This window comes from Solanum dulcamara, chromosome 10 (assembly GCF_947179165.1).
Source record: "Solanum dulcamara chromosome 10, daSolDulc1.2, whole genome shotgun sequence".
Taxonomy (NCBI): Eukaryota; Viridiplantae; Streptophyta; class Magnoliopsida; order Solanales; family Solanaceae; genus Solanum; species Solanum dulcamara.
Window position 1 is genome coordinate 58,131,178 of NC_077246.1, and position 72,089 is coordinate 58,203,266.

Here is a 72,089-nt window from a genome sequence, read left to right on the forward strand (position 1 = left end):
TGCACTTTTGATAGTGACTTGATATTTTAGAAATTAGAAAGATATTTTAAAAAAAAATATGGGCAAGAATGTCTTCAAGTAAAGAAACATGTTCACGCAAACAGTTATACATATAGCAGATAAATAGTTATTACGCGTCCTAAGTAGATATGTGATCCTTTTGAACCAAGGATAGGTCAAACGATCTCAAGGATGTGTATATCTTTAAAGCCAATCCACTATCCCTAAAATGTTTCATTGACAGAAAATAAAAGCGTTTACAAAATAACACATGAGAATACAAATTTCAAAAGATAAACAACAAAACAGTACAAATGAAACTAGTTCCACTCAGGGGATGATGACAAGCTTCAAATCAACCTTGGTCATTCAACCCTTGTCCGTTTTACGGCATCAACTTCTTGCCAAATAAAGTACCTGTTTGCCACAAATGATCCTCTGCTAGCTGAGCCCTTTCTTTATACCCGGTTCTCTCTACTATTTGGATCTATAATTCCATACGCTCATCTAACTTGGTCATGCATTGCCTTGCCCTCCCTTATTTTTGTCTAAGTTGTTCTACGGCTCTTGTATTTTCCCGATGGCGGCGTTGGTGGGACAACTCATTTTCCTCATACTTCTCTTGGAGTTGGTGGATTCGCACTTATCACACAGCCTCAACATCTTCGATAGTGTGGAGTACATTCGGGCTAGGCTCGATGGTACCTGCGAGGCTTTTCTTTAACCATGCTTTATACTCATCACAGCACTGAGGTTCAAACCTGTTTGAGACCATGTTAGCACTTACCTTTTGAGTCTTCCAACCTCAAATGATTTGGTCATTCTCATGGTCCGTTGTAAACTTCTCATATCTCCTATTTGAGGGAGAACTTGTTTAGCTCTTAATTGCCTGAGAACTCAAACATGGGCATAAGGTCGGGTCCCTCTAAGCCTTGTAAGTATCAAATAAGGAATATTTTTAGTTCGTATTATAGTGTCACTCATGAAAAGATCATCGATGGACCATTGCACATTTTCTTCCCTTAGTCCTTTGAGCAATGGGAACCAAAATTATTGACCTTCCATCCTTCTAAAGCTATTTAGATGTAACCACATATCGTGAGATGCAAACTAATCTGGTCAAAACCCTTTTTTTGGTTCCTGAGGATTATGAACTTTATTCAAGTGTTTCATCATCCACAATTGGAGTATCAGGCTGCAGCCTTAAAAGAAGTATTTTACTCTTTGACATTTATCCAATGCCCTATAAATGTTGGCGAGAATCATAGGCTCCAATGTGTAATATTTGATTGACGTTCCCTTATCAATTATGTAGAAGAGGGCGTGAGTGACCATTGGATGGTATTTTTTAAACTTTGAGGGAAAATCATGGTTCAGAGTAAACATATTGCAAAAGCAAAAGCGCATTTTTTTCCAAGTTTGCTCGGAAATGAACTCTACTTTGAATTTTTGGAAGTCCCTAGCATGTCCAAATCGATAATAGAGCATGTATAATGGGATGTTTGATCCTTTGAGTTTTTCCATCCATTCAGTTTTAACTAGGGAGAATCTATCCTTGATTTCTTCCAAGCTTCATGCCACGGGGATTAGAATATCAGTGTCGGCCATATTTTTTTTGTTACACATGCCCACACTCTCGTAGCTCACCACCACTTCCTCAATAGTTGGAGTCAATTCTACCTCTCCAAAACGAAATACCATGTTTTCACTATCCCAAAATTTTACCATCGGCCCTATCAAATCTGGCCAAACCTTTATTTTCTTTAGGGAAGGTAGTGCCCTATCTGCTTTTGAACTTCTCTTTTGTCGGCGTAACTCATAAACTCCCACCATACTTGGAGATGGTCATGTGGTTGAGTCATCATTTGAACTTCCAAAGGGTCATGCACTTGAGTCATCCTTCCAAAAGGGAAAAAAGAAGAAAAATGAATAAGAATTTAAGTACCCTTTGTCCGAATGATAATAGATTATTTAAATGGTATATACATCTTCAAATTAACAGATAAGTATGATCGTCCAATTGGCCGTGGGCTTTTTAACTCAAGGTAGCCTTTCTAATGTGCCCAACACGCCTAGGGTGTTGGGTCAAGTTAGTTCAATGCCCTAAAATTAGGATTTTGGTTTCATTCTACGTTAGGTTGACTAAAATTGGCTTTTGAAAGACCGATAACCCAAGTGGACAACTTAGGCTGGACTTGTGACAACCATTGGCCGCATGTAAAATACCATATATTATCACACATTTCCAAAAAGGGTTATGTATAAGAAAGACCAGTTGCGGGTTCGCAAAATCGTTCTTTCAAATACAAGAAATTAGTATCGATTGACAGAATATGTCATGAATGCAAATGAGAGTTTAATATATAAATTAAATACATAATTGCGTAGCAAGAATTACTAATTATTACAAACTCAAACAGTTAGTCAAGTAAACAATCAAATCTAATGGTTAAAACCTAATTAAATTGTCACCAGAGTCGTCATTTCTATTATGTCAGAAATAGACAGTTTAAAATTAATTTCAACTGTAGAGAAAAAATCAATTTTAGAAAAGAATAGTTGCCACTTAATTTTTTAAAGAAATTAAGAAAGCTATTTAAAAGACTACCAGATTTAAGTCTTAAAAATTCAGAGAAAAAGGTATGAGGTTCTTATTTCCACTTTAAGAAGGTGTTAAACATTCAAAGTGGCCGCTAATGCACGATTATCCGACGATTTGAAAAACTCTGATTTTGACTAACTTTGAAAAAATGTGTTTAACAATGATTGAGGCATTAAACAATTTGAAAAAATTATAAACTTTAAAAAATTTAGAATTATTTATAAGAGAAATAGACTTGGTATGAAAACGATTAAATGAAAGAGGATAATTTAAATAAAACAAATGATCATAAAAAGATCTCTCTTTAAGGGATTTAATTAAGTTAAACTAAACAATTAATGTACTCATATTTTTCGGATCAGCGCCGGCTTATTAATCGGAAGACAAAATATAGTGTTTTGTCATTTTTCTGCTCGGGTCGACTTCCATCATTTCCAAAGGTTCTACCTACCCGTACCCCTCCTAGGTTTATTTATTATTATGATCCTAAAGTGATCTAAAAGAAATAATAAAAACTAACATCCTAAAATGTGTCTAACGTCCAACTTAATATCCAAGAGGCATTGGACGTACTATTAGGGTAGGCTTTAGACTAAAAAAAATATAGGCATCCTAATTAGACACATCGTCAAATAAAACAGATAGGACGAGTAGTTAGCACAAAGAATCTCAAGTAAGCTTCTACATTAATTAATGAGCATACTTGAAAACATAGATAAATAGTGAAAAATCATAAAAATTATCGTGTGTGCGTACACAATCAGACCTATGTTTCATAAATATAAAAACTTGAATAACATGGAGGCAAATTTTATTATTTAAACATGTGAGAGCAATTTTAATTACTAAGGTAATTGTAATAAAAAAATGCATGCTTGATAATTTTAGTTATTAACTAGTAGTATTTATAAAATTCTACTAACATAATGTTTAGTTAATAGTATGCTGAAAATTTATTAAAATACTATAAATATGATTTCTAAATATTGATATGCTGAAAATTTATTCAAAATGTAGACATGATTTTAAAAATAGAATAACATGATAAGTATTTATTAGAATCTTATAGACATGGTTTCTATATACAATATCATGATAAACATTTATTAAAATCCTATAGGCATGATTTCTATACAAAATAACATGATGAGAATTATTTATTATGTCCTATGAGCATGATTTTTAGATTGATCACACTATTTTGGACATGATTTTAACCGGCAAGGTCAATTTTAATCTATGATCTTTATTTCTACATAAAATAATATTTTTTACATCTAAATGATATGCTGAAATTTTTATTAAAACCTATAGACATGATTTTATAAAATATAGAGATATTCGTTAAGTCATATAGACATGATTTCTAAATAATTTTAGCATGCTAAAAGAATATTAAATAAATCTTATGAAACATGATTTCTTGGTAAGGTGATATATTGAAAATATTTATGATCTTATATGCATGATTTCTATACGAATTGATATACTGAAAAATATATGAAAACCTATTGGCGTGATTTCTATAACATAATATGCTCGTAATATAATTGAATTAAATAAGCATGATTTATATATAATTTTAACATGCTAAAAATATAACTAAATCATATTGGCATGATTTCTAATTAAAGATATGTTCTAATATAAGCTAATCATTAAAACACTCATTTAAAAAAAATGAGAAGGTGACTTCACTTTAAACTAGGCAAGGATAAACACATGGAAGTTAGGCTACATATGACAATGGACAATATTTAGATTAAACTAGTTTTACTAATTTCAGGCTGATTTTAATTAAGCAAACAAATATCCATAGAAATAAACTTAAAATCATATTTAAAATTAATCTAAACATGATGGCTATGATCAAACAAATAACTCTTATAGCACATACACACAACTTAAGGTGAAAAAGATACAAGTAGCACATAGTTCCACACACACACACCTCAGATTGTTCCCAAGTTATTTATTATTGTATGGAGAATTGTTTACAAAATCGAATAGAGAAGCAAATAAATAAAGTAATACAAATTAAGAACAAAAATTTAAAGTAAAACAATAAAATTCTAGATTCCCCGCCCAGGCGAATTCTTTGCGTCTCGACTTTAAAGTTCAAATCCTGCTAAATCATAAAGAGAATACAAGCAGCATACAAATAATATAGAGACATAACATGATTATATAATTTTACTTCAACAAAGCAAACAAGCAAGGCAAGAACACCCTTTTTAAAAAATAACAAACTAACATATAAAGAAAGGTTGGACTATCCTGAATACTTTATTTGGGAAGAATAAGTAAATAAAAATCCGAACGGTGATGCCAAGAATTAGAAACAGAATATTAAAAGTTTGCAAGAAACCTCTTCTTTTTGTTTTTGTTTTCCTTTTAGGTGTTAAGAATGTAAAGTAATATGTTTTCAATATGTTTTCTCTTCCTTTCTCTTTACTCCTCTGTGTTTTTTGTGTTTTTCTCCCTTCTCTGTTTGTGTGTGTGTCTTCTTTTATATTGATAAAAAGACAATCAAGAAAGACAGGAAAATCCAGAATAAATGGTTTATCCCCATTTTAGTCGGACTTTCTTTTCCAAATAAATCATAGGAAGGACATATATCTCAAAGGAAGGTAACAAAATTTTCAATAATAAAATCAATCAAGATCAAAATTTTCAGCAACCAAATCAGTTCAGATCAATTCAAAATGATGAAAAAGTCGAGCTAAAAGAAAACTAACTCTACTCAAAAGTCTCAAAAATCATGCTTAATGGGTCTACTACCAATAATTGATACGAAGCTATTAGAGGAAATAATAAATTAAGACCACAATTATCAGATCCAAATTCCTCAAGTTAAGTCAAGAATTAACAATTTAATTATCAATTAAGAAATACAGAGTCAAGAATCAATAACTTTAATTTCAAAAACGTACCAAATCATAAAAGGGCATATTATATTCAAACATATAGAGATACATTAAAGGCATAGACAACCTGCAAACAAGTTAATCTTATAAAAAATATTAGTGGGTAAACTTTAAAAAATATTTTAGAACTAATTCATAGAAGAAGCAAGTAATAAAAAGATAAATAAATTAGATTAACATACCCATGACGGATCTGTATAGATCCGTCTTTAAGTGGATTATCAAGGCTTACAGTACCAACAAGTGAAGAAAACAGGAGTTTTCCGAAGGATCTTTCTCAAAAGGCTCAAACCTGTACATAAAATCAAATAAAAGGAGACAAAGCAAACTCCATGGCTGCTCAGGTGGTTCGTTGGCGGCGAAGGAGATAGTGGTTTGTTTGGTGGAGCAATTGGTCGCTGGTGGATGCATGAGGGAGAGAGGAGTATAAGGGTGGCGCTGGTTAGGGGTGCAGCAACGACATGAAAGTGGAGAGGAAGAGCAACGGTGGCGGAGACTGCTGGATGTTTGTTGTTGTCTCGCTGGCGAGATCTCGCCGGAGACTAGGGGAGATAGGTGGTGAGGAGAGTTGAGAGAGAGATGGTTTAGATGTTTCCACCGGCGACATGAGAGGAGGAGGGGGGAAGGCTGCTGTCTCCTGGCTTTCACTGGAGAGGAGTGCAGTGCGGCGGAAGAGGAAGAGATAGTGAGAGAGGGTCGGCGGCGTTGGTCTCTTTTGGGAGAAGAAGGAGAATGTCCTCTTCTCTTTTTTGAGAAGATGAAGAATAACCCCAATTAGGGATTTTTGGGGTGAAAGAATAATAGGATTAATCATGGCCATTGATCCGAATGTAATGGACGGTTATGATTGAAAGTTTAGATTTAAAATTAGACCATATTGAATTCATAGGTTAGAATTGTAGTGAATTGGATAAAAAAGACTATGCATATATATATATATATAAAATATATTAAAAATATTATAAATTATGAATGTCAAAATATACGACTTACTGGTTAAACTAAAAACTCGCGTACTTAATAAAGACATATTTTTTGAGAAATATCCATTCATTCCGAAAAATAGTTATGAATTAGTCAAAATTGGGTATCAACACTTACTCATCATCTTTTAGTTCCACATTCATAAACATGATCTTGAACTTCCCAAAGACGAACTACCAGAACTTTCATGTTCCAGCATTTTGTATGTTGTTTGATCACTGATGATGTCTACCAGTTTTTCTAAAGCCGTAATTTTTTTGGTAGAATGTTGAAAGTGATATTAAGAATTGAAGTTGAAATTACAAATTCAGTGTCTATATTTAAAATAGTTGTCGTCGTAGTTTGAAGATGGTGGTGAGCGATTATAGATAAAGTGTTAATCATGGATTGATGATTGAGCAGTTGAATATATTATATTAAGGGAGTATAGAGTAATTGATAAATAAAATATGCAATTGGCTGAATATTTAAAGAATTCACAAATTGCTTAAAGATTTTTAAAAAATATCTTTTTTCAATGAAAATAAACGTGTGTTTTAAGAAAAGAAAATTTGTTTAAGTTATAGTCGTCATTGTTTAGGTGGAGAATGTGAAAGTGGAAAGTAGTGAAATTATATTCGGAGTTGATACTGTATCTGTCACGATCCGAACTAGGGTCATGCCGCGACACAGCGATCGGGATGAGAGGGACTCCAACCATAAGTCATCTTAGCATACATCGCATACATAAGGTAAAGAACATGATAAAGATAAGCGGAAGTAATCATCACAAGAGAATGAAACTAAGAGAAATCAACTCAATAGATGTCCAAATCGGACTACATCATATACCGTCTAAATATGCATGTAGTCTAGTCTTTGATGGAAGCTTTGAACAAGCTCCTAGCTCACCCAACAATAGAAGTAAGTCAAGTAATAGAAACAAGAAACACAACCATTGCCCTCATAAGGTTGAAGTCAGTCAAAATTTTGAGGATTTCTTTTGGGTTTCGACTCTTCAATTTTCGGGGTCTTGCATTACCAATTTAAATTTTTTAAGGTGGAATAACAATTTATTTTTTTTGAAAAATAAAACTTCAATTTTTTCGTTAATTACCTTTTATATTTGTTCCTCTACGTGAATGGAATAATTTTGATGTGTTGAAATATTTTTTGTAGCTTGTTTTTGAAATGTATTTTCATTTTTTTTGGTTATTCAGAATGTTTTGGTTTAAAATCTGAAAGTAAGAAGTAGTGAATGACATTAGGAGTTGGTAACTTTCTAATTTTAAAAATTTAAAGATTAATTATTATTTTGAAAAAATATATCAAATTTTTCATTAATTACCTTTTACCTTTTTATGTTTGTTCCTCTACATGAATGGGTTAATTTTGATGTGTAGCAGTTTTTTTGTGTAGTTTTCATTTTTTATATTTTTCATTTATTTTTTGGTTACTCAGAATGTTTTGGTTTTGAATGTGAAAGTTCAAAGTAGTGGAGTTATATTAAGAGTTGGTAACTTTCCAATTTTAGAAATTTAAAGATGAATACAACAACAACAACCCAGTGAAATCCCACAACGTGGGGTCTGGGGAGGGTAGAGTGTACGCAGACCTTACTTCTACCAAGGTAGGACGGCTGTTTCCGAGAGACCTTCGGCTCAAAAAAGACATAAAAGGGGGTCAGATAAGGTTAAGAAATTCAAAGCGCTATAGGAAAATAAATAACGAAGGCATCACAGATAAAATAGAGTAATCAAAAGTACTGAAAGCAATAAATAGTAACAAAAATAGCAGAAATGAGAGTACAAAGAATTGTAATGTGCTAGTGCGCCTATGAATAGGGAAGAATAACGAGACTATGTACTAGCCTTCTACCCTAATGTGGGTCCTCCACAGCCTCCTATCTAAGGTCATGTCCTCGGTAAGCTGTAACTGAGCCATGTCCTGTCTAATCACCTCTCCCCAATACTTCTTCGGCCTACCCCTACCTCTTCTGTAACCATCCATGACCAACCTCTCACACCTCCTCACTGGGTCATCTGTGTCTCTCCTCTTCACATGCCCAAACCATCTCAGTCGCATTTCCCGCATCTTGTCTTTCACCGAGGCCACTCCTACCTTGTCCCGAATAGCCTCATTTCTAATCCTGTCGCTCCTGGTGTGACCACACATCCATCTCAACATTCTCATCTCGGCAATAATTTAATTAATTGTTTTAAAAAACAAACTTGACTTTTTTCGTTTATTATATTTTGTGCTTGTTCCATCTGTTATGGGTGTGATTTTAAACGTGGGTGAGTAATAATTGTGTAGCATTTTTTTGGTATCATTTTTATCTTCTTTTTTTTTTTTGTATTTTTCATTTGTTTTTGTTTATTTAAAATGTTGTTATTCCTTTTTTTGTGGAAGGTTATCCTATCTAACAAATGGTAGAAACAGAAGTAGCTACTTGACTTAATGTGGAAGCTGTATCTTTTCCTATTGATAATATATAGATTTTGCACTCAAATAACCTGTGCCCGCGTTTAATTAGTCATTATAGCACATCATTCACGAGTGTGTTATATACACCGTGCAAGTTTAGCTGATTGTCAAAATGACATAGCGAAATCATATATGAGGTTTAAAATGAACAAAACCTAGTGAGGTATATAAGTGAAAGTTGAGCAAACTTAAGGTGTTTGCCGATGCATTTTGCCTTATATAAATAAGATAAATTTTTATAAATGGCAAACTTTAAGCCTTAAATAGGATTCCTTAACTATACTTTCAATATTTGTAAAATATAATTATACTTTTATTTGCTATGCCTCCAAATTCTGTATTTTTCTCGTGATGCATACAAAAAAAATACCTAACTGATTGTAGTAAATTGCGGATTATATCTGGTAAACTCCTTAATTTAATCCCTCATTATTCCTGATACGTACAAGACTCTAGATTCGTCATTATCTCTCATCTTCCATAATATTCAAAAACCCATCAATTCCCTACATTTATTTTTCTAAAAAATTCAAAAAACGTAGATACATCTGACAAGAAAAATTGGAGCAATGCATCATCGTTCTTACACCATACTCTTACAAAACGAGGCTCGTTTGGAGACATCACAATTGTTATACAAACCAAAATTATTCAGGAAATGACTCCCTATTTCCCCTCCAAATATAGTCTAATTTGTATTCCAAATCATAGTTGAATATGTGTTATTCATCATTTATTTGTGAAAATAGGGATAATTTCTAATATAAAATTGTGAGATTTATATGTCAAATAAGTTGTGAATACAATTTTGGTATATCATTCGAATTGTATATTGAATGTTTTTAATTGGGATTCCTTGTTAATGTGTATGTTCAAAGATTTGAATACAAAATTGTATATTATATAAATTTAAATTTGAATACAACTTTGATACTTTGGTAGTGAATTAAGTTCGAAATACAAAAAATGTATTTTTATATAGTTGAATTTGGATACAACTTTGAGGCTTTGGTGGTGAATACACTTATGTAATTGAACTAAGAATGTAACAAAATAAGAATAGAATACAAATTGAGACTGAATTTTAAAAAATGTATTTATAATACAAATAAATCTGGGATACAAAATAATTTTAGATTACAAGTAAATTAGGGATACAAATAAATCTTGGATGCAAAGAAGGTATTTATAATATAAATAATCTTATAATACAAGTTAGTTGAGGATACATATTAGTTTTTCATGCAAATGAACTTTTTATACAAGTTGTTTTGAAATATAAAGTGTAAGGCTAGAATACAAAAACAAGTTGTTATGAATACATGTAAGGTTGTAATACAAGAACAAATTTAAAATACAAATTGGTTTGTAACACAAAATGACTTTATAAAATGCAATTAAGTTTGGACTATAAATATATTAGTATAACTTAGAATAATGATGCACTTAATTTAACTTAATTTGATTCGAAGACATGGATGAATCACAAGAGAGAGAGAGTGGGGTTGAGGGGGAGATAAAATAAGATGTATTTTAGGATTATAATTAAAATCAAATATTTTGTTATAAAAACAACATATAGTTTTTTTTATAATATTTTTAAACTATAGCTATTCTATATAAATAAGTTGATAATTTTGCCTAGTTTCAAAATTTTCCCTATAAATAACATATGTGGATGTATATATATCTCTGATACATAGTTATACATTATATATACACATATGCTATTTATACAATATCGATACATTGCATATGCATGTGGCCATTTGAAATTTTTTTGAGGGGTCTATTTTTCATATAAAATAAGTATCATGTTTTAAGCAGACAACTATAACCATATAAGTCAAAACTCACTTTGTTGAACTTAAACAAAATAAAATTTTGTTCTCTTCAGAAAGCCGCCAACCAATCTATAATCGAAAAAAGTCTAACTTTAGACTCAAAATATATATAAAAAATATTCCTTGGTTTAGAATTAAAATAAACTCAGGACAAAGAATCATGGCTAAAAACAAAGAGGCGACTCAACTAAGAGTTGACAGTTACTTTATTACATACAACAAACAGCACGACAATGTCACAATCCAAAAACTAGTGAGGTGGCACCTATCTTATCCCACCTAAATAGGTAAGTCCAAATCATTCTCTACTAATGTAATTGCGGAAAAAGAAGAGAAAATAAAGAATCTAAGACACATTACGAATAATTCATAAGTTTATAAACAAAACCCTTCCCAAAATCCAGTGTCATGTATACAAGCTACTAACACAGATTTAAAGAAAATACAAGTCTGAATGTCTCCTATCTAGAATAGATTAAGGACATAAAGTAAAGGATATGTGTCGCCCATCAAAGCAACTAGAAGCTATCTCACGTACTCTAAAGTGCAAGTCTCGAACACTAATAAGAGAAGGAGATCAGGATGTACCATACTCGTGACCTACACAAGTCTAGAAAATCAAGGAAGTGAGTACAAAAACAACAACGGGTACTCAGCAAGCATTCCTAATTGAACCTAAACAAAGCGATGACAAGCACCCTAAACCCTGACGCACCATCCAAACCTTCAATTATTACAACCTACACCAAAATTCAGCAACCAACCCATCCTAACAGATACAATAGTAATTAAGGGCAAAACATAATAGAAGTATTCAGCAGATAGGAAACACCATCTGATTCGCAACAATATCAATAAAGGAGAGCAGGGAGAATTTCAAGTAACACTTACAAGAAGAATCAATTACCAATATAATAGATCACTTACAGACATCAATGAATGATAGTGAGATGAAATTGCAATACAAATGTCATAGAGATTGATGCAAGTCTTTCCTATACATACACACCCGCTGTACAAGCTAGTCGGAACCCATAGGGGACTTGCGAGGTACATGTACCTATCGAAATTATTTTCCATCGGCATAATAACACTCGTTGGAATAATTTTCTATCGACATAATAAGGATACGAATCTCATAAATAACTCAATGGACAATATCAACCAATAATGAATTTCACATAATGTCATCTCATAATAGAGTTTCAGCAACATAACAAGTACACAAGATCTTATGCACAATGATAGAATGACAATTTCCATTCAATGAATCAATTGTACCGATCATGGGCATAACACCAACAAGGAAATCATAATAGCCATCCTAAGCCACACATAGCATCATATACAATAGCGACTCAACACGTACAATTAACCCAATATGCTTGACTCTAGTATTCGGATGGATACTCGTCACTTTAACCTCACACACACCCATTATTCTCCATTACTCCCAATCACAAAGAATCAACACATAAAGTCTAAAGCACTTTTAAATGAGTCAAAGAGGACCATTTTTCTTTAACTGAAGAAATTAAATCGGGACTTGAGCCTTTCTTTTATGCCGAGCCTCAGAATCTACACAATCTATTCGAATATAGAATTCCCATAAGAAAACATGAACAATAATACCCACATTGTCATTTTTAGAAAATTGGGTCCATATTGACCTCAAAAGGTCAAACCCGAGGGGTAAGGGTAAATGTGGAATTTTTATTGAAAAACATATTACCCATGAGATCAATAATTCACACGCAAAATCATATTAAAAATGAATTAGAAATTATCTCCATATACCCAAAATACACAATCAAAGTTCTTGAGAAAAATCCCAAACACCCGGTCCAAAACCCTGAGTCAAATCTGAAATATTTCTTAAAGAATATCTTACCCATGTTTTATGAAGTTTAAATGTGAAATTTCATTAAAAATAGAGTTAAAATTGATCTTGAAATCCTCAATTTATCAAACTTTAACTTTATCAGGAAAATTCTAAATTTTTTAGCTTATACGTAGTTAGTATGATGAAATTAGTTGATAAATCAAAACGTTTATGCCAAAATCAGTTTACTCATACCATAAGATCCTAAAGATAAATTTTTCATCAAAACCTAAGTCCAAATTGATAAAACCCCAATTTTTCCTAAGAAATTCATGGATACAACAACAACAACAACAACCCAGTGAAATTCATGGATATGGAAGGAAAATTAGATAAAGAAATCATGAGAGAATGCCAAAATGCAGATTGAATACTAACCCCCATGTTAAATCGAGAAGAATACCACAAGAACTACTCCATTCTGAGCTCTAGAATTTTCAATATTCTCAAACTACCATATAAATATAGTCTGAAATTTTAAATACATGTACAACTGTATTTATACCAAACAATCAACAACTTTTATTTAACTAAAAAGACAGCAACTTCCTCATATGATAGAGAAATTGTAAGACCCTGTGTTATTCTAACCTTGACGGAGTCCGAAAACCATAAGAAACTTGGAAGAGTCACTACCCAGTGATCACGAGTGGACACATACGACCCGTAGAAACTTCTACGAGTCGTAGGAGGAACTTGTAGGTCCTTCCAGCACTTAGCCAATTTCAAGAGTCCAAGTGAGTTCATGCGAACCATCTTTACGATTCGTAGAAGGGTCTACGACCGTAGGAGTCGATCATAGAAACCAAGTGCAAATTCCAACAGTTATTGGAATGTGCACATGGGTTTTAGAGTGGACATTATGACTTGTAGAGAAGTCTATGAGTCGTAGAAAAGGCCCTGTAGACCTAATCCCAAATTCTCAGAAGGGTCTATGAGTGGACTTGATGACCTGTCAAAGGGTCTATGATTTGTAGAGAGGATCCGTAGACCCATATGTGCAATTTCCAGAATGCCCAGCTTTTGAATCTTAGCCTCTATGACTGGTCTTCTACGAGTCATAGAAGACTCTATGACTCCTAGAATGACCCGTAGATGGTCAAAAGCTACAAAAAAAGACAACGGTGATACTACTGGAAAGGACCTAGAGATAGTTTTAATGAGGGTTAGTTTGGTCCTTTTCCACCCTTTCCAAACTAAAACCATGATGTTTTAGAACTATTATGAGTCCCTTATCAGTAGCCTGAACGCCTAGACTCTCATTAACACTCAGAATTATTTGAGAGCAGGGATTAGAGAGGAGAAAGAGACTAGGGTTCAAGTGTTTGATCTCATCTTTCAAGTTTCGATTGTTCTTTGACTTCTAGGTATGTAAGGCTATTCATAACGTTGGGCTATATTTGTCCATATGCCCTACATCTTCTTTGAGTCGAATTGATCCTTGAGTTGAGTCTGAATGTTCATATGATTTGAGTTCTTGATGCATTTATGATCCCAGTGAGTCTTTCAATATAAAATTTTGATTATGTCTTGCTGATGTCGACGAGTTGAGTAATTGATATACCCTTTCATGCCTTTATTCCCATTAACCCTAATTAAGTATTATTCTCAATGTTTTATAATATGAATTTAGTCTTAAAGGTTTGATGGGTGAATGTTGAATGAGAATAAATCGAGCTTGATTTGCATATTAGAAGTCTTTACATTTACTATCATTTGAATTGAATATTTTAGAGTGTAAATGATTATTGATTCGAGTCTTGATGAATCATGAATGAGTTGAAAAAAAGTCTAAATGATTTGTATGATTTGATTTTATTTGAGTCTTACGAGCATATTGAGTCTTGGGAGGAGTATCGAACACCAAGTTGAGTGAGAGTAACTAACAACTCAAACTCAATAACAACGTAGCCAGCGTAGGAGAGGATCAAACCGTAAAATCGGATGTTTCCCTTTTGTCCCAAAAGAGGACTTGATTTGATTAATTGTGGATCCAAGATTGTTGATTCATCCCTTGCCTTGGCAAAGTATCGAACGGACGTGGCAACCACATCGGCTCATTGTACATCACCGGCTCATAGGTGGTGTTTTTCGGATAAGAGAAACTCCCAAAGGTCTAAAATGAATAGTTTGATTGATTGAGTTGCATATTACTGAGTTTATTCCTCTTTAAAAGCATTGTAATTTTAAACTTGGATTCCTTATTGAGTTGAGTTGATTGTGGAGTTGAGTCCCTTTAGATGAGTTGATTGATGTTGAGTTTGTTGATCTCACTATTTTCTTGCTATTTTACATACTCGTACATTCCATGTACTGCCGCACAGATACTAAATTGAAGATCACTTCTACTCTTAGATTTAGTGAGTCCTCCTTGCATCCAGAGGCACTGTTGATTACTTATCTTTTCTTTTGATATTTTTCTTTTGGGTAGCCATGGACTTGTCATTGGCACCTTCTGGATAGTGATAGAGGCTTAATAGAGAGATAGTGATAGTGTTGAGTTATTGTTCTGGTTTTTAAAACTATTCTTTAACATGGAGTTGAGTTGAGATTTGGTTTAAATATGTTATTCTTTCATGAGTTGCTGATTTGGTTAACCCACTTGATTGTCCCTATTTCTATTATTTAAATCTTTCGCTGAATGAATAAATGTGTGGTTGGACCAAGTGGTTTTCTTGGGGACCAGCAATAGTCTTCAAGTGTCGGCCACGCCTAGGGTACTGTCTCGGGGCATGATAGAAATAATCCGATTCTTTTTTCCAAATAATAATAATATGGACCTACTCGTTCAATTAAAGCGCAATTTCATGTTGTTTGCCCAATCAAATATTATTTTTGCTCAATAACTAGCTAGTTCATATTTTGTGATAAAATTCTAATTTTGGCTTAGAGAAAAAATACCAAACTTACCGATCAGTCCTATAATTCATGCTCAAACTTTCAGAAGTTTCAAAATAATATTTTGATCTTTAAAACTAATATCGAACGTTTTGGTTGATACAATTTGCTTAAACAACACTAAGCACCCAAAAAAGCTTAAAAACCCACCCAAAACTCATCCAGAATCTCCCAAACACAAACCAAATTTGCTACTAGCTTGGAAATGATATTTTGGACTCAAATCATCAAAACTCCCAAAAAAGGTCACCTTTGCCCGATATCAAAGTCAACTTTAACTTAAAAAATCTTCAATTTTTTAAATAATGACATGAAACTCATTCAAAATTTTCGAAAACTGAACAAAACTTTTAGACTAGACCAAATATCACCCTTTGAACCTTGTGGAATCATCAAAACTCAAACATGACCCTTCTAACCTCAAACTTTGATTAAAATCAAAATTTAACTTTAACTTTTTTCGCATCTCGTCTAATGACTCAAAAGCAAACAAAAAGTATTGAGACCCAAACCAACAATACATCTGAACGAAAAACCATTTTCAAGAGCTAATTGAACTGTCAGAGTTCCATTCTGAGCTTGCTATAACCAAATATTGACTTTGATCAACTATCCTATGCTTTCAAGTTTAAAAATATAAAACTCTTTGAAAAATCATCTAAATACCTCAAGGCCGGAGTCAATAGTCCTAATAACCGAAAGTCACATTATGGAGCTGATGGAACTGATGGAATTTCATTTCGATACTTGAAACTCTAAGTGTTAACTAAATTCAACCATTTGAACCTTAGAGCCTTCAAAAACCAACTCTTTTTCAAAACTCCCAACTTTTCACTCCGTTCCCAAATCAACCATACCAAGTGACCAAAAATGACTCTATGCAACTTTCGAGTGGGGTAAAATGATAATATTTTAGAAAATTCAACAAATGACCTTTAAGATCATGAGAGACAAACACCTCAATTTAGCAAAGAACTTGTCATTTGCTTTAATATTAATACTATCCCTACCCCCAGCTAAAATATTGCATTGTCCCCAATGCATCAAGATAAATATATATTAGGAGGGTTGAGAAAAAAATTCATATGGTGCATAAATTCTATTAGTTTTTAAACTGTATATCTCTTTTGTTTTGATCGGTGTACCAATAGCCTACATGGTATGTTGGCCTAGTAAGCATGCAAGACTTTTTTGACAGTCTTTTTACACCACTGTGATGGTTTCCTCATCAATTTCACTAGGACTTCCAATAATTCTAGGTCATGTATCTTCATTGTTCTGTTAAGATGTCGTACCTTGGGAATGCAGCAGCATGACAATGAGTTTCGAGGTAGTGATTCAATAGTAAATAAGTTTTCTCCCTGTCATAGGCAGCGAACATATAAGCTTGTTCTATAACATAGGGTTCATGCACCCCTCTTTGTACATAAGCAAAAGGTATATCTGCAATTTATTTTGATTCTTATTAGGGAAGGAAGTGCTTTGATCATTTGGTCTCATTTTGGTAGATTTACAATCAATATTAGATCCTTTAGATGCATCTTGTAGACACAAATTCTTTTTTGAGATGATCCTTTTTTCTTGTTCAGAAAATATATTTTTTACCTCGATAGGTAACCTATTTTAAGAACATTACTTGTTACAATGCATTGTTAGTATTCAAATAGTTCATAACAAGAAAAAATATATATGTACCGTATAGCATACACCAAAGTTGTGATAACCTATAATTTTATTAAGATTTGATTCATAGAATGCTTCACGGATCGTGAAGTCGATCGATGTGTTAGAATGTATGCTTTCACTAGAACAGTCGGGACCGGGTCTCTTATTAGAAATCAGTACAGAAACATAAAGAATAGAACAATAAAATCAGGCTCAAGATTTTACGTGGGAACTGCTTGCTCGAGGGAGAAAAACCACGACTTGTTCCATAGAATTTCAGCTCAAAAATCCACTAAAACAACTGAGCCAAAGATTCAGATTGCAAACTCTTGTAATCTATGAATTGTACTCACAATCCCTCCTCTCCTAGTAACAACTCTGTTATAGATCTGAAGCAATAACTCTAGTCCTTCCTAAATCACTAAACTCCTAGCTAATTAACACTTCAGGTGGTCTCCACAACTAGCTCTAGTTACTTTGACAAGATGAACAATGGAAAACAAAAACAATGAATGGTTCTAGCTTCCTTTATAGATTAGGAGTAGACCTTATAAGATTAAGGCCAAGAAATTACAACTCTAAATTAAGAATAAAACGACTGATAACTCTACCAGGTCCTTGGTCTTCTTCAAGAGAAAATTTCAGATTCTTAAGAGTGTGAGCTTCAATAGATTTTTCTTTTTTAATGATTCCAAAAAATCCAAGTGAGAATAGTTGTAAAGAATGTATATATGAGAGATATACATTGCGTTGGACGATTTGTATTGGTTAGACAACTGTCCCTCTACACAGGGACTCGGCCACGTATATACAGACCTGCAGACTTGGCAGGATCTGTTTTGTACTATTTGTCTACAATCGTTATCAACAAAGTTTCGTCAAGGGGACCAAGTCCTTTACATGTTCCCTGATTTTGTGAAATCATCAAAACCAACTAATACTGAGCATTATCAATTTCCTCCTTTTTGATGATGTCAAACTCCTTTACAACATTCTCACTTTATCACCTAAGACTGGAGCCAGAAGCAAATCTCCCTAGTCAGATATCCAATATTCCCCATATCACTAATATCCAGGTAACAGAACAAGAAATGAATTTCCCTCTTTCACCAAACTCTCTTTCTCCTATCATCAACTTACAATATTTCCTCTTTTGACATCATTAAAAAGGATAATAATAAACTAAAATCCAAGCATGCATTATTATAGAAAAGTCAGAGCCACTAAGGACAACACAAGCACAAGCCAATAAGTAATGAATCTTGAGATTAACTAGAGAAACAGAAACATTCAGTCATCACAACTAAGGACAACATTCAAAACATTACAAACTAACTGAAAAGTAAACCATTGTGATTAGTTCAAGAAAGGGAAAAGACACCATAGGATAACAGTATGTGGATGGGGGGTTTTGGGTGAGGGATTTGAGGAGAAGAGACATTTGATCAGCATGACTTTCATGATGTAGAAGCAGTTTTTCTTTGAGACTGATGACCTGTTCTGTAAGGCTATCATTTTCTTCTTTGAGTGCTTGCAACTCCAAAGAACTCGATCCCTCTGATTATGTTGTAGCTAGTTGTGCCTTAATCCTCGCAATCTCTGCATCTTTAGCACTTAAAGAGTGTTGTCATATCTTCCAACTAATATTTTAACTGTCCATGCTCGAACAACAATTCAGATATTCTACTTATTTGCCTAGTTTTTCCCTCAACACATTCACAATCAACCAAAGTGTTCATCGATAATGATTGCTCTTACACCAGTACCAAGAGGAACTTTAAAATAGTTGAACACTTTAGTAAGGAAATATCTATAACCCATTCCATTCTTACCATCCTTGGTAGAGATAATCTTATGCATATGCTCCAAAATGATGGTTGGTAAGTTGAGAGTGTCAAACTTGCTCAAGGCTTCCATGATAAACAAGTCGGAAGTAGATGCCACTGTTCTTTTCTCTGATCTTGGAAGCATTACCTTGTTCACAAATTTAAAATACAGTTGATACACTCTTTTGAGAAACTTCTTGGGAATGCCTGATGTATTCAATTTATGGAGTTTTCCACACTCTTGAACAAATTTCTTAGAACACCCCATCCCTATAACGGATCTGATCCCTTCAGTTTTTACACTCAGGATTTTACCAAGCACAAATTCATCCAAACAAATATCTAATCCTCCAACATTGATGTATAAATACCATCATCTCTAAACTCAGCATTATAATAAAAGTCACGAACCTATTGTTCATACAATATAGGAACATGATCTCTGAACAAATGCAACCAATCTTGAATATCCATAGCATCAACCGATTCACACATTCCTGGCTTATCCAGGATATCAGTGTCAAATATCCTTCCATTTAGAACCTTTTCAGTTCTCAGAATTTCGACTCTTTCTTCTTTGGACAACTCCTTCTCAACCTTCATTCTTTTACTGCTTGAACCTACTCCTTTTTCAGGTTCAAGATTAGATGTAGCAAACAATTCATCAGTAGCCATTTCTTCAATGTTTGGAGAGTTTGGCCTTCTTTCTAGAGACTGCTCAGGGTATATTTCCCTTTTCCTTTTAGTTTGTTTCTTTTCTTCCTTTTCCTTCTCTGTTTTTGTTTTCCTCTTCGTGCTTGTTGTCTTCCTTGCAGATCTTTTCCTTATCCTGGGCTTTATGACCCGTTTACCTCTAGGATCAATCTTTTTAGAACTCTTTTCAACCTTTTCCTCACCCTCTTCTGACTCAGTTTCATCATCATCTTCTCCTTTTGACACTTCAACAATTTCATCTTCTTCAGGTATAATAGACTCATCAACTTGTTTCAACCTTCTTCTTCTTCTCTCTGTAGTTTTTTCTTTGCTTACTTTCATGGAATCAATCATCAATTTTTGTGAAGAACTTCTTGTGGTGGGGTTGGATTTTGACTTCGAGCCTGCAAAATTCACTACTTTCTCCTTACCTTTGCCTGAAACTGGTAAAATTCTCCTTTTCAATCCCCAAGAGAATGGCATATTGAACTCATCATCTTCATCCTTAGAAGTACTTACAAATGGTGGAGTAGTTTTTGGAGTTTTGTTCAATTTAGGAGATAGTTCCTCACAAAGAGAAAGATTAGCATTACTTGGTTCCTCTTCAAAAAAAGAAGGTACAATTTTATTTTTCATGGTTGCGAGACTTTCTGCAGCCAAGTTTTTAACTACCAACTCTGCACTCATTTCAAGAATGCTTGACTCTGTTCCTTTTATTTCTAGAAATCTTCTTCGAAATGTATATTTGTAATCTCATTTGAAGACATACCCGGTAAACACAATGACAACTCAATATCAAATAAGGGTTTCGGATGAATAGATTTATCTAATAATAGGTTTTGGGGTTCATTCAAGTCCACAGTAGAGTAAATAATAGGAAATACTTGTTCATTGTCTTGAATAGAGGAATCAAGAATAGGGTTCTATGACACTTCACCCGCAAGAGGGTTTGAAGGGAAGAGCATGACACGATGGAATGTCATAAGCTTTAGGAAATGTAGTAGGATCAATATCTTGAAGGACTTTGCGCATATTCTGAGTGGTCGAACTTGGATTAGACATCTTGGAATCAGAGGACAAAGAAGGAGGAATGGAACTTTGTAAGAAAGGGATGAATTTTTAGGACAAGTTAGGGTTTGATTTGAAGAGAGAAAAAATATAAAAGGAAAGAAAAGGGTGTATCAAGTCCCTTCGAAAGAGTCACGATATTTGAGTTTTAACTGAAACTAACATGTGGCAATCACAATAGTTCACACAATCAGCTAATAAGCAATGTAAGGAATACTAACCTTGAAGCAGGAACAGGTCCCTCTCCAGAGTTTTAAGAATAAATTTTCCTATCTTCCAGTTTTCCTTTTATTCAAGATTACTTCACATAAGTGTATACCTGCACAGATACTAAACTGACTTTTCATAAATAATGCAATGCAAATATTAGAGATACCTACATCCTGATCATAGTCAAGAAGAGTTGTAATCAAATGAAACACCTTCTCCTTAAAGTGCCTTAAGTGAGATAAAGTCTTTACTTCCCATAGACATGTACTTGTTCACATATTTCGATATAAAGCAAGTACTAGCTTACACTTCCATTACTTCCTTGCAATAAAAGTTAATTGTTAGAATTGGGAACCCATTTTAATCGGAGTCTCCAGTAATCAGATAATGACACAATCAAAAAAAAATTGGTCCAATATGGCCAGATATCCTTTCTCATACTACTCTGAAGTCTAGAGTTAGGATCAGGTCCTTTGCTCTATTTTTCCTTTTGGTCAAAGTAGTTTGAGAAATTTTCTTAAGATCTCTTCCAGGAAGAACACTCATTCTTTAGATGACCATTTCTTCTACAGTGGAGACACATGAGATTGTCAGATACAGAGACATACTTGCTGTGAGGATTGTAAGGAGGACTGATATTCAGGCATCCTAATCCTCTTCCACCATTTTAATCTTGGTTTGTCATATTTTTAAGCATCTTTGATGAGGCAGTCCATTTCAGAGATTTTCTCAGCTCTTCTTTTACCTGGATAAGGTCTCCCTCAAGTTGAGCATTTCTTTCAAGAGCCATGGCTAACTTCTCATTTGCTTCATTCAACTTATCTTCAAGTTCCAATTGCAAATTATCATCTTCACCTTTACCTTTAAAGCTTTCTTGTTGAATTTTTTAAGCTCATTATTAAGCTTTGCATTGTCAGCCATTAACACCATAATCTTCTCCTCCAGATTAGATAGATTCAGTTCAGCTTCATTCAACTGCTCTTCAAGCTCAGCATCTACATTCTTAAATTTATTGTTGCAGTTGTTCACTGTTTTTTTCAAATTTTTAAGCTTTAGATCAAGCTCAACATTGTTTCTTCTCAAGACAATAATTTTCTCTTCTAGATCAGTGATTTGAGATACTAGAGATAGATTTTCATCTTGAAAAATATCAATAGTCTTATTCATCATGTGCTTCTCATTTGTCAACATTGTGACTGAGTCAATCAATAAAGCTGCTAAGCTTCTCAATTTTTTAGCAGAGTAAGTGTGCAAGCTTTGAATAAGATCAACAAGAGTTATTTCTATTTCATCATCAGCATCAGCTTCCTCGTTAGCTAACTGAGCCATGAACGCAAATAGTGAGTCAAAAACTTCTTCATCATCTTTTATGGAGACCATGAGGCATCTTATGGATGAGTAGACTCCTCAGAGTTGCTTAAGCAGTTTCCCCATACAGCAAGAGCACTTTTGACGACATAATCAACTTCTGCCTTTCGTCCTTTTTTATCAGGAACCAGGTCCCTTCTTTTATCTAAACCATTCTTGACATGTTCTTTATATCCTACCTTATGCATTGGACAATCTCTAATGAAGTGTCCTGGTTTCCCATATTTGTGAAACAGATCTGTGGCATTTGTAGGTCGACTGGAGTTACCCTTCTTGACAAAACTTTCATGCTTTCTTACAATCTTATGAAATCTCTTTGTCAAATATGTCATATCTTTATCCTCAGCCGAAGGTTCACTTGAAGTAACTTTAAAAGAAAGTGTTTTCTCCTGCTTTGTCTCCTTCTTCAAACCATCCAAAGCTCAATTCAGTTCATGTGTCTGAAGACTCCCAATCAAAGTATCCATTGTGAGAACTTTCAAGTCCTTTGCTTCAGTTATTGCATTCACTTTGCTAGCCCAAGACTTGGGAAGGATTCTTAGAATTTTCCTCACTTGTTTGCTAGGATGAACAGGTTCACCCAAACTTCGAAACTCATTGGTAATTGAGGAAAACCTGGTGTGCATGTCATAGATAGACTATCTTTATTTCATGTAAAATTTTCATATTGTGTGGTCAGGATATTCAATTTTAATTCTTTAACTTGCTTAGTTCCTTCATGAGCAGTCCTTAGACAGTTCCAAATTTCTTTTTTGGACTCACAAGTAGAAATTATGTTGTATTCTTCAACTCTAATGCCACATACCAGCGGTTTCTTATCCTTATAATTCTTCTTAATCTTTTTCCAGTCAGCCTCAGTATATTGCCTACGAGTTTTAGGAACGATCCTCGAAATCTCTCCTTCTTTCTCTTCAACAATGGGAAAATAAGGACCATCAAGAGAAATGTCTCAAAGTTCACTGTCCTCAACCATGAGAAAGTCATGCATGCGAGTCTTCCACCAGCTGTAGAATTGACCATTGAATTGAGGGGTCTGGTTGACAACTGACCCTCTTCTAAATTTAGTGGAGCAGTCATTCTTGCATGAATATTTTTTAGTGTTAACCAGATAGAGAAAATTAGATCTAATACCAATTATTAGAATGTATGCTTCGACCAAAATAGTTAGGACCGGGTCCCTTATCAGAAATCAGTATAGAAACTTAAAGAATCGAACAATAAAATCAGACTCAAGATTTTAGGTGGAAACTCCTTGCTGAAGAAAGAAAAACCAACCTGTCCCACAAGATTTATGCTCAAAACTACACCAAAACAACTGAGCCAAAGATTCAGATTACAAAACTCTTGTAATCTAGGAATTTTACTCACAATCCCTCTTCTCTCCTAGTAACAGCTCTTTTACAAATCTGAAGCAATAACTCCAATGCTTCCTAAATCACTAGACTCCTAGCTAATTTATACATCAAGTGGTCTTAATAACTAGTAGTAGTTACTTCGACAAGATGAATAATGAAAAAATAATAATGAACTGGTCTAGCTTTCTTTATAGATTAAGAGTAGACCTTAAAAGATTAAGACCAAGAAAATACAACTCTGAAACAAAAACAAAACGACTGATAACTCTATTAGGTCCTTGGTTTTCTTTAAGAGCAAATTTTAGATTTTTAAGAGCATGAGCTTCAATAGATTTTTCTTTTTTAATGATTCCCAAAAGCCAAGTGAGAATAGTTGTAAATAATGTATATATGAGTGATATAAATTGCATTGGACGATTTGTATTGGTTAGAAAATTGGCCCTCTATACAGGAACTCAGTCGCATACACACAGACCTGCAAACTTGGCAGGATCTGTTTTGTACTATTTGTCTGCTATCATTATCAACAAAGTGTACTCAAAGGGACCAGGTCCTTTACCTGTTTCATGAGTTAGTAAAATCATCAAAACCAACTAATGCTGAGCATTATCACGATGATCATACTTGCAATCGCAAACAACTTTTAATTATCACACTTTCTTTTGAGGTGTGCCTCTAAAGTTGTATGTGAAGTAGAAAATGGACTGTGAATAATTTCATGACGTGAGTTGATTTGTGATACTAACACTCTCAAAAGAGCAGTTTTTGAAGTATTCGATGAAGTGATTAATAACTAGTCGATGAAAGTATGATCATGAAATACTTTGTGAAATAGAAGATTGGTAACATTATTTTCTATGATGGTTTCACGTAGGAATCTATAATTTGTGAATCACTCCATGTACATGAATTCCTTTGTAACTTAGGATACAATTTTTTAATTAATTTTTAAGAACTTTTCTACTGAAAGAAGATAACTTTTACGGCCATAGCTGAAATCCACGAATCATAGGAGTTATCTTCTTCAATAGATCCAACACTTCAACAAGAAAAATTTATATTTCTTACACACCTTATCAATAGATACTACACTCCTACAAGTGAAGTTCCTATTTTTGACATATCTTACCAAACATTAGATCTATAGAGATTTGTGCAATATGAAAGATTATCTCCTTCATATTGTTTGGGCATCTGCCAGATTCACGCTCTTTTGATGCGATGAATGACTGTTAGCCCATCACCAAGGTGAAAAACACCTTGTATTATAGAGTAGCATAAAAATATATAGATTTTACCATGATATTGAAGGATCTGCGCATTTCAGGGCATGAGGGATGCTGGTGGTCGCAACAGTGAAGAGAGACAAAGTAGATAGGCGTTTGTGTTTAGGCATAGGAGAGAAAAAAATGAAGAGTCCCTTTTCCTATTATAAATGAGAAAGAGAAAGATGAGAATTTTAAAAAAAGGGGACTAAAAAGGTGGAGTGAGGATCTTTTAATACTCATTCCTAATTTATGTTTCTGCTTGGGATCTCTTATAACACCTAACATGTGTGAGACTCTACACCTCATCATTTTCTTAACTTAAATCCATGGTCGTGAATTGAATCACAATTTTATTTACGGTATTTGAATCACTTACCTGATTCATGTAGTGAATCCTTCACATATTGGCCCGTGGATCAAAGTGTGAGTTATCTGTTCCTTTAAAAGAGACTTTATAAAGTCGGTTTTTGTAAAACCTCAGAAATTCTAAATTATGACCAGATCATACCTGTCAGAACATGAGGAATTAAATTATTAAGGAAATGCAGAAAGTGATCTTTACCGACATCATTTACGAGCCATAAATAGAATCATGGACAGTAGATGGAACTCTTTGATTGACTTTAGAAACTTATTTTTTAAAAAAACTTAAGTTCTATAGACTCAACCACACATATCAGTCTACAGACTGTATATTGAACTCGTGGAATATTGCACAGAAAAACCTAGCTATTATTTGTACAACCCAATATATGGACTGTAGAAGAAATCATGTACCATAGATTAGTCTTGTAGAATGAAATTCAACTATTAAAGATTTTGATGGGTTTCACAGACAGGATCTAAGGGTCATAGACCATTCCATGAACCGTAGATAATCCTCATGGATTGTCCTGACAGTGTTTTTCTAAGGGCTATTTTGGACTTTTTTCACTTTTTTAACTCCTAAGTTATGATATTTTGACTTGTCTTAAGCGGGATTAAGGGTTAATCAGTTGACTAAAACTCCCCCCCACCCCACCCCTAACACTTAGAATTATCAAATAGTGTATTCTAAGTTCTCTCAAGCAAGAAATTAGGGTTCTGATCATCAGGCTTTAGTTCAAGAATACCACCAAGTGTTTTCTTTCCAAGAATGTAGGATTTCATTTCCAAGAATGTGGGATTTCATCAATGGGCATCCTTTCACCCATTGTGTCCCAAAGTAAACTTCATTTTTCAGTTAATGATTCTCGAAGGAATTTAGAGTTCCTATGAAAAGCATGATTTCCATCATATTTTAGTTCTTCCTCATGACTAGCTTTTGATTATATATTTTCACCTATAATTATGTATTTCTATATAGTAATTTTCATGTACCCTTAGAATGGATAAAATTCATGTCTTTGAATCCATATCAGTTAATTGGCACGTTTAGTTTAGAATGATGGAATTTTTCACAATCAGTTTTCTAGTTTTACATGCATGAGATGTTTTTAGATAAAGTCTCTATTATATTAGTATCAATTTTCAGTATTTATGAGATATTCAGTATTATTCAATTATTAGAATAAATTCAGTTGGGAGTATTACTTAGCATCGAGTGGACATGATAGGTATGAAGGCTCACTAGTCAGTTTAGGCTTGAGACCTTTAGTAGCAATTTCTAAGTCTCAAAACTATGTGTCACTATAGGTTATAAGGGTCACTCGTCAGTGTGGGTTTGATACCTTAGTCCTTTTGAACATCAATTTAATGGATCCACACTATCAAAGTTCTTGTGCTTGGCAAGGTACAGAGCGTACTCCCATTTGGGTACAATTTGGACTCCGTTTAGCTCAAAAGAGTAAGTCGGTTATTAGTAGCTCCCACAATTCAATTTTTAGTTATTGCACTGACCTTGTACTTAGTTATTTCAGTACAGTACTTATCAGTTTCATGTTAATCTACTTGGTAATTATATTAGTTTTATGTGTTTCAAATTTTCTATTTAGTTCAACATTTTAGATTTATCATGTTTAGCTTATTAGAATTATTAAATTTAAAGTACTGACTGCATACCTTCCTGCTCTATATTATTTTATAATATAGTTTCGGACACTCAATATCCAGTTCACGATTAGTATAATTTCCAATCAGCCTAGCAATAGTGTTGATGGGACCTCATCTCTCGAGGACATCCCTTATGTTTTCTTCAATTATTTATGTCTTTCAGTTTTCAGACAGTTAGAGTTAGCTGGGGTCTTGTCTTAGAAATCATCTTAGTAGAGGCTTTTAAACAGGCAGTCAGACATTAGTTTTCAACTTTATGTTATACTCATATGATATCCATTTAACTATTCAGTTGTTTTGTATTTACTTATGTTCCTCCGTTTTAGCCTCCACTTAGTAATGTGGAGGTAAGGTAAGGCTGCGTACAATAGACCCTTGTGGTGGGGACCTTTCCAGAACCCTGTGCATAGTGGGAACTTTAGTGCACTGGGCTGCCCCTCTTAGTAATATTTCTGTTGTTATTTAAAATTCTAGTGTCATTCCAGATCATGGATTAACTTAAGATCACTAGTGACTCTAAGAACCATGTTACAACTAGGGGATAATCTCAAATCGTGATACCTTTTTGAAGAAAATTTTCTAGTTGTCCTTTTCTGTCCTTTAGTAGGGTACTTCCCTATTTTCTTAAGCCTACACCACAACACACATTAAAAAAAATCTAATTTAAAAAAGAAAAGGTTTTTTCTCGCTTGGATTACCTTCCAAGTAGAGCTTGATTTAATATCACAACTCAATGAGTATTGTATTATTTGAAAGATTTATCAAGATAACCCGTTAGACAGAGCTTGTCTATAACACCCCACACCTTTCCTTTTTAAAATCTGAATCTTTCGTCATAAGTATCTAAGCCTGAATCGGGTGGTGTCTTAGTTATGCTTATGTGTTAAGGTTCATTACAATGAGTGGGAAGTTTATTGGACGTGGTTTAGGATCATAAGATACCTCTAGTACTAAGTTGAGTTCAAAACCTTTCTACAGATTAAGTTTTGCGCATTAATTCATAAAAGGGTCAACTTCAAATGATCATATATCCTAGAATATAAATAATTAAGTGGCCCAAGACCTATCAAATTAAATGTCTTTGAGTTTTCTTTCTAACGCCACCAAGTTTGACTCATTTGGAGTTCAAAGTAAGAGTTATGCCCATTTTATTGAAGTTGTAACACCCCATACTATTCTAACTTAGATTATTTTGAGAGCCGAGAGAAGACTTGTGAAAAATGAAACTAGGGACCAGATCCACGTCGCAGAGCTGCGCAGTTATTTTTGGCTCCGAGTAAAATTTTGAGACAGTGAAGTGCGCGATGTGTTCGCATCGCGGAGAAGAAAAAAATCATTGAAACTGAAACTAGAGACCAGGTCCGCGCGGACTTGGGAGTTAGAATTTGTCCGTCGCCAATTTTAATGAGGGATAAACTTATTTTTTTCTCACTATTTCCAAACTTAACCCAATATATTTTGGGACCAAAATACATCCCTTATCAGTACCCAATGGATTTTTCCCTCATTAACACCTAAACTTTTTGGAGAGAAAGAATTAAATGGAAGAGGAGAAGCTAGGGTTCAAGGATTCAAGTCTAATCTTCAACTTTCGCTTAACAAATCTACATTCCAGGTATGTAAGGCTTTCATAGTGTTGGACTGGTTCATCTACACACCCAACATATATCAAAAATTTAGAAAAAAGTAATCTCGAGTTTTATTCCTTCATTTTGAGTAATTTCCAGTTAAGCCTATTGTTGAATTTTAATCCAATTCTTGAGTTATTGTATCCATATCATTGAGTATTATTGTGATACTGTTCATATCTATATTTCAGTATGAACCCTACTTCTTGAGTTGATTTTTGGAGTATTTGAAAAGAGATCCTTTTAACCATACAATTGCTTGAGTTGATTTCTGAAAAGAGTTTTAGAACAGCTTCAGAGAAGAATTTAGAAGAAGAGTTTTAAAAAAGAGCTTTAAGAAGAGTAAAGAGAACTAAGTATTTCCCAAATTCATTTTAAAGAGAAACCTTAAAAAATTTTAATTGAGTTTATTTGAGTACTGAGATACTCCAAAAGCGGTTTTCTTTTTTAAGAGACTAGTTTGAATAATTACCTCAAAACTAGAAAAGATAATGTTTTTAAAGATTGAGTTGAGCATGAGTATATAATTATTGAGAGTAGTATTGAGCACCGATATGGGACGAGTTCAGACAACTCATAGTCCTCATAAACCATGTAGCCAACATGGATAAATGATTCATACTTTTTAGGTGACTTCCTTATAGTCTTTAGTGGATCCACTTAGTTGAGAGGTTTTATACCCTGGCAAGGTATAGGACGGTTCTGGCAACGTGGGCGAGATGATATATCATCACGTAGCTCATAGTGATAGTTGTCAGTTAAAGAATCTTTCAAATATAGTTAAATAATATCTTTAACATATTACTTTATATTGTTGAGTTCAGATATGAGTAAGTATTTTGTAAAGATAAATAATTTATTTCTTTATTTCTTTACATCCACTTGAGTATATTATATTTGTTGCAGTCTTTCCTTTCAGTTATTTCCTCTTCGTCTATATTACATACCCTTACACTACATGTACTGACGTCATTTGGCGTTGCATTATTTTATAATGCAGATTCAAGTACTTTCGATCGCAGACACTTCAGTAAGATCTCTTTCAATTCGCAGTTGGTGAGACCTCCTTGCTTTCGGAGGGCTCCAATATAGTTAGTTCAGTTTTATTTAATTTATAGTTAGGTAGTTGTGGGCCTTGTCTCAACACCTATCTTCAATTAGTAGAGGATTCATCGATAGTCAAAGTTAGTGAGTCAGTTCATATTACTTGTTCTGATGTTTTAAACATTATCACATTTATATTAAGAGCTATTTTCAGACATTACATAAATTGAGATTGAGTTGTTTTGAGTTTTGACTTAAATATTTTTATTAAAGGTTCGCTTTTTAAAGTTTCCTCATGTATCTTTAGTTTTTAGTTAAGTAGTCAGTCAGGTCAAAGATTCGCTTGGGACTAGGAATGATTTTCGAGTATCAGCCACGTTCAGGGCGTAGGCTCGGAGCGTGACATTGTTTTTTTTATCTTACATATCTATCACATATCTAAACTTCTCAAGTAGTTCCATCAATTTTACTATTTCCAGTTAGTCAAGGATGTTGAGACTACTTGTCTCACTTCTGCTAGTTTGGGTTTAGAATCTGTTGGCTTGTCAATCTATTTTCTTGTGTGAATTAAGGATATTACGACATAAGCTCTGGAAAATCATAAATCTTTTCTAGCTTAAAGATCACCTCATCACCTCGGACTCAAAATTTTATTTCATTATTCTCTTAGTCAATAAAAGCTCTTCTTTTTGCTAAGAAGAGTTTTCCGAGGATGATGGGAATCTCTTTGTCAAGCTTACAATTGAGGATGATAAAGTCAGCTGGTAACGTAAACTTACCCACTTTAACTAGCACATCATCAACTATTTTGAGGGGTTTCTTAATTAATTTATCAACCATCTGTAGCCACATGCTTGTTTGTCTAGTTTTGCTTAGCCCGGGCTATTTGTATATATCTAAGGGCATCAACTTGATACTGGCCCTATTATCACATAGGGAATTATCAAACTCTTGATGACCAACAATGCAAAGAATGGTGAGCTCCCAGGTCCTTCTTCTTTTTGATGTTACTTTCATAGACCACAAAGTCAATCTAGTGAGTACCTTCTACCTTCTGTTCTTCCACTCCCTTCTTCTTAGTAAGCATGGTCTTGATACACTTAGTGATTTCAAGCATTTTCTGAATAGCATCTAGAAATGAAATTTTCAAGTTACTACACAGAAATTTTCTGGCCCAGAATTCTTTTTCATTGGCTTACTCATAACGACTGGAACGGATAGTTACAAACAATAATAGTGGTATTTCATATGTTAATCCTTCACTCATTGAACTTGTCAAAGATAACCTAGAAAGAGATCAACTGATCTTTGATATGGCCACATACATTGAGCAGCTAACTAAAAGGGTTGCAGAAAATGATCTGAAAAGGATCAAACGGTTGAAGATATGCAAGCTATGTCACAAATAAACTATGCCCAATAGATGATGCAATACTCAGAAGCTCCTTCGATGCAATTCGAGGAAACTAATTATGTAAACAACGCTCAAAATGATTATAGACGTCAAAACTATCAAAGCCAAGGAAGACCATAGCAATAAAGCCAAGGTAACTAGGACAACAATAGTAATTTTGAAAACAATAGTACAATTACGTGCACCCCTTTCATAGGGATAAAATCTAACTCACACCAATGGCTTATGAGTCAAGCAAATTACAAAGCATGATTGAAAAGATTTTACTGAACAAATAAAAGACAGAGGCTCATATTCACACCATGTCTGAGATGGTAAGTTTTCATACTGCCTCTATCCAAAAGCTCGAAATGCAAATGAAGGACATATCAAGAGAGAACTCATTCCAAATAGGGTAGCTGCCAAGCAACACTATCATTTCAAAAAGCAGCTTAAGTAAATTTTTATATCATTATATAGCCATCACAACTTGGAGCAATAAAATGTCCACAACAAATTTGAAATTATTGAACCAGTAAAGGTTGCCAAAGAGAGTGGTTGTTTCCAGTGAAGGGAAAGAAAAAGGAAATTCAATGAACAAGAAGTAGTGGAGGTTCTCAAACCTCTACAACCTCTTCCAAAGACTATTCCGCCTTTTCCTCATAGGTTCTTGGAGCAGGAAAAAAAGGCAGCAATGAATAAGTACACGGAGGTTCTAAAACAAGCAGTACTAAATAAAATTTCATGGTAGGCCAGTCTCAGACGAAATCTGAGTAAGGTAAAGTCTAAGGCTATTCGGGTAAGCATTAGAGTTAATGTCTAAGCTCGAATTTGATTTTATGTTAGCTACAACGTTAAGGAATCCGCAGGGCTTTTAAAAAATTAATTTGGCTGAGTAGAACTCCTGGAATCAAACTTGGCGTGAAAGGGTTATTTTAGAATGTCAAGGTTTGAGGTTGTGTTGCAAACTGGGGGCTTGGGAAATGAATTTCGAGTTTCTGTCTCCGTGAAAGCCGCTTTGGCAGGACTAACCTTGCTATGGTGAGGCTGCTATAGCAGGCTGAGGGCCGTTATAGAGGGACAGTCGCGAGGTTAATTGAGAAAAGTCCCAAAATTATTTTTGTTTCTTCAACTTCATTCTTGAAGAGCTAGAGGCTACTTAGCGCTATTTTTTTTTTCAATTTTCCACCAAATCCTTCGGTAAAGGTAAGTTAATCATTCATCTAACTTGTAATTCAATTTTTAGACCTTAGAATCTATGAAAATTCTCTTAGGAGAAAATTTTGACCTGAAATTAATGGTGGAAAAGGTCTTAGTTGGGTGGTATGATCATAAAATTGGTCAAGGGTTAGGATTTTGATATAATCTGTGTATTTTAGGTTGTTGTTTATTGATTCTTTGTATTCTTTATTTTCTTTAGACCAAGAACAAGTAAAGGCAGTTCAAAAAGAAAAAGCTCAAGTTCTTTAGATCATTTATGCTTGATTCAAGGTAGGTGATGATTGTGTTTTTCACGTCTGTATTATATGTGCATGTTAGCTACTTTATTAGTATTGCATGCATGATACAGGATTAAGGAAAAACTGGAAGAATCTAAATTGAAATGATAATTGTGATCAAATTGCATGCAATGAATGTTTACTTGGTTGTACAAGTGTGTTGTTATTCCTTGTGGTTATAATTGTGATATGTGATTTCTTGTAGATTGGGTGTCATGCGTCATAATGGGATCAAGTACCACACCTTTGCATTTGGAATGAGTACCACACTGGTATACTGACTATGAGAACGGGTACCACGATGGTACACTAATAGTTTCGACATGAATTTCATGAGAGAACCAGATTGATTGTTGTATTGTGATTGATCAAGTTCCTTTTGTATAATAATTCGAATGTAAGGACTGATAGTCCAGTGTTGCTATAATTGTATTATAATTTTATATTATCTGCTTTACTAAATTGTAGTTTTGGGTTCATATTTCATTTACTGGAACTAGCGTGTGATCCTACCAGTACACTATGGTTGTGTACTGATACTACATTTGCTCTTTTTTTGTTGAGTACAAGGTATATTTAGGCGGCTGTTGAAGACCTCAGTTGAGAGATACTTGATTGTTTGAATTTAAGGGTGAGCCAATTCTTTCAGGCTGCCATGGATTTTTCTTGGTTCTCTTAGTCCTTTGCTTTCAGACTCGGACACTTTAATTTATGGTAATTACTTTAGGGGTTGCATCCTCGTATTCTAGACTTTCGATAAAGTTCTGGTGCAATGACTTTCAGATTTTAGGGAGTTATTTTCGCATATTTTGATAAACCTGTCTGAGTTTATGGGAGCTCAATTTTTACTTATATACTTAACTGCTTCCACTTAATTAAATACATGTTTTTGAGTCACTAAGATGATAATGTTGGGTTAGTAATGATTCTCCCACCGAAGAATTAGTGTGGGTGTCACTCACAACGAATCAGGATCATGGTATTGTCAGCTGAGGCCCTAGCCTGATTGTGTCTTGTCACCTTGTCCATAGTCTCGCATATATGGGCGTACGACTTGTTCATGAAGCAACCCCCAACCGAGTTATTGACTACGAACTAATTCAGAGTATTAAGACTCATTTAAAAAAAATTCACAAAAATATTCTCTGAAATTTTTTGACTAGGTGATCTTTGGATATACTGCTTGAACTTCTCCCACACTTAATATAACTAATTTTCAGATTCCTGTTTAAAGTGAAAGATGTTATCTCTTAACTCAACTTTCTTATTCGAGGGAAACCACTTCTTCAAGAATACAAAGACTAGCTGTGCTAGTGTGGTGATGAAGTTTAATGGTAAACTGTGGAGCCACATTCTAGCTTCTTCAGCAAGAGAGTATGTGGATACGCTCATTGTGATGCTTATGCATAGTGCACACCTCAATAAAAGTTTTAAATATTGAGATTGTTATCGGAGAATACATGTTACAAACCTTACTATTGGTATCTAACTGATTAAGTCATTCTTTTTTCATTACATGCTTCTTTTTTTTTTAATTGTGAAACAAGCTTAGCTAATGCAGTCGTCTGCAAATATAATAACCCAATCTGAATTGGAACAATCCCACAGAGAATATGGTGTAAATATGTCATATTATTGGAACACAAATCAGATTTGTAGCCGATTTCAATTTCGTAAAAAGCAAAATTTAATGTATGTTAAACTAGAGATTGTTGAACGTAAATAAGAGTGTAAGCTTATAATATTAAAACACTAAGATTGTGTTGCCCCAATGGAATGTTTTGTTCGTCAATTGTCATGCAACTACAAATACTTTAGATTACAAATATTCACCAAGTCTCTTGCACCATCACTTAATCTCTTCCGAATATATTGAACAATTTATCTACATATGATGCTTTCGTAATTATGAGTTATTGACATAAGAACGACTGAGTATGCTAAGTAAATTCTATTATACCTAATATATATTTTTCAAACGAGGGTTAGCACCTCGAGTTCATGCAAAATTTCTTTTATCAAATCTTAATCCGCTCTTCTGAATCAAGAGATTAAGATATTATGACGTAGGTTAATGTTTGCAACCACTAAATCTTTTTATTAAGAGCAAAAATAAAATTCATATCTTATAACCCTAGTAGCATGCAATTACACGAATAACCTTATGAACTCTATAATTTCATTAGATTTCACATCCTCAATTGAGAATTTAGCTACTCATACTGAAATTAAAACAACAAGAAAGTATGTGAGGACTATGAATGTTAAATTTTGAAAGAATATTGAAAATCTTTATTCAAGAACCAAGAAAGAGAAAACTTTAAAAACTTGGGCGACAGAGAATTAAGACAAAACTAAAATTGTTGACTCTTTACAACTAAAACCTAACATGTCTATTAATAATGTTCCAAGAAGTTGTAATCCTAAAAATATCAAATTGAGACACCAACATGCATTCCCGATCCAATCCATGATTGTCAACTAATAGTCAATCCACAGATTCACAGTCCGTCTTTCTGTTGCAGGTTCCTCTCTAATTTTGGTCTTCACCTTTGTGTTTTTGGTCGCCAATTGAATTGACGATCGCTCTGACTATCTTTCTGTAGGTTCCTGATTGACATCTTCTCTGATATTTTACGATTCACTTTGTAGTTTGTCCATCAATATCACGATCGTAAATCACTCAAAACTGACAATTTGATGTATGTTTCATCATTCGAACATAAAAACTTGCAAAACAATAGAATAACATAAAATATACAAGCACAAGAATAATAAAAATACCAAATAAAAGATATAAGATGCGCTATAAATTCAAGAAACATCATACCCTCTCTCCCCTCCCCCTCCACCCCCCCCCCCCAAAAAAAAAATCAGTAATTTTTTTTTTTGAAAAAGCTACTTAAAAAACAAATAAAAATAGAAAATAAATTAAAATAGTACTAAACACATATTTACTATGGTTCTTTAGTATAAAATGTATTGAATAATTTAAGCCTTGTAATTTTAATATTCTCTTGATTGAGAAATATTTTCAAATTTTCCAAAGTGAAGAAAATGTTAATATTTTTCTTAGCCGAAACCTTGTTAGATGAGTTGAATAAAATATAGAAATTAATTGTTAATAATTTGAATATGGGCTTGTGATTTTGAGGGTAAGAAATCTTCTCTTCTTTTTTTCCCGCTTTTTAATGAAAGAAATTGAACGGAAGATAAGAGAAAAAGAAAAAATGACAAAGATGAAATTTAAAAAGTCGGGACAAATAATACATGAAATACTTGTGTTATTTAGCAATTTATTGACATAATTAATAATAGTTAACATAAATGGTTGATGTCCAAGTTCATATAAACATTTATTTCATAAAAGAAAAATGAAAAGACAAATATTATTTCACTCTTTCTGCACTCATTTTTGTGAAAAACATAAATAATCGTTTTACATTCTCTTGGTACTAAACTTCCCTCAGTACAATGTTAATGTTCATTAAAAGTGAATGTTCATATTTTCGTATTTAAAATTCTTCTAGAGAGCCAAATAACATGAATACTTTATTCTATTTGTGACATGTGACACATGAGAGATAAAGTTTAGTCCAAAAATAATAGCATGCATCATTTTTATAAAAAAAATAAAATCACAAAGCTTCTCAACTACAGAAAAATAGAGTAATTTTTTGACTTTGATTTGAATCACACTCTTATTAATAGTGGATTGATTAAGAATTTGTTCCTTAATTAGCCTTATGATCTCAATTATACCCTTATCATAGTGGACTAGCTCATTGCCCCTAAAAATTAAAACACTTTTTAACTTTTTATTTTTATCTATTTAAAATAAATTTTATTAATAGAGTGCTATTCCAAAATAATTAAAAGAATGAAGAACATCTAATTGCTCATTATATCCCATATTAATTTTTTTGTATTCTTCTGAAATTTAACCACTAGTATCAAACAAGACACCAATTTTAGAAATTAAATCAATTATTTTTCATGAGAAAATAAATAATCTTCAAGGGAACAAATATAAATTTAATTTTTTTAAATCATATAAATAATTAAAAGTGAATGAAAAAATTGCAGAAAGTTATTATGTACTAACTATTAACAATAAATTTTGATATTGATGAAGAAATTGTGAATGATGTCATTCAAAAAAAATCAAAATTCATTAAATATCAAAAATATTGAGTTAAATTATTCATACATATAATTGTAACTAAGAAGAAAAAAATTTGAAGAAATTGTAATCAAGAAGATTTTATTATTTTTTTTGAAAAAAATGGGTTTCAAATAAGAAGAAAAACCAAAGAAAATTGAATAAGAAAACAAGAGAGAAAAAATAGCAAAATATAAGTAATTAATAAACCTTAAATTAAAAAAAGATAATTAATAAGAACAAAGTAAAGAAACAAGCCAGATGACTAGTATCTTTTGATTCTAACATGTCACAAATAAAAAAGTAAAACCGTTCATGCCACTAGACTTTTCAAAGAATTTTAAATACAAAAACCATAATTCAGGATTCTGTGAATAGTTTAGGTTGGTTTTAATATATTTTTCCTTTTGAAATTTGTTAGTAATTAGTAGGAAAGGTAAATTAAAAAAAGAAAAAGAAAAGTGAAAAGAACAAAAATACAAAAAAGAGCCTCTTCACACTTAATTAACCCTTTTAGGTTGGGAACCATCAAATGCATATGAATTACTCTCCGTTTCTTTTAAGTAATCCCATCATATTTTTTGAGTCAATTTAATTAATTTTTAAAATTAAATTAGATTATATTAATTTAATATTTTTAAAATTAAAAAATTAAATAGTTAGAAATTATATAAAATAATCAATAGTAAAAAAAAATTGTGACAAATAAAAAAGAACAATAACTCATTAATATAAATTAAAAACATATCATATGAGTTATGAGAACAATTTTGTAAAGCCAAATCACAATAATTCCACGATTGATAAAGTTCAATAAAGAGGAACTTTCAAAAAAAAAAGAAGACGAAAAACATAGTTAGGCTCTTTAGTTACAGTTTGCTTAATTACGTTTTATAGTTATAGTTTTAGTTGTCATGTCAATTTTTGTTTGTATTATGTAAATTAGACGTTTCTATTTGTATATCTCACTGCATTATACAAATTGATCTTTTAAGTAGATTGTATATACAAATAAAATTTTGCATTAGTAATTTGTATATGAACCTCTAAATTCACTTTCTATACAAATACAAACCCTTAGATATTTATATATGAACCCCATAAATTTTTATATGAGCCTCAAAATATACAAAAAAAAATATAAGTTTGCTTGAAAAATTTGTATATAAGCCCATAAATTCACTTTTAGATTTGTATATGAATTCCAATATAATTATATAAAATTATATCTATATTAAATAATAAAATAGTAATGTTTGTCATTTTTTCTTAAATAAATAAAATAAAAGGATTCATACCAAAATGGCAATTTTGGACTTTCAAGTTTCACCGCGACAATCAAGCACCTGCAGCAGTAAGTACTACTGCTACCCAAATCCCAATTTCTCCCAAGAACTCAAATTTCCCAGAAAAAAAGCTGTAATCTTTCTTCTCTTCTTCATATGGGCTTTCAATTTTTTTTAAAATTATTTTTTGTAGATCTCTGTATTGGAATGAAATTGGTCTGAATTGAGTCGAATGGATGCAAAAATGATTCATATACTTGATTTTAACTAGTTTAGGAATGATGGGTAATTGTTTTTCTACTTTGCAAAGATTTCTGAGTATCTCATTTTGTGCAGATATTTGATTCGATTGATAAATCGTGGAAAACACAATGAAATCTGTGAAGGGTCATCATGAAGAGGAAGAAGAGGAGGAAGATGAGATTGGTATTAAGAAAGATACCACACCTTCTAGTACCAATACCAAAGGTCTGTTAAGGTTTATTTGTTTATTTATTGTTCTCCTAATTTTTGTTGTTGAAAGATTGAATTTTTATAGTGTTTAGGATGTAAGTTGAACTGGATTCTGTTTTTGTTTTGTGGTTGTATTATTATGGAAGTAACAGATGGGAGGAATAATGATAAGGCTAGTGCAACAAGGTCTAAACATTCAGTGACAGAGCAGCGTCGGAGGAGCAAGATCAATGAGAGGTTTGTTTGTAAATTATGTTTTTACTTTTCGGTTGATTGAGGTTTTAGCTTTTCCTATGAGTTTGTAAGAATTTTAGGTCTTCATTTAGACGTTGATTGAGTGGAGTTACCGTATATAATTGCCGTGGTACATGGACAAAGACAGTGTAAATGTGTGAGTGATTATTTAACAGAAGAACTTGCAACTAGCTGGACATTGACTGTCTAAAAAGATAAGCAGAAGATGATTTCAGCACTATGTAGCTTAAGCTTTTTCCGTTTTAGGTAGAGAATTTTGTTTAGGAATGAAACGAGCCTGAACGCAGCAGAATGATTAAAGAGGATTTAATACCAACCCAACTAGTCTGGGATTGTGGGATTGAGGTGTAGATTGATTGATTAAGTCAATTAATTTCAGCCAAGAGTAGTTGCTGGTTGAGTTTGAGAAGAAATTATAGTAACCAACCATTGTTCTGTTGAACATCTGATGATAAATGTGATTTGGCTTTTGTTGGTGAAATCCCAACAACAAAGTTGCACCAACTTACGATAATGAACCATGCCTTGATCAAGTAAGGCATGTTTAAAAATGTTTTGTTGTGGTGGAAGCAGGAAACCAAAAGGAATAAACGGGAAATTGATTAGTGAAATGATTGCACATATTATCCTTTGTAGCTGTCAGTACAATGCTTTCATCATCTTCATGTGTTGATTCACTTTTATATGTCCAAATATTCACTTAATTCAAAATATACTTGTTTCTAAAGGCTAGTTGTCAATGACCCTTCGGGGTGGCCCAATGGTTTGGGCTTGGGACTTTCATGTTGGAGGTCTCAAGTTCGAAACCCCTTGCCAGCGAAAGCAAGGGGTTTGCCTTCTGGGTCGAGATCGTCGCACTGGGCTTGCCTAGTGCAGGTTACCTCTCCCATGTGGTTTGCGAGCTATTGCATAGGAGCGGGGATTTTACCCTGTGCGCATTCAAAGGGTAGCGGTTGCGGGTTTCCCTTGTCATCCAAAAAAAAAAACTAGTTGTCAATGTTTTATATGTTCTAAAGTATGAATCTCCAAATGAACCTACATGCTTATTCTTCAAATGCTGTCCCACACTCCTAACTTGCTAAAGTGATTCAGCTCTGGAGAGCGCTACTCTCTTTTGTTTCAACTGAAAGTATATCGGCAATCCTCCTGATTTTGTGAATTCACATATTTATTATGCAGATTAGTGCTCCTGTGATTTCTCTTGATTTTATTTATCTCTGTTATGATTTCCAAATGCCCTCCTTTTCCACGTCATCTGTTGTTTTACACTAATTGTTTGTGTTGCAAAGTCTCAATGATTCCTATATGGCACTTTCTAGCAAAGGAAGTGAAAACTTCATTTCAATGATTTTAGAAGTATGAATCTTGTAAATAATTTGCAAGTATCATACTTACGAGTGTGCTTGGTATGACTGAAGTCAATTTTGTAGAAAAATGATTTCCATTGGAAGTCATTTTGTGGTGTTTGGTTACCAGAAAATGTTTTCCATTTTAGCATAGGAGGGGGAAAATGTCTCTTTAACTTTCAACTTCATGTTACTTGCTTCAACTAACACTAAAACATTATTATTGATCTTTTCTATTTAAAAATTTCATCAGAACTATCTCTAGTTTGCTAAAGTTATTATTGATCTTTAGTATATATTTTCAAAAATATTTTTTAGTCACCAACCATACAACAGAAAACATAATATTTTCCATGAAAATGACTTCCATCATACTAAGCACATTCGTAATCTTTTGTAATTATCGACTTATTGGTTTACTTTTATTTTTAATTCCTTAAGGGATAAACAAGTTGAGATCTTAAGAGTGTCAAATAATTTATTAAACTAGAGTTGGTTAGTACAAAAATCATGACATATAATCTGTGTTGCTCGAACTCTTCAAAAACTGCCGTTGTGTGCATGTCTGATCCTCCAAAAGTAGTGCACTTTTGGATGATTTGACACGTGTGAGGCAACATTTTTCAGAGAGTCTAAGCAACATAGCATATAACAGTAGGTTATTATGATGCTTTTGGGGTTTAGTCGATATGTTAATTTAAGTATAGTGGAACTGGGGAAGCATATGGATGGAATGTTGATGAGATCTTGAGTTTTTGGGTGTGGCTGCATATTGTATAGGGTGCATCAAATATGAAATCTGAGTAAAGCTTCTGGCTAATGCGTGTTTTTAGTGTGTGTGAAAGAGAGAGAAGATCGGTCGTATCTTGCTCAGGTCAATACATGGAGCTGAGGTTATTATTAAAATCGCTACTAGAAAACTGTGATAACTAGTTATAGCATGAAAGGACTAATTTAAGTGAAATATATTATTTTGAAACAAGTGTGTAGCAAGCACTTACCTAAGTTTCAATTTTTGCAAAATAGGAGGATACAAAAAAATCTCTAGTCACCTATCACATTAACCTACAATTTTCCCACGGAAATAGAATATTTGGGTCTTAAATAAGTTGTGTACAACGGCTGAAAGGAGCTGAGAAAAGCTTTAGGCTTCACAGCATAGATCAACTATCAAAGAAGAATATAAAAATAAAGGATAATTTCAGGGACCTCCCTTAAGGTTTCGCTCTATAATACTTACCTCCCTTGTGGTTTGCGATATTACATATACCTCCCTTATTTTGATTTTTTTGTAAAATTCTTTTATTAAGTTACTATTAATGTTAAAAATGTACTATATGACAGTTTTTATCGTTAATTAATCAAAAAATTAGATAACCATTCTATGTTCAAATTGATTCTTTAGTTGTGCACTTTATTGCATTTAAAATTTTGCTGCTTGTTTCAGGAATAAAAACCCAGAAGTGTTGCCTCTTTTTTGAGCTTTTCATTTTTCAAAATACTAAAGTAATAAGTCTTGAAAATCGATTATTAATACTCAAAAGCAGACTATTACTATGGCAGGAATGCAATTAACTTTAGTCTACCATCCATGGTGAAATTGTGGTGGAAATTATCTTTGGTTTTACCAGTTGAATTGTGGGAGATAATACTCTTAAATCCAGGTTCCGTTTGTGTGTGATATCAATATTTTGAATTCTAAAAGATTTTGATTTTTAGGTAATTATGGGTAGAGTATTTTGGTGAGGGTAAAACTGTCATATAATAAATGTTTAACATTAATAGTAAAGAAATAAAAGAATTGTTATAAAAAAATCAAAATAAGGGAGGTATATGTAATATCGTAAACCACAAGGAAATAAGTGTTATACAGAGAAACTGGAGGGGAGGTCTATGAAATAATCCCTAAAAATATATAAAATAGAAAAAGAGATCAAAGAAAAGAATAGTTGCTTTAGACTTCAGTGATATTTATGGTATTTGTGAGAAGGTTCTAAGGTTTAAGTAATGAAGCAAGATAGTTTTAGAGCCGCATAGTGATACTGATATCTGCAGAGGAGGAAACCCTAGGAAGTCCTCTTAGAATTTAAAACTCTGGAAAATTCAAAAGTAATATCTATAAAAAGCATCTAAAGAAGTTATAGAAAATTCTGATGAGCTCCATTATTACATAGAAAATACTTACAGGATATTAATTTTCCTATTCCTCTAGGAATTGCTACAACAGTGCCACTAAGTTAGTTGCTGATGTCAAGTTACTAACTCAATTCTCGGAGATGTAAATTTCTTATATAATCGGTCAAGCTACTCATGAAAATGTAAGAGTTTTAAAATTTGAAGAAAAACATGCCTCATTAGTCCATTGAAGTCTTAAAGTTGAATTCTTCTTTCCTACTTTTTTTTTTGGGGGGGGGGGGGGGGAGAGGGAGGAACTTGGAAGTATGGGGTCTTAGCTATTTGAAGATTATGTGCTCAAGTCTATCTAAAATGCCTGAGAAATTCAGCATTGTTCTAAAGCTTATTTGGGTAATCTAGATTTCAGATATTGAGAGATCTGATACCCCATACCGATCAAAAGCGAGACACTGCGTCATTCTTGATGGAGGTACATTCTATTAGTTGAAAACCAGTTTACCTTTTGCTTTATTTGTTCATTTTTCTTGTAAATTTTGATCTCTTGGTGATAGTTGATGTTTGTATGCAGGTAATTCAGTATGTACAGTCTTTACAAGAGAAGGCACAGAAGTATGAAGGACCATATCAGTCTTGGAGCTCAGAGCCTACAAAGCTTATGCCATGGGTAAATTCCTCTAGCTAGTTTCATGACGTATCAATTTTCTTATCAAAGGTTTTTGGTTGTGAACTTTGGGTTGCGTTTTCTAGCTCTCAGCTGTAAGATAGACTGATTCTTCTTACTTAGAACTCTCATGCTTCAGGTTATTATATGGTAAGATGCAGTTGCTTGATATTTAACTTACAAAGTGGAGACTAATTTGGAAAGTCCTGCTTATATTGCTAGCTAATCCAATATACTAAACAACATAAACCTACTGAATATTGCATAAGCTACCGATATTGCTGCACAAATAAAAGATGCACCTTACCTTACTCTTTTTCATTAGAGTGCTGCATTTTTTGCACCGACACTGCGAATCATTCTTGAGTGTGGCCAAAATGGGGAGAGAGAAGCAGATGATAAGAAACACTGAAAGTCATGACCTCTTGTCTCCAGTGTCCATATCGATTAACATTTCTTCCTAATACTCCCTGTCTGTCTCTCTCTCCTATGCGCACACACACACATGCGTGATGCACAAAAACAAAAACACCACCCTCAGATGAACATTGATGTGCACGTATTTCACATTATACTTGTATACAGATAGATCCATGGAGTAACTGGTAAAGTTGCTGCCATGTGACCAGGAGGTCACGGGTTCAAGCCTTGGAAACAGCCTCTGGCAGAAATGCAAGGTAAGGCTGCGTACAATAGACCCTTGTGGTCAGGCCCTTCCCCGGACCCTGCGCATAGCGGGAGCCTTAGTGCACCGGGCTGCCCTTTTTACAGATAGATCCATGATTTGGCCATGTCTGTGCTTTCATTTTGTGGTTCCATTTTTTTTGTTGTGTATCTTTTCACTGTTACTTCCGTGAATGTAAGATCTATTATGTCTTTGTTGTTCATATGAACTTGATTGTTGGTTTTTTTCTATTAAGATAAGTAAATTTAACCAAGTAAAACGCACCAAGTGGATACTCAAAAACTGTACCAGCACTTTGGTGCCACAGTTACATGTGCATAAAGTCTAGCATTTCCAATGCTTTCAAAATCATATACATCATTCATTCTACACCAAAAATACACCTATATTTCAAACAAAAATCTGCAGGCTTCTTTCCTTCAAAGCACCCGTAGTTCCTTTTAACGACCATGTCCATAATATGCATACTGGGACTCTCTTTCATAATGTCTTCCTCTGTTTCTCCGTAATCTGTCCTTCCCAAAATTGTGCTGTTTCCTTCACCGTTCTTGGCACAACAATGTAGCATCTGTTGCACAAGTGGAAGCCCCTCTGCTAATTATCTTGAGTCAAAAAAGCTTCTTTTGTAGCCAGGGGAGGCTCAAGCACTTTAGTGGTCTAAAGTCAAAATTTATTTGGAGGCCTTAAATTTTAAAAAAAAATAGTAAAAATCTTTTTTTCCCTCCAAAAAAATCAATTCTTCTAGTTTTTTTAGATGCAAAATTAGTAATAATTTTCTTATTTTGTATTTCTTTTAATAATTCTTTTTTGGATGATATTATAGTAAACTCACTTTATCTTTTTTGAGTTTAATTTGAATTTTTAAAAACTTATCTCCGTTGAGGCAATTTTTACAAGAACTATTAACATTATTTCATAAGAAATCTAAGTTGCGTGGACTCTTCACTTTCGATGCCGCACCCGTGTTGGATTCTCCAAAAATACACTTCTTTTGGAGAATCTGGCACGCACCCGTTGACATTTTTGAAGAGTCCGAGCAACATAGTAAGAAATATAAGCATTTAAAATTAAAGAACCATGTCTTTTTATTTGATTCAATGTTTCGATTATAGTATTATTTTCTACTTGTACTATATCTCCTTAACACTTTTAATTTCGAAAATAAGTCTAAATCATCATATCAGAGTGATTATTATATTTAAGGAGCATTCAAGGTTAAGACAATTTCATTTTAAACTCTCGTCACCTAATGATCTCAAATAAGTAGTCTTAAATCCTAATTATTCTGGAAAACTGTCTGGACATAGAACTACTATAATTCGTCATGAATTTGAAGAACTCCAAAAACTGTTTTCAAAAATTCACTTCAAATCAGTTGCAAAATTCAAAAAAAACAAAAATCAATTTGTATTCCTGTCCAAACAAACTCCAATTTTCAAATACTATTTTAACTTTAAAATAAATATTATTTATTTCCAAAATTCACAATTTTATGTCCAAACGTCCATCTATTATTTATAAAAAATGAGCCCCCCCAGATTTGGGGGTCTAAAGCAAGTGCCTTGCTTCACCATGGAGCCGGCACTGTTTGTAGCAGTCGATCTGAAACGTGCAACTTTTAGTGGTACATACAACTTTTTGTGGTACCTCGTCTTCCATATCGTTTTCCATGTCCATTTGTCGTTGTAAGTAATTTATAACAACATCCCACTGTGGACCTGCCATCCTTCCTTGCTTTCCACCATAGTTTGTCTGGTTCTTGGGTTAACTCCTTGATGCTTTTTGTGTCTCCAAAAATTTGAGCCACCCTTTGTCTTCTAGTCTTGAGAGTATCTTCTAAACCTTATATTCCATCTATTGCCAGTCCTGCTTCTGGCAGCTGTACTTCAGTATTTACAGCAATGCAATACAAATCAAGGGATTTAACTCCATGAATTATGTTCTTTCCCAGCCATATCTCTTTCCATAGTCGAGTTCTGTCATTTCTCACTCTTATTGCTTACTGCGCCTTCGATAAGATGAGGTTTGGCTTCATTATTTATTGGTATTGTGTCTTTACTTCTGTAAGATTATAATAGGTCCCCTCTTGTTCCATTTTCTTCCCAAAGTGTTCAAGAAATGAGGAGAAAAGAAATTGTACTAAACTTCAAGGTTCAAGGGCTCCCCGTTCCTACCGCAAGTCCACAGGTACAGTTTGGCAATGATTTTTCTGATAAATGTGATTTGGGCAATGAAAAGTCCATAGGTGCAACCTAGGCTATGGTATTAACTCCTAACTTGTGTCTCATCTTTTTCCAAGTAGTACCAGTTGTATGACTGAATATCTTCATGAGGAAGCTGTTTTTGTTTGTTAGTTAAAAGTTCTTTTTATGTGGTCCAGAGAAATAGTCATTGGCGCATGCAATCTTCATGAGGAAGCTGTTTTTGTTTGTAAGTTAAAAGTTCTTTTTATGTGGTCCAGAGAAATAGTCATTGGCGCATGCAAAGTTTACCAGCACAGCCACATGCCTTGAAGAATGTTAGTGGCCCAGAATCAACATACCTGGGAAGGTTTGATGAAAATCCCACAACTGTTACTTCTACAATTCTACCAAATCAGCAGAATCCAATTGAATCTCATACTAGCAGGGATGTTTCATTTAAAGCAATGGATCAACAAAATGAACTAGCTAACAAGTCAATCACAACACCCATTCCACTTCAGGCCTGTATGCCGACGCCAGTGCCAAACAATGGTGCCTTCTCAGAGCCTCAACCTAGACCAGTGTCTGATCAATGTCCCAACACAATTGATGCTCTGAATCATGACGAGGATGAGGCAATAGATGGAGGCAGAATCAGCATTTCAAGTCCATACACGCAGGGGTGAGTAATTATATAACTTTTACAGTTGGGACTACATAGAGTTAATCAAAATGTGGTCCCTCCATAGCTTATTTGCATTGTTGGTAATCTCTGTTTCTTATTTCTTTTATGTGGGACATGCTTATGATCTAGATATTCAGTTGTAGCATCCTCTTAGATGAAAAAGCATGTCAATATCTTCAGTTTCTTATGGATGTCTTTTCATTATATTAAGCTTGTCTAACTTTCATCACTCATCTGTGACTTTTATGAACTTGTAAATTCTAAGTTGTTTGGTTAGTGCACAAACAACTAGGCTGAAAGTACTCTGTGTGTGAAAATTGTGGCCGCATTAAAATTATTCGACAAAATAACACAAATTAATGTGAGAAGCAGAGATATAAAGAGCACAAAAGTAAACGACACGGCGATGTTTTTATATTGGTTCGGAACCAATGCAGTATCCTAGTCCAGTCCCCTTGGTTGCAAGGAGCTTCTCTTAAGCACTTCCCATTACACAACATGTGGTTTTGAATTCGTGTACCACCAACGATGAACAGCTGGTTTTCGTGTACTCGCTCACCAACAAACAACTTCGTATGGTTTTGGAGAACTATATTTGACACAGCCAGATCTCTCTCTGTGTTTCTCTCTCTTCTTTTTATAGCTGTAAATCTACAATAGTTTGTGAAATGCAGAGCTTTGAGAAGAATAAGGAAGGTCTTGAGAGGAATGTAAGATGCATAACTTCCTCATTGCTGACTGTTCCTATTTGTCCTCCAATTTGAATCGTTTTAGTCATTGAGTCTTCATAGTTGATTTCCCTAAAACTTGACCAAATTTTGTGGGTGTCAGATTTTGATCGAGTATTCAAGACTCTTTTCTTTGTTTGTCTTGATATCTCGGATCCTTTGCTTGACTGGATGAGTTTGTGTATAGGTACATTAATCACAATAGGCTGTGAGAGAGAGATTTCAATTTTGGCAACCCAAGAGATTTTGCTCAACATGTATTTATTTGATTAGGATCTTAAGAGATTCTCCTTAGATGTAGGTCTTCTTTTCCAGATTAATTGGGATACAATGTCTTCCACTTTGATTTATCTTGTGTGATTGAATCTTTCCTTGTACCAACATTCTGGAGGTCTTCTTTTGGTCTTGGCTGATCTTGTGTGATTGAGTCTTTCCTTGTATCAAAAGGATTTCTTTTGAAATTGAGAGGTCTTGTTTGATTGAGGCTTTCCTAATATGGACTTTTCTATCAGCATTCAGGAGGTTCTCCCTTTTTTGTAGTTGTTCATCAAATCTTCCTTAATGTGTAGGCCTTATGGTGATAGCCACCATCCTTGTATGCTTGGTTCCGTTTGGGTTTGTCTTAAATGGAGTCTTTGTGCCTCATCTTCTTCCTTCTCATGAGTTCTTGCCACATAAATAATATTGTCGGTAGTTGATTACTTTGTCATTGTCAAAATCTAGACTTAACATAAGCAAGCTACCTATCCTGGGAAGGCAAATACTGTCTGGGACCGTACCGGTAGTCTGGTACATCATAATGTTCCTCTTCAGTTTTGAGAAGATGCCTTTCATGCTGCATGTTTACTTGAACCAATTGAACAAGTTGTTTTCTCTCTCTTTTCTTCTTGTGTTTCATATGTTCAATCACATTTCAAATTACGGCATATTGAGTTTAGCGTATTGCCAAAAGTACTGTTCATACTCACCTTCAACAACAACAACAACATACCCAATGGAATCCCACAGGTGGGGTTTGGGGAGGGTAGGGTGTACGCAGACCTTGCCACTACCTCATAGAGATAGGGAAGTTGTTTCCGAAAGACCCATGGCTTCCACTAAAGCCAAGTGGATAATGATGTCTCTATTAAGTACCAAGTGTGTGTTTAAATTTATATATACATATCTATTTTATATAAAGTGGCTTTCGAGCTAGCTTGAATGCATCTCAGCTATTCTACTGGATACCAGCTACTTCCCACCCTCCCTTCTTTTTGCATTTCTACTTTTATATGCATGTGGGGAAGATGTAGTCAGTTATCTATTATCAAAGTTTCATCCAGAGTTGTTACAGGACTTGTGATATCTCCGGATTGGCTTGCCTTGATGACAACATGATATTTCTACTGATCGTTGATTTGGTCTAATCAGGTTTCTAACTTCGTTGTCACAAGCGCTGCAGAGTACCAGTCTAGATCTTTCAGTGGCTACTATTTCAGTGCAGATTGATTTTGGGAAGCGGGCAAACCAAGCAATGACCTCAGGGCCATCTATTGCGAAGGTATGAATCTTTTCCAATTTGTTTCAAACGAGAAGCAAATATGTTCAAGACAATGCACTGCATCCAGTAACCATGAGATATTCAGTCACTCACCTATCGTCTTCCTTGAGGCGCACGAGCATCCTAGAGTAATTCTTTAGCAATCCACCTACTCCCACCTGTACACTTACCAATTCATTTGCATTTAACTCTAGGATAATGAGAATCCTACACACTCTGGTAATCAACATATGGATCATTTCGAAGAGGCAAGCAATGATGAAGATTTAGACCAAGCTCAAAAGAGGCTGAAGATATAGATATTACAATAGCATGGTCATTCCCATCTAAATCAACTTAGTTTTGTGTTACCTTATGCTTCAATAGTAAGTTTATATGTATATCCCATTCGTTTTTTCGTCCCCGAGTCATGTTCATAGAAATGCATCCTTTTTATTTCTCTTCCCTTTTCATTATAATTTTTTTTTCTTTCTCGGGTGATATCATCTTCCTTGTGTTTGGTTTAATCTCGCGATATTCAGATTTGTCAGAGGTTAATAATTGATATCTAGAAGAGTATGATGTGCCATGGATTATACAGTGTATCAATTGGAAGCTAGTTATTTTATAGGTTAAAAGCTGTATGCAAATTAGATACAATGTCCTTCATAAGGAACCTTATAGTAATGATAACTTGCAGGAATAGTGAGTTGTACATCATCTGTTAAATTGCAAGGAGTTGCACCTGAATTTTGACTCTCAGCTTGTCTCATGAGCAAATTTTTAAGGCCAAAAGTCAAAACTCTTGCCCATGTGGCAAGCTGACCACTCACCTTCATCCATTCCAAATTTAGGAACCTAGGTAATAGTAGAGTCTATAAGGACATTCTTAGAAATCACCTATTAAACTGCAAGTATAAAGTTCATATGAAATATAATGGAGTCCGGAGCCTAAAGTGTAAAATTTTTATCAAATTTTTCAAAAAGGGGAAGAAACCAAAAAGGTAAAGCTGTGGTGCCTTCCTGCCTTATAATAAAAAAGTTAATGGGCGTTAATTTTTTTTTGTTGAAAAATAAAAGGACCCTTTGAGGAACCTAATACACTATAAACTGATTATAAATGAATTCAAAAGGGTAAGGCATGGGAGCCTAAATGCCTTACAAGGCGCGACTTTTCACATGCCTTTTATTAAAAAAAGACTTAAGGCAAACAGAAAGAGACGGCCAACTAGAATTACTATAAAGAATCCAACTAGGTAGGCTAACAAAGCAAATCTCAACCAACAATCTAGAACTAAATCAAACAATACCCAACAAGGAAGATAGCCGTCTAAGCCAAGAAACTAGAACGGGTTGGAGAGAAATACTCTAGCTATATGTTTGTTAACTTTTTTATTGTAAGCCCCATGCTTTTACCCTTTTCATATGTTTCGATTTTTTGTTACCCTTTTGGAATTTTTGATTAAAAAATGTTGCCTTTAAGCTCTGGTCTCAAATATAATGATGATCAAGGAGGGAAAAAAAGTCAAAAGGAAAAAATACACACAATAAGAGAGAAAAGGATGAATTACCTAACAGAGCTGATGATGAAACTTAACATGAAAGCCACATTATGTATGCGACCTTCGAATTTATTACAATTAAAGGAACATAAAGAGAGGGATAGACCAGATATACCGTGTAAGCATTAAAATTTTATTGGATTTAAATTCGTAAATTAAATTGGACTATATTAAATTCAAGAAAATAATTCAAATGATGTGGCAATTCAAGTCAAATTAAATGAGCCACTAAAAGCACACCTCGTGTCAAAGTTATGTGGCAATCCAAGTCAAATTAAATAATCCACTAAAATTATACCAAGTGTCAAAGTTATATGACAATCCAAGTCAAACTAAATGAGCCATTAGAATCATGTCATGTACCAAAATTATGTGTCAATCCAAGTCAAATTAAATAAGCCACTAAAATTATGCCACATGTCGAAGTTATGTGGCAATCTAAGTCAAATTAAATGAACCACTAGAATAATGCCACGTGTATATGTGACATGTTCTGACCAATCAAATTAAAGTTCTTCACCAAAAGAATCTGACTGGTCAATTCAAACCGACCAATCAAATCACACCAGCACACTACTCACTACAACTATAAATAGAGGTCCTCATTAATCTCAGGGGAGGGGTTTTTCAAGAACAAGAAGCAAGAAGAGAGCTCGTGGATCAGAGGCCGCAACTTCTCTACAAAGCTACAAAGTTCAAATAATCAAATTCAAGCTCAAGTTCAAGATCAAGAACGAAGGCAAATATCAAAAAACTTCGAGATCAAGTTACTTGTTCATACTTATTATTCGTCATAACCATACAAGTGTTTGTGACGAGTAATTCAAATCCAAATTTGAAGACGAAAATTCAAGATCAAGCTATTCAAGCCCTTGACTCTAAATCAAATTCAAGTTCAACATATTTCATATTATTTGAAGAATCAGAGGATTATCATAGAGATTATAATATTCACTACATTTTGAAATCAAATATTACACTTTGTTACTCCAATTTTCTGGTCTTGATTATTTATTTTTCTCGGCTCGAAAATTTGTTGTTTATAAATTTTGGCACGCCCAGTGGGACAATCTTTACCTCTCATCTATTTACATCGATCATCAAACTTCAAGAATACTTAAATGGCATCTCAGAAGTTTGACTCCAAGACTATTGTTGCTAAGGCTACTGATTCCAAGTTTTCCTCTGAGGTGGAGAACATACTGGATGCTACTATAGGAAGTTTGGGACCCATCACTAGAAACAGAACAAACTTGCTAGGACAACAAGCACTTCAAGTGTCGTCCGCGTCAGTTCCTATTTTTGATCTTCCATCTTCAAAGGGGCAAGATTCTTTCCGAATGAATTGGAAGAAAGAGAGAATATAGCTGATATTGTTGAAAAGACGTTGGCTAGATTTAGTCCCTTTAACACAGGGAATTGCACTATTCAAGATAAAGATGATGTCTTGATCACTAGATCTGCCCCAGTAACTCCACATAACTTATTTCAAATAAATTTTAGTTTGAGGAAAAATCCGTGATTTACTCCATCATCCATAACGGTCATCCAAGCGATGATGACTAACACCTTAATTATTGAAGAACAACTGGCGAGTTTGATAAAGGCAATCGAAGGTCTAACAAAATATGTGCAAGATCAGGATAATCGAATTGTCAAGTTGACAGACAGAGTTGAAAATATTATGGAGGGAGAATCAAGTTATGCACCTGGAAAATATCCCAAGATATAAGAAAAGGAAGATTCAGTTACAAAGCAAATAAATGTGGGTGATGAGCTGCAAGTATCTGCTGAATGAGGAATTCCCATTCATCAACTGAAGAACTTCATTATGGAAACTATCAAAGATAAGTATGACGTGTCTTCAAAGTCATCATTTGTGTATGCAAAGCCATACACTTCAAGAATCAATGTTTTGAAGATGCCTACAGGTTATTAACCTCCAAAATTTCAACAATTTGACGAAAAGGAAAACCCAAAGAAACATATTGCCCATTTTGTTGAAACTTGCAATAATGCTGGAACATACGGAGATTATTTGGTCAAACAATTTGTGCGCTCCTTACAAGAAAAAGTCTTTGACTGGTATACGGATCTTAAGGTTGGCTCTATTGATAGTTGGGAACAACTTGAGCATGAATTTCTCAATCGTTTCTATAGCACAAGGCATACTATAAGCATTGTTGAACTCACAAATACACGTCAATAAGAAGATGAACATGTCATCGAGTTCATTAACCGATGGAGAAATGCAAGCCTCAATTGCAAGGATAGGCTTAGTGAAGCTTCCGGAATAGAAATGTGTATTCAAGGAATGCATTGGAGACTTCATTATATCCTACAGGGTATTAAACTCAAATCATTTGAGGTACTAGCCACACGTGCTCATGATATGGAGTTGAGCATGTCTGCAAACAGAATTGAATGACCACTTATTTATGAGCCTCGCAAGGGAAAAGACAAAATGGAGGTAAAGAAAAGAGGAAAATCATCACCTAAGTTTGGAAATAAAGAGTCAATGAATGTTAATGTCGTACCTTTGAAAGTGGCTATAAATTTAAGCAAGAATCAAAGGGTGAGGACCACAACTTTTCAGAATAACGCTGGTATAAAGCTGACTTTGAAGAAAATGCAGGCGAAAGAGTATCCATTCTTAGACTCAGATGTTTCAACAATTTTTGAAGAGCCTCTGGCATTAAAACTCTTTGAGCTACCTGAAATGAAGCGTCTAGATGAGGCTGGGAGGACTAATGATCCAAATTACTGCAAATATCATCGTTTAATGGGCCATCCTATTGAAAAGTATTTTATCTTTAAGGAAAAGATCATGGACTTAGCCCGTGAAGGAAAGATATTGCTTGAAGACGAGAAGGAGAGTTCAAATCAAGTCTCTATCACTTTTGGTTCACTTGATCCCATGGTTTTTTGCAACTTTGTCGAAGTATATGATGGTGGCGATGTCCTAGCCTTATCACCACAAAAAATGATTAAATTTGGTGACTTCAAACCGATAAATGTTAACACATCATTGCTCATTCCTTTGATGAATGAAGTAATAGGGGAAAATAAACTTCTAGAGGAAAATCAATCTTGCGGTGCTTATACTGATGATGAAGGATGGATTTTGGTGACACGACGAAGACTTGTAAAATGAGCTTGCAAAGAGATCCAAGTAAGCAAGTGACAAGAGCAAGGGTGAAACAACTACCTAAAACTCAAAGGATAAAGAAGAATGTGAAGAAGTTAAGAGTTGGGGGAATTACTATCAAAAGCAACATTCTCTGGTGACATTAGAGGAATTCTTGCCAAGTTGGTTCCGTGAAAAGATTTCTCATTATGACATCAAGGCCTCGTGTTGTAACATTGATAAAGAAGAGACAACGGGAGAAGACTCATCGCCATCATTACTTCCATCACATGAAGACCCTATCAAGTCTCACTCTGAAGAAGTGGACACTTGTGATGCGAAGTTTACATTCACTAATGATGATTTTTTATTGGGTGAAGTTTTGTATAATCATCCTTTATATATGGTAGATTTTGTGCATGGACATAAAGTAAATAGGATCATGGTGGATGATGGATCTGGGTCAATATTCTCCCTATTCGCACTATGAAGGAACTTGGAATTCCAATAAATGAACTATCTGAAAGTCGTCTGATGATTCAGGGATTTAACCAAAGGGGGCAGAAAGCCATTGGCGCTGTCAAATTAGATATAACGATGGGAGATGAGCGTTTGAATGCATGGATGCATGTTATTGACTCAAAGACCTCATATAATATCTTGTGAGGAAGGCCATAGATACATGAGAACAAAGTGTACCGTCCACCTACTATCAATGTTTCAAATACTTTGAAGATGGGGTTCAAAAGAAGGTAGTTGCTGATGATGAACCTTTCACCGAGACAGAAGCGCACTTTGCTGATGCAAAATTCTACTTAAAGAATCATATCTCAAAAAAAGTCAAAGTTGATAACGCGATACCAATCAGAAAGGCTGATATCACAAAAAAGGTTGATGTAGCACTTGATAATGAGAGGCTCATGATTGAAAAGAATAAAACCCTTTCAAATATGAGCAAAGTACCTAAGACGAGTGATGCATCTTCAAGTAAGAGAGCGATTTCTATTTCTCACTTTGTCCCAAAGACAAACAAGGTCAAGATTCCACCCTCTGAGTTGCAGAGTAGCAAGTTGACATTTCCTATCAAGCAAATCGATGCAATCAAATCACCTTCAAAAATGATAGAAGAATTTGTCAAACTATCAAATTATGATTCATATGAATCACTTCCTAAAAAGCGTACAAATAAGGGTTTTGACCTAAATGCATATAAGTTGTTGGTGAAAGCAGGGTACAATCCCAATGAATCTTTTAAAGTAGGGAAGCTTCCAAATGAAGTTTTTGAAAAGGCAAATCATGGCCTAAATCCAACTCAAAGGATGATGATAGAGAGAGGGTATGTTGTCAAGAAATCATGCGAAGGCTTGGGTTACAAACAACCGTCGCCAGTTTGAATCTCTATAAAAGGATGAGCATCAACTATATTACCCCTATGAAAAAACCTATGATGTTCAACAAGGAGCCTTCTGTGTTTGATCGACTTAGTGGCATGACTTCTAATATTTCTGCATTTGATCGGCTTATCGAATCAACTCCAAAAACTTCAGTGTTTGATTGGTTGGGACCAATGAAGAAGAAATACAAGCGCTAAGGAAATTATAGAACAATGGAAGAACGGGTACATGCTCGAGAGCATAATTCACCCAAGAATTGCCCAGTTTGATTCCTTCTAGAATGAGGCGAGAAACAAAACTTGTAGTTTTATGTGGAGATGTATTGAGAGCAAGAACTCATACCATAGTTCACACTAGGGATCGAGATAAAGATGAAGAAAGTGTGGGATCATCAAATCACATCACAATTTGTGACGAGGAAAGTACTTCACTATATGCAAAAATTGAGGATGGGTTTATTGATATTCGTGCATGTCATCACATATATTTTAATTATGGTGATCCTCAAGAAGATGAAGATACTGAAGATGCGCTTCCTGAACTCGAGGAAGGGGTAAAGAATACTTTTGATGTATTGAAGGAAGTAAATCTTGGGGTTGATGATGATATAAGGCCTATGTATGTAAGTGCTTCACTGGATGACAATGAAGAGAAGAAATATATTGAGCTGCTTATGGAATTTAGGGATGTATTTGCTTGGAGTTACAAAGAGATGTCAGGATTAGACCCTAAAGTTGTAGTTCATCGTCTTGCTGTGAAACGAGGCACTCGTCTTGTTAAACAAGCTCAACGTCGCTTTAGACCTGAACTGGTTCCTTTGATCGAAACTGAAGTTAACAAGCTCATTGAAGCAGGTTTCATTCGTGAAGTCAAATATCCTACATGGATTTCAAGCATTGTACTTGTAAGAAAAAAAATGGTCAAATCCAAGTTTTTGTCGACTTTAGAGATCTTAATAATGCATGCCCTAAGGATGAATTTCCTCTTCCAATCCCTGAGCTTCTGATTGATGCCACAACTGGATACGTTATGTGGATGGTTCATCTGAATATAATCAAATTCGCATGGCACCAAGGGGTAAAGAACTTATTGCATTTCGCCCTCCTAAAGGTATATATTGCTACAAAGTAATGCCTTTTGATTTAAAAAATGCTGGGGCTACTTATCAACGAGCCATGCAAAATATTTTTGATGACATGCTTCATAAAAATGTTGAGTGTTATGTCGATGACTTAGTGGTGAAATCAAGGAAGAGTGATGACCACTTGCAAGATTTGAGAATGGTGTTCGAACGACTTCGAAGATACTAACTCAAAATGAACCCTTTAAAATGTGCCTTTGGAGTTACTTTAGGAAAGTTTCTTGGTTTTATTGTTCGACATCGAGGAATCGAGATTGATCAAGATAAGATAGATGCTATTTTGAAGATGTCTAAACCAAAAAATATTCATGAGTTAAAAAGCTTACAGGGAAAATTAGCATATCTTAGGAGGTTTATCTCAAATCTGGCTGGGAGATGTCAATCATTCAGTCAACTTATGAAGAAAGATATTCCTTTTGAATGGGACCAAGCTTGTACCAATACTTTTGAGAACATAAAGTCTTATCTGATGAAGCCTCCAATACTTATAGCTTCTATACCTGGAAAACCATTGATCTTATACATTGCAGCACAAGAAAGGTCAGTAGGAGTACTTCTCGCACAAGAAAATAATGAAGGAAAAGAAAATGCCTTGTATTACTTGAGTAGGATGATGGCACAAAACAAGATCAAGTATTCACCTATTGAGAAGTTATTTCTAGAGCTCGTATTCTCGATTCAGAAGATGAAGCATTACTTCCAAGCTCATATTGTACAACTTGTCTCTAAAGCAAATCCTATCAAGTTTGTCATGTCCAAGCCTGTCTTAAGTGATCGACTAGCAAGGTGGTACCTCCAATTTAAACAATTTGAAATTGTGTATATATCTCAGAAGGCAGTAAAAGGACAAGTGCTAGCAGATTTCTTGGCCAATTATCCAATTCCGAATGATTGGGAGTTATCTGATGAATTATCAGATGAAGACGCAATACTAGTGGAAATTCAGCCACTTTAGAAGATGTATTTTGATGGTGCTGCACATCGTGAAGGAAATGGTGCTGCACATTGTGAAGGAGACGGTGCTGGAGTGGTATTTGTCACTTCCCATGGAGAAGTTTTGTCGTATTCCTTCACTCTAACACAATGCTGCTCCAATAATATTGCTGAATATCAAGCACTCTTACTTGGACTTGAAATGATTGTTCATATAAAACAATTGCAACTACAAGTTTTTGGGGATTCCAAGTTGGTGATCAGTCAAGTCTTGGGTAATTATGAAGTAAAAAAGCATGAGTTACTCTCATACTGCAATTATGCTCAAAAGATGATAGGATGACTTGGAGAGGTGACTATTCAACATGTCCCTAGAAAGGAAAATAAGAAGGTTGATGTGTTGGCAGCTTTAGCTTCTGCATTAGTATCGCCCGATGAAATGCAAATTGGGGTTTGCCAAAGATGGATAACTCCACCTCTAGAAGAGCATGAAGAAGAATTTTGACAAGTTATCGCCACTTCAGAGGCTGAAATTAAAGATTGACGACAACCAATAATAAATTACTTGTGTTATGGAATATTGCCAGAAAATCTTCGAAGAAGGAAAGAAATCCGATGACGCGCCCCTTATTTTCTTTATTATAAAAATACACTTTACAAGCGGTCATTCGATGGAGTTCTCTTACAATGTTTGGGGGAAGATAAATCTAATCAAGCTATGCAAGAAACACATTCTGGAGTATGTGGAGCACATCAATCTGGCCAAAACTTCATTTTCACATAAAAAGGATGGATATTACTGGCAAACCATGGTAAAAGATTGTCTGAATTGCGTTCGAAGATGTAAAGCTTGTCTATTCCATACGAATTTTATACATCACCCCCCAGAAATATTGCACCCAACTATTGCCTCATGGTCATTTGAAGCTTGGGGTTTGGATGTTGTTGGACCATTGCCTAAGTCCTCTGGTAGACATTTGTACATCCTGACTGCAACTGACTACTTCTCAAAATGGGCAGAAGTTGTTTCTCTTAGAGAAGTGAAGAAAGAGAACGTCGCTAACTTCATTTGAGTAAATATTATCTACTATTTTGGTATTCCTCGATATATATTGACAGATAGTGGCAAGCCATTTGATAACAAGTTAATGACGAAGATATGTGATCTTTTTGGCTTCAAGCAACGCAATTCCTCTATGTATTATGCGGCTGCTAATTGTCTCTCTGAAGCATTTAACAAGACACTCTGCAACTTGTTGAAGAAAGTTGTTTTTAAGTCTAAGAGAGATTGTCATGAAAGAATGAAAGAGGTTCTTTGGGCATATAGGACTACGTATCGCACGCCAACACAAACGACTCCATATTCTCTTGTTTATGGAGTTGAAGCAGTCCTTCCACTTGAGCGTCAAATCCCATCATTACGCCTTGCCATTCAAGAAGGACTCACTGATGAAGAAAATTCTCGGTTACGCCTTGAAGAATTAGAGGCTCTTGATGAAAAAAGACTAGAGGCCCAACAAAGTCTGGAATGTTATCAAGTTCGTCTAGATCGATCTTTTAATAAGAAGGTTCATCTTAGATGCTTCCAAGTGGGTGATCAATTTCTTGTTGTAAGAATGCCCATTATTACTTCTCGTCGGTCTGGAAGCAAGTTCTCCGCTAAATGGGATGGACCATATGTGGTACAAGAAATATACTCAAGTGACGCTTACAAATTGGTTGATTCAGAAGGATTGCGCATTGGCCTCATTAATGAAAAATTCATAAAGAGATACTATCCTTGAAGAAAAGAAACACACTCCTTAAGGTACGAGAATAAACTGCATGATACTCCTGGCCCGCAAGAGTATAAACTGTGCACGGCATCAAAAAAATGTCCGCTAGGTTAAAAATTTCAAAAGAGGTGGCCTAGGCAAAAGTTAGGACACAAAAAAATAAAAAATCACTCTTTCATAACTACGTTATGACTTGATTCTCTTGACTTAGGTACGTAGACGCTTGGAATTACATTTTGAATTCAGTCGCATAAGTATCCAAAAAGCACATAGTCTCACTTGAACCTCTTCGCCGAGGTCCGTAGTGTTTTAGAGTTACATCCTAAGTTTAGTCTCATCATTTCAAAAGAAATGAGGCATGCTATTATTTGAGCATCACAATGTTCTTGTAGATTGTCATATATAATATGTGAATTAGAGAAGGCCAATCAAGACAAAATTTGAATTGACTTCAAAAAAATATTCATACAAATTCGTAAAGCTATTAGCTGTGATTATTGTACATATTGTAGTTCTATGAATCTTTTTTTCTATGGATCAAAGCTGAGATATGAGTATTTTAATAAGATCATGGGAATATGAATCTGTCAGCTTTTCTGCATGTGAAATTAATTTTTGAAGTTTGTTTAGAATGATCCTAAGGGACTTGAGCTATAAATTTTGGAAATATTTTAGATTAAGAAGTTTGGTTTCTGATAAATTAAGTCTCTCCTGGCTTTGGTGCTCTCATATAATGATATATCTCTCGTACTATCGAAACACACAAGGTGATAAATAATGGTGTTTAGGGAGAGATCCCTGCTTAATGCGATTACGTCAATGCATCCATATGAGTAAATAACTCTTGAAGATGAAACGTAAAAGAAATACTTAAAGAAATGTGCAATATAATGCAATCAAAAGGATTTCTAAAAGAGTGACAACTAATCAATCAGAATGCTAAAAAAATGTTTTATTAGCTCTTAAATTAGTAATTCAATAATCATGGTCATGAATCTCAATAATGAACGATTATATTCTTTGAGCAATAACTATGCCTCGTCTATATGGTGGAAAGTCTTTACAAATCGCGTAAAGTCTCTGCCTTAGACGGTATAAAGTCTTTGGGCTTGGATTATGAGATGCCTTTGACTCAAACGGTGTAAAGTCTTTGCCATAAATTATATAAAGTCTTTGCCTTAGATGGTGTAAAGTCTTTGGCTTGGACTATGGGATGCCTTTGACTGAGATGAAGTAAATTTTTTGTCACAAATCATGTAAAGTCTTTGTCTTAGATGGTGTAAAGTCTTTGGCTTGGACTATGGGATGCCTTTGACTCAGACGGTGTAAAGTCTTTGTCACAAATCATGTAAAGTCTTTGACTTAGATGGTTTAAAGTCTTTGGCTCAGACGACGTGATACCTTCAATTCAAATCATGTAAAGTTTTTGCCTTAGATAGTGTAAAGTCTTTGGCTTGGACTATATGGTGTCTTTTGACTCAGACAGTGTAAAGTCTTTTTCACAAATTATGTAAAATCTTTGCCTTAAGCAGTGTAAAGTCTTTGGCTCGAACAATGCGGCACCTTCGAGTTAGATGGTGTAAAGTATTCGCCAAGGATAATATAAAATTATTGGCTCAATAAGATACAACTATTGCTTCTATTGATTAAAAAAACACACAAAAGAACAAAAGAACAAAGAAAAAAAAGGTACCTCATATCTTGATTCTGCACGATGAACTCAAGAGTGTATGCAAAAAGGAGCATTAAAACTGCCAATGCCAATGATAAAAATAAATAAAAGGAGAGAGTCTATTTATAGACAAATAGTGACGGTGAGGGAGTCCTTCTCTCAAAGTAACTATAATTACTTTTTGGGTTAGGACTCTAGTGGAATGGTACAAATTTATTTTCTCCAAATCCTAATTGGTTGTGGAATTATGAAAATTTGGGTTATCCGTATTCTAAAAGGAGCGTGTCCTTTCTGAATTCTAATTGGATTATTATTATTATTATTATTATTATTATTATTGGTTAGCAAATGCCTACCCTTTATTTTGTTGATCTCTATCCTATTCTAATTGTTCAAATCTAGTAAAAAAATGCATTAGCCACGTGATCAAGTTCCAATTGGAGTCTCATTATTTACTCTAACTATGTCACTCTAATTAGAGGAACGTATTAATTTAATATGTTCATGGTGCATATTAAATTGCATGACATACGATTATCGTTTAGTTAATACTTTAAAGCTAGTCTTTGTATAAAATACTTCGACAAGACTTGAAGTAGGGGGCATTTGTAAGCATTAAAATTTTATTGGATTTAAATCTGTAAATTAAATTGGACTATATTAAATTCAAGAAAATAATCCAAATAATGTGGCAATCCAAGTCAAATTAAATGAGCCACTAAAAGCACACCACGTGTCAAAGTTATGTGGCAATTCAAGTCAAATTAAATGAGCCACTAAAATTACACCAAGTGTCAAAGTTATATGGCAATCCAAGTCAAATTAAATAAGCCACTAAAATCATGTCGCATGTCGAAGTTATGTGGCAATCTAAGTCAAATTAAATGAACCACTAGAATAGTGTCACGTATATATGTGACATGTTCTGACCAATTAAATTAAAGTTTTTTTCACCAAAAGAATCTGATTGGTCAGTTCAAACTGACCAATCAAATCACACCAGCATACTACTCCTTACAACTATAAATAGAGGTCCTCATTATTCTCGGGGAAGGGGGTTTTCGAGAACAAGAAGCAAGAAGAGAGCTCGTGGATCAGAGGCTGCAAATTCTCTGCAAAGCTACAAAGTTCAAGTAATCAAATTCAAGTTCAAGTTCAAGATCAAGAACGAAGGCAAATATCAAAAAACTTCGAGATCAAGTTACTTGTTCATACTTATTATTCGTCATAACCATACAAGTGTTTGTGACGAGTAATTCAAATCCAAATTTGAAGACGAAGATTCAAGATCAAGCTATTCAAGCCCTTGACTCTAAATCAAATTCAAGTTCAACATATTCCATATTATTTGAAGAATCAGAGGATTATCATAGAGATTGTAACACGCACTACATTTTGAAATCAAATATTACACTTTGTTACTCCAATTTTCCGGTCTTGATTATTTATTTTTCTCGGTTCAAAAATTTATTGTTTACACACCGATCAGAAAATTCAAAGTTACAAAATAAAGTACGTTTTAATTTGTTCATTTTACTTTTCTTTTTAGTTCATTTAAAAATAATAATATCTCTATTTATTTTTGATAATTTTTTAATTTCAACTTTTCATAAATGTTTAAGGCTATATTCTATTTATCTTTAATTTAAGGTCATTAAATTCAAAAATTTCCTTTACTTTTTAAACTTCGAGTCAAATCAAAATTAGATAGATAAATTAAAATAAGGTAGTAACACAAATGTCATAGTAACACATAAATTAGACAAACATGCATAGAGACGATACTCTGAGATTCAAGGGACCATTTCTATCCAATTAAGAGTCCATAATCTAATACGTGTATAGAGTAAGCCAAGATAATTAATTATAATTGTTCCAGGAGATCGAATAAGAGTTTCTTTCTCTTTTAATTGTTCACTGCTTCGTTATTATTAATTATTTTCACTTAGATTCTTTATTATTTCACGTGTAATCAAGGATTTACAAATAATTGAATTAATATTGTTTTAAAATCAATTCTACTAGTTTTCTAATAAATGAATTTTAGGCTAAACACTATTATTTTAACTATTATTATATTTTCACTTTTATTTATTTAGTATGATGATGACATGATGAGATTAAATGAAAATATAAGGATTTATATAACCGATCCAATTTGTTTGCTACTGAGTCTGAGTCGTAGTTATTATTGTTGTAGTTGTTATATTATGCATTATCTTGGTATTTAAACCACAACTTGTTTCTTTAAATTGTTTATAAGCAAGATTAGGATAGTAATTGAGTACCGATCTCGAATCCTTCAAATATGCATCATGACAACACAAAACAACGATAATAGCTATATCTAAATCCTAAATAAATTGAAATTTGCCATATGAACCATCATTGTTCATGTAGCTTCTAATTTACAACATTAATATAGGCAAAGTCACTACTAAACAAAGTAACTATAAAATCATAAGAAAGGTCATACCAGAGTAGTTGCAATGGACTTATCAAGACAGAATTAAGTTCACAAAAGTGTAAAGGATTATTACATTATGAATGTATGTGGAGGGCTTGCACAGTTATCAACTATTGTTTACCTTATACAAGTGCTCCCACGTAAATATAATTTTTTTTTTTGTAAGTTCAAACCTCGTGTCTTGGAAATCTCGGTAGCTCAATTGGTTGATCACCTGAATTTTCATCTTATTGATGAGGGTTTGTTATCTCACTTCGTAATTTATCTTGCACCTAACCATATTGTTAAGAATGTTGGGATATACTATTAATCATGTAATTAAGTTATAGTATTTTATTTAATCCCTTGTAAAGACCTTTTATTATCTATTACTTTCTGTACTTTGATTACTCTATTTTATCTGTGTCACTTTCGTTATTTGCTTTCCCATATCGCTTTGAACTTCTTAGCCTTATCTGACCTCTTCTTATGCTTCTATTGAGCCGATGGTCACTCGGAAACAGTCGTCCTACCTTGGTAGGAGTAAGGTTTGCGTACACTTTACCCTCCCCATACCCACGTTGTGGGATTTCACTGGGTTGTTGTTGTTGTTTGTAGTTCATTATATTAATATGTGTGTCCATTACTTATATAGTAGACGATAACCTTAATATGTGTGTCGCAAACCTTAATATGTGTGTCGCTTTCGTTATTTGCTTTTCCATATCGCTTTGAACTTCTTAGCCTTATCTGACCTCTTCTTATGCTTCTATTGAGCCGATGGTCACTCGGAAATAGTCGTCCTACCTTGGTAGGAGTAAGGTTTGCGTACACTTTACCCTCCCCATACCCACGTTGTGGGATTTCACTGGGTTGTTGTTGTTGTTTGTAGTTCATTATATTAATATGTGTGTCCATTACTTATATAGTAGGCGATTTTTGTGTATGGAGTTATTTAACTCATACACAGAAAATTAAAATTGTCGGTTCTTAATAAGTTATAAATTAAACATTCACAATCAAAGATGAAATTGGACAAACATCTTGATGATTGTAGCACAAGATTAAACACAATTTAATCTTAATTATGGTAATGGTAAAATTTCAACTTCTTGTGCTAGTACATTTAGTATGCATTGAACGGATCAAATTAAGATATTCGTTTAGATTCTGAATTTTAATAAACAATATCTCTAGTTTATTGCATGTGCTTACTCTTAATCTTGATATAATTATTATGATCTATGTAGTTTGATTTATTGTTTTAATCTATTAAAAGGTGAAATTCTTTAATGAGTCGATATATTCCTAATAGATTGGATAATAACAAATCATGTTAGTGAAATAATAATTAGTTGACAGAATCGTGTCTCGATCATGAATTAAAAGACACCCCTTTATGGTTGCTTGTAGGTTTTCACATGAAACCCTGCAGGTGGATTTTATCCGACACGTGAAATAAGTTAAGTATAAAAATAAATGATTAAGTTAGTCAAAAATTAGATTTTCAGAAAATTTGATTTAATTGATCGGTAATTCTAACATAGGGAGTTTAAATAAGTTGTAACGGTAAATTTTGAAATTAAATTGAGGAGTTCAATTACAGATTTTTAGTGGTATAATCTGTAATTTATTACGATATGCTTAATTCATGCATTTACAAATTAAATATTATAATTGAAAGCCTATGTTAATAAATTTGCAGTCTCTGTTGTGCCTGACTAATTAATCAAGATCGAATAGAAAAGGACAATTATAAAATAAGTATTTTATTGATTTTTCTAATAAAGGAATAAATCATTTTTAGCATTTAAAATTATTTATTAATTTTAAAAAGGTTTAAATATTTTTTTATTACCTTAAACAGAGAGGATAAAATATTTGATAATAATGGTGTTTAATGGTTGAATATTGTTGTTAATGGCTCATTATAATGGTTAATGGTTGAATATTGGTTTAATGACCAATTATTGTCTTTAATGGGTGTTTATGACTATTTATGAAGGCTGAAAATGTTTTGGATTTTGAAAACATTTTCCCTCTACTGAATAATATAAATCGGGGTGGTGGTGCTCATGAAAAGTTATCCATTTCTGATAAGTTCTTCCCACTCAAGACTTGATACATAAAATTAGTCTGGAAACAACAGAAGGTTGCAATTTTGGAATCTTTTCTTCTAAACGAATTTTGCAGGAGCTTTAGCAAGTAAGTGTTATTATACATTCATTTTATTATATTTGCCGGTTATTATGTAAGTTCACATTCTTATTGAATCAGTCCCGCTATGCATAATCTAACAATTGGTATCACGATAGTGTTCTTACATATAACTGTTAATGTAATAAGAATGTTATGATTGATATATTAGTTTGATAAAATCTGTATATATCTTACTATTATGGATGGACAATTTTATTTTCTTACAAAATTTTGTCTATCAACAGATTTGACAAGATCTGTATATATATTATTCTAGACTAATATCGTTGTTCATTATTATGAATAAATCTGTTCAGAAGATATCTTGCTATTGTTTCAGTTGATTGAAGATTTAATGAGTTCATATCTCATTTTTTATTTGTCTCCTGTTAATTGTTGGGTTCGAATTTACAAAAAAAAAACTGAATGAAGAAAATAAATGGAGAGTTTTGATTATACTCAAATATAGTTATTCTTATAATGTTGCAACTGAAACTGTAGTGGGAAGATAATTCTGTTTAAGTAATCAGATTCACCCACAAAAGAATTTTTACCGGTTTCTTACTATATAATTTCTATCAATTGAGGGTAAATTTATTTACAATACTAATTTTGCAAATCACAAAAGGCAAGCAAAGCCATTTATCTTATCGTTGGATGAGCAGCCAAACTTATGTCATTATTTATAAGTTCAAATCAGTAGCGTAGTGGTAAGGCCAAGATGAGCAGACAACCCTGCTGACTCTCGTACGCAGCCTCGTCGATGTTTGTTGATTTGATTGGTATTGGAGTTTTTCAAATTTCGACAAACTACGATTGACCTGAAATTTGGTTGGTTCGTTGAAAATGATCCACTGAGCAATACGCACCACCATGTTGTGATCTAGGCCTTTTATGGCCATTCTGAGTTATTTTGATGGGGTTTTGGCAGTTTTTGTGTTTTCTGAAAAAATTTAAAAATTTGAAAAAATTATTTTTTGAAAATCAGTGCTTCAAGGGTCCATACTTTATGGTTTTTGATGGTTTTTTACGGTATAGTATGAGTTTAAATGTTAACATAAGTCTTCTTCCCCATCAAATAAACTTGTATACTTACATACTGTTTTTTATAGTCTTTTGTTTTGATGACTTGTATTAACTTTCCAACTAAGTTACTTGTTGAATCAATGGACAATAAACTATATACAATACATATATATAACTAAACTTAACGGATTACTCTCTAACTAAATTGGACCTGTTTTGTTTAAGTAGTGATATATGAACATGCTCATGTATTTGCTAGAGTAGTTAAGTTTTCCTATCGAATCTAATTGTTCATTAGGATGATTATATGTGTCTTTTGTTACTATTTTTTTAATATAGAACATATGTTTAATGAACTGTTTTTAAAATGTCTCTTAGATTAACTATGTCTCACTTCAAGCAATTTTCCTCTATCTTGAACCAAAACAAACTGGAAGGTCCTAACTATGTGAATTGGAAATGAAATCTTGATATAGTTTCTATGTCTGAGGATTTCAAATATGTGTTGGTTGAGAAATGCCCATTAAATCAGCAGATGCTATTGTTGAGGAGATCCAAGACTATGACAAGTGGGTTAAGGCTGATGAGATGGCAAGGTGTTACATTCTTGCCTCAATGGCGAATGTCTTACAGCATCAGCATCAGTCCATGACAACTGCTTATGATATGCTTGAATCTCTCAAAGAGATGTTCGGAGAGAAAAATCGCGTTTCAAAGTAGACTGCCATGAATGCCCTCTTGACAACCAAAATGGTTGAAGGACCCTCTGTCGTGGAACATGTGCTGAAGATGATGAATTATTTGAATGAGATGGAGATACTTGGCGCTTCCATTGATAAAGAACTCAGGTAGAGATGGTCCTACAGACTCTATCAGACAGTTTTCAACAGTTTCATTTGAATTATAACATGAATAAGATGGATTTGTCTCTTGCGAAACTTTTGAATGAACTAACAACGACATAATTCATTATCAAGCAGCAAGCTCCTCCCTCTATGGCATTCATGGTGGACAACCCTGTTGCTTCTTCTTCTAAATCGGTGAAAGCTCAAAAAAAGAAGTAGAAGCCTCGTAAGGCTATGGCACTTGAAGGTGCTAAAGGTGGTGTGGCTAAGCCTAAGGGCAAGTGCTTCCACTGCAAGCAGCCTGGACACCACAACAAGCAATGCCCCGACTATTAAGCCAAGATGAAAAACAAAGGTAATTCTTATTTAAATGTCGTTGAAACCTGTTTAGCGGCCATTTTTATACAACTATGGGCTATAGATTCGGGAGCCACTAACCATGTTTGCACTTCTTTGCAGGGGTTTTAGGAAACGCGACGGCTAAGTGAGAATGAAGTCTGCGTTTTTCAGGCTAATGAGGAACCAACATCAGCGTTAGCTATAGGAAATATTTTCTTTTCGTTCAGTAGTTCAGGATTTTACTCTTGAATAATGTCTTCTATGTTCCTTCGATAAGAAGAAATTTATTATCTGTATCAAAAGTAATGCATACTGGTTATATTATTTATTTTGCTGATAATTGTGTTGTTATTAAATATAATAATCATTTTTATTTTTAGGGCTCCTAAAATACAAGATCTGTTTTCATTTGAAGTCTCCCTTAACATCCTACAACAAACCGAATTAAATAACTGTCACAACCCAACCCCGTGGGCCGTGACGGGTGTCCGAACTGGACACTCGCATATACCCCTGCTAGTTATAAGTAAACCTGTCTCCTATTTGAATCATAGTGTGCCAACAGGCAAGACAATATATAAGTCGACGAGGCTATCGTAACATATAGGCAGAACTGTTCACATATACATATACAACCCACATATATGTCTACAGACCTCTAAGAGTAAGAAAAGTAACATAAGGTGGGACAGGGCCCCCACCGTACCCGTAATCAAGTAAATATATACATAAAAGGTTTAGTACCAAAGCTCGGCTCCGATTCAATGGAGCTTCTTCCAAATTTTCTAGGTGGAATCCTAAGCTAGCGGAACCCCAAAGCGCGCACCTGTACCTGTTGGCATGAAACGTAGCCCCCTCCGGAAAGAGGGGGTCAATACGACATATGTACTGAGTATATAAGTATAAAACATCAAAAGGAGGGCACAACTAACATAGGGTTGGAGGGGGCAAGTATAACATTCAACAACCCACTGTACTTGCATCTCATAAAATAAAGTCGTACATACTATCATCACATACTATACCCGGTCCGTTCGGGGATCCGGTGTAACAACCACATCACTCTGTTATCATAAGCATCTATGTACTATTAGTGCCATATAATAATGCCTAGGAATGTACAGCCCGATCCATTTATCATATAGTAATGCCGAGGAACGTTCGGCCCGATCCATATATCATATAGTAATGCCGAAGAACGTTCGGCCCGATCCATATATCATATAGTAATGCCGAGGAACGTTCGGCCCGATTCAGATATCATATAGTAATGCCGAGGAACATTCGGCCCAATCCAGATATCATATAGTAATGTCGAGGAACGTTCGGCCCGATCCAGATATTATATAGTAATGCCGAGGAACGTTCGGCCCGATCCATATATTATATAGTAATGCCGAGGAACGTTCGTCCCGATTCATATATTATATAGTAATGCCGAGGAACGTTCGGCCCGATCCGTATATCATATAATTATATTATAGTCGGCTCGAGACTCGGTGAAAGATGTATTACAGTATACCCGAATGAAGTAGTAAGTAACCATATGCAATTTAAAACATCATCGGGGACGTATTAAAATAATCAAAATGAACTATCACTCAAAAATTAAGACAATAGCCATAACAAGTACCTTTGGAGTGTCCTTGTGGCTTGCATCAAAGTAGCACTTTTGGAGTCATCTACTCGTATCAAAGCGTAATAAAATATCTTTTGGAAGTTATGAAAATGGCCATCTTAGTGGCCTTGAGAATGGGGCTTCCTTTGGATCACCCATACTTCGTCTATTTGTTTCATAAAGTTCATGCAAAAAAAAAGATTAACTTTACCTACTTATTACTTCCCAAGGTATAGAAAAACTTGAGAAGACATAGTTCAATTATTGGAAGAGTTCTAGCTTAAAGGAGTGAATAGGAGTCATGATTTATACCACAACCTAAATTATACCGACTTAGGATGGTTGAATACTTTCACATGAATCGAGGCAAAAGGACATAAGTTCTAGGAAATTAAAAACGTTAGCCATCTTAGTGTACTTAAGAATAAGAGCTTCTTGTGGACTTTGCGCATTCTTCGTCCGTGGCTTTCTATGGGCCATGCCAAAAGAAGAAAGAGAATAAGCTTTACATACCCTCTACTTTTCCTCATAAAATCATTATATACATATGTGCCGTGGAACGTACGGCCCGATCCTTAGATAGTAACATATATCATACTTGGCCTATTAAGGGACTCGGTACCATAAACATTTCATCATAACATCATAACTTATGTCAAGGGCATATCAAGAGAGAAGAAGGGTAGCTTTACATACTTATGCCAAAACATGCCAAAAGAAGGAAAGGTAGCTTCACATACTTGCTACTCTCCATCGTATATAATCCTTGAGAGGCAATAACTCAACTAGTATAGGAATTCTACCATCGAGGAGTAAATAAGACTTATGATTCATACTTGGAGTTCTATGAATGGAATTATCCCCACATTCCGTTTATCAATCACTTAAGGCTAAGACATGCCAAGAGAAAAGAAGATAGCTTTACATACCTCTTACGGGTTACTCTTTATCCCGTTCGCCTCGTCGTCCTTTGAACCTAGGTAACACGAAAGCAATACGAGTATTAACAACCTTAGACTTTTCAGCTCCTTAGGTTACACACGAGTATTCCTAGAACTCATCCCCTCGTTCGCATTCTCGACTAGTTCCTTAACTAGTTAAGGCGTTAACGGAAATCGGACAGCACCTCCCCTATAATGTGCCCTATCCGAATTCCCAACCATGTCCTTAGCACCTACAGCCAACCAACAATACAGCCATCAGCCCATACATATACATATTACGACAACATTACACAATATAAAACCCCAATAATTCATTCGAAACTAAGATACCAAAACTAGAGTTTTTAATCTTTCTTTCGCGAATTCATTAATTGCAAAGCGGAGGGTCATGTGGCTGCAACCAGCAGCCCCCCACGCCCTCATTAACCCATTTTCCATCATCACAACACACTACCATACAACCAACAGTCACATCCCACAAGCACAACGCATTATACGATTACAATTAACTATAGCGATTCCAATTTCGCTTATTTCGAACGCCGAACTTTTCAAATCTTTTCCCCAACTTCCAGCAGCTCCTATGGTGTGTAATACACCCTAATTTAACATCATAAACTCCAAATTAGAGGGAAAGAACTTACCTTTCCCGAAATTGGCTAGAACTTGCCGAAATCGCGCCTCGGAACTTTTTTTGGCTCGCTGAATCGTCGTGGCAGCTTGCTGTCCGATTTTTGCTGCACCAAATCATAATTTTATACTACTAATACTTCCATATCATCGTAGTATACGCTAAGTAATTAATTTACGGAACGAAATCGGAGACTCACCTCTTTTTTCCTCCCAAAACCGTGGCCTTCTCCCTCTCTAGTTTCTTCTCTTCTCTTCTTCTTTCTAGAGTTTTCTTGAATGTAGATGAAGTATATGGATAAATATGACTTAAAAGTCATCAACATATATTTATGGGCCCTTAATTAAGGAGCTAAATTTCCAAGACTTGGGCCCTCTTGTGTTGGGCCTCAATTCTTCTATTAGTATTATCCTTATTTGAGCCCAACAAGACCATAGGTCTTATTAGTAATTCACAAACTAATTTTCAAAATTTTCAATTTTGCCCTCGGCCTTCCTCCGTATTTTCAAACCACTTTTTCCATGAACATCACACCGGTACTAATTAAAATGAATAAAATAATTCACAACCTTATTTCTTGCAAGCCAAATTTTTATTTTTTTTTCAAATGCCCAAAAGTGCGGGATATAACAATAACATTGATATTTCTCATAAAAAAAACGTATTTCTGAATTGAGTCCTACTTATGGCATCTACATCTATGTCATATCAATATAAATAGAATTTCAAGGTTGATTTCTGATGAACCTCTTAGTTTATTGAAAATGGAAGCACTACCAACCTGCGAATCATGTTCAGAAGGAAAAATGACAAAGAGACCTTTCCCTTCTAAAGAAAATAAAGCCGATAATAAGTTAGAATTAATTCATTTTGATTTTTGTGGTCCTATGAACATACAAGCAAGGGGTAGTTTTGAGTATTTTGTGACTTTCACAGATGATTACTCAAAATATGATTATATTTATTTGTTGCGTTGTAAATTTGAATGCTTTGAAAAATTCAAAGAATTTAAGATAGAAACAAAAAAGCGACATGGTAAACATATCCAAACATTACGATCTGATCGTGATGGTGAATACCTTTCTGCCGAATTCATTAAGTACTTATCATAATCATGAATTACATATCAATAACACCGGAATTTATCTCAAACGAAGGTCCCCCAACCCCTGGAACACCACAACAAAATAGTGTGGCAGAAAGAAGAAATAGAACTCTTTAGGAAATGGTTAGATCCGTGTTAAGTTATTCTGATTTTCCTTTTAGTTTTTGGGGATATGCTTTAGAAACTGTGAATTACATTATGAATCGAAGCGGATCCTTACTTTGCAATAATAAAATTCAACTTGTGAGCAACTGATTGTCCGTCCATCATCAAAAATATTCAACATATACTTCACAGGTTGCATCCATTCCATATTGACTTTACATCCACGGAAGAGACTTGCAAGAGGAGAATAATAGTAAGCAAGTTTAACATAGTAGGATTTTTATTACTTAATGATTATATTGAAGATAGATCCATATAAGGAAAACAAAAGGTTAATTGGGTCTACATTTCACTGCCTCCACTTTTTAAGATAACAAACTCAATGAGCCCTCTAAACCTACCACCAATGACATGTCATTCCTAAGAATATCAACATGTAACTTATAAAGGAGCATAAAGTGATGTATATTTTTGAAC

At 34.1% G+C, this 72,089-nt stretch overlaps 2 protein-coding genes, 1 long non-coding RNA gene and 1 pseudogene across 10 annotated transcripts in view; 2 read left to right on the forward strand and 2 right to left on the reverse strand.

Annotated features, from left to right (window-relative positions):
* The first annotated feature begins 38,100 nt into the window (after positions 1 to 38,100).
* Positions 38,101 to 49,343, forward strand: LOC129871225 (transcription factor BIM2-like). Of its 4 annotated transcripts, XM_055946121.1 has the most exons (9): positions 38,130 to 38,232; positions 38,436 to 38,567; positions 38,705 to 38,789; positions 42,689 to 42,758; positions 42,858 to 42,953; positions 46,097 to 46,185; positions 46,264 to 46,500; positions 48,642 to 48,771; positions 48,966 to 49,343. In XM_055946121.1, exons 2-9 carry the CDS (start codon positions 38,471 to 38,473, stop codon positions 49,068 to 49,070), a joined length of 909 nt encoding a protein of 302 aa, XP_055802096.1. In that variant the 5' UTR covers positions 38,130 to 38,232; positions 38,436 to 38,470; the 3' UTR covers positions 49,071 to 49,343. The 4 variants fall into 4 exon arrangements, with proteins under 4 accessions (XP_055802094.1, XP_055802096.1, XP_055802093.1 ...); XM_055946119.1 differs by having other exon boundaries at positions 38,101 to 38,167; positions 46,097 to 46,500; XM_055946118.1 differs by having other exon boundaries at positions 46,097 to 46,500.
* Positions 49,344 to 66,410: 17,067 nt separating this feature from the next.
* Positions 66,411 to 66,990, forward strand: LOC129869825 (uncharacterized; annotated as a pseudogene).
* A 776-nt stretch (positions 66,991 to 67,766) lies between these two features.
* LOC129870892 (uncharacterized) lies at positions 67,767 to 70,667 on the reverse strand. Of its 2 annotated transcripts, XR_008762155.1 has the most exons (4): positions 70,602 to 70,667; positions 70,416 to 70,508; positions 69,757 to 70,001; positions 67,767 to 68,041 (listed from the first exon to the last, which is right to left on the reverse strand). It is a non-coding gene; the product is annotated as an uncharacterized LOC129870892 (long non-coding RNA). The 2 variants fall into 2 exon arrangements; XR_008762154.1 differs by having other exon boundaries at positions 67,767 to 70,001.
* Positions 70,668 to 71,883: 1,216 nt separating this feature from the next.
* The window catches only part of LOC129871562 (uncharacterized), a 5,540-nt gene continuing 5,334 nt past the window's right edge, over positions 71,884 to 72,089 (reverse strand). For all 4 annotated transcript variants that reach the window (XM_055946507.1, XM_055946509.1, XM_055946508.1 and 1 more), the window contains one exon: positions 71,884 to 72,089. This exon is cut by the window's right edge and continues 139 nt beyond it. The gene's annotated coding sequence lies outside the window, so the exon portion shown is untranslated.

Coding starts and splice junctions, on each gene's coding strand:
- LOC129871225 (XM_055946119.1), top strand. CDS start 38,471: ATGAAATCTGTGAAGGGTCATCATGAAGAGGAAGAAGAGGAGGAAGAT. Junction 38,568..38,704: donor TTCTAGTACCAATACCAAAG/GTCTGTTAAGGT, acceptor TGGAAGTAACAG/ATGGGAGGAATAATGATAAG. Junction 46,501..48,641: donor TCAAGTCCATACACGCAGGG/GTGAGTAATTAT, acceptor TGGTCTAATCAG/GTTTCTAACTTCGTTGTCAC.